We start from the raw sequence: 72089 nt of genomic DNA, 5'->3' as shown, positions 1-72089 counted from the left end.
AACTGAGTTGAGTTCGGGTTATGATAGTATGGCCGAGGTGCTCGGCATTCCAAGCTCGGGGTACTTGGAGCTGTTCAATCTTTGAGATGGTAGGTCCCCGGTCTGTCACTTTGCGACCGTATGGACCTTCCCTAGGCTAGTACCCCTGCACTGGGCTCTGGTCATGAGGAGAACTTCCTTTAGCACGATCTCCGACTGGAAGTTCTTCGCTTGACCTTTGAGTCGAAGAACCTTTTGCCCGTACTGGTAGGCTGCTACCCTTAGCGAAGCCTTGTTGCGGTGCTCTTCGACCAGGTCCAAACTTGCTCTCATAAGCACTTCGTTTTCGACCTCATTGTACAAGTCCCTCGAAGAGAACCAGTTCCGACCTCTACAGGGTCATCGCTTCGCAGCCATAGGCTAGCGGAAAAAGGGGTTCTGAGGTGGAGGTTCTTGGAGTTGTCCTGTACCCTAAGACTTCGGGGAGATCATCAGCCCAATTTCCTTTGGCTGCCCCGAGCTTGGCCTTCAGAGTGTGCTGATGGTCTTGTTGACTGCTTCAACTTGGTCATTCGCTTGCGGTCTGGCGATGAGGCAAACTTTTTATGGATGCCCAGCTCGTCGCAAAATGCTTGAACTCTTCATTATCGAATGCTTCCCGTTATCCGAGATTAGGGTGTGAGGAATTCGTAGCGGCACACTATATTCTTGAAAACAAAATCTTTTAGCTTCCTGGTCGTAATCGCGGCTAGCGGCTCGGCTTCAACCTATTTTGTGAAATAGTCTACCGCGACCACGGATACTTGACCCCTCCCTTTCCAACTGCATGGGGCGATAAGGTCGATCCCACATGGAAAATGGCCAGGGGCTAGACATAGTAATCAGCTCGTGAGATGGGGCTCGCGGAATGTTCGCGAACGCTGGCACTTGTCACATTTCTTGACAAAGTTGTGTGCATCTGTTGGATCTGGGGCAATAGTATCCTGACGAACAACCTTGTTTGCAAGAGATCGAGCTGCTGTGTGGTTACGCAGATCCCTTCATGAATTTCCCTTATGATGTAGTCTGCTTCTTCATGGTTACACATCGGAGGAGAGGGGCACTGAATCCTCTCCTGTACAGCTGATCCTCGATGAGTGTGAAACGAGCAGACCTTACTCGCAGAAACCCTGCCTCGATTTTGTCACTCGGCAAAGTCCCATCCTTGAGGTACTGGGTAATGGGAGTCATCCAGGAATCCGTGAGCCACATTTAAGACCGTTCGTCGAGTGATAGTGGGAGCATCGATTGAAGCGAACAGGAATGTTATCAGGAGCCTCAGAATTAACGATGAGGCTATTTTTGCCAAGGCGTCGCTATAGAATTGCTCTCTTTGGGGGATCTGAGCAATTTCAAAGTGCTTAAACGACCCTAGAGAGGCCTTAGCCTCTTTCAGGTAGGCGGACCATGTTCTCTTCCTTGGCTTGTATTCCCCTAGGATTTGGTTGACGATCAGCATAGAGTCGCTGTAAATGATGATCGCGGTTGCACCCATTTCTTTGGCAAGTCGCAACCGGCGAGCAGAGCTTCGTAATCGGCCTCATTGTTGGTCGCTTTAAACCCGAATCGGAGGATACCGTGAACCCGAGCCCCTCGGGGCTCACAAGGAGAAGACCGCGCCGGCTTCTTTTCCTGTTTGAGACCCGTCGGACATAGAGGTCCAGGTCGACAGGTTCTAATACTTCTTGCCCGACTTTGTTAGGCTGTTGCTCGCTTGGGAGATAAAGAAAATTCCGAGAGATGAAGTTTGCAACAGCCTGCCCTTGATGGTCGGACCTGGGCTTATACGTTAGGTCAAACTGGCTCACTCCATGGCCCATTTGAGCAATTAACCCGAGGCCTCTGGTTTCTGGAGGACCTGCCTGAGGGGGTAATTTCTATTACATTGATCGTATGGGCATGGAAGTAAGGTCGCAGCTTTTGGACGCGACCAGCAGAGCAAAAAGCTAGTCGCTCCATCTCCGGGTACCGTATCTCGGCATCACGATGACGCTTACTTGCATAATATACATGGCATTGAGCCTTTTCCTTCTTTGTATTAAAGCTGCACTGACGCGAACTGAGGACACGGACAGGTAGACGAGCAGGGTCCTGTGGGAGAGGCTTAGAGAGGAGAGGGGCTTCCAAGATGTTCTTTTATGCTCTGGAATGCCCGCTCGCATTCGGGAGTCCACTCGAATTTCTTGTTGGCTTTAGGACGTTGAAGAATGGTAAACAGCGGTCTGTAGCCTTGATATGAAGGACAAGTGCCGCTATTCGCCGTTCAGACTCATGACCGCTTTTGCTGGCGGGCTCTCCATTCGAGCAGAGCTTGAATCTTTCGGGTTTATTCTATGCCCTGTTGATTGACCATATATCCAGGAACTTTCCTGACGATACCCGAGTGAACATTTGAGAGGGTTCAGCTTCATTCTGTAGAGCCAGAGTATGTCAAACATCTCAGCGAGATGCGTAATATGCTCTGAGGCGACCTGGGATTGACCAGCATGTCGTCAAATAGACCTCCATTGTCCTCCCGACTGGTCGGAGAAACATCGGTTGACCAACCTCTGATAGGTCGCAATCGCATTCTTGAGGCCGAAGGGCATGACTTTGTAACAGTATAGCCCTCGGTCCGTAATGAAGGTCGTAGCTCCTCATCTGGTTTATACATCGGGATTTGATGTATCCGAGTATGCATCCATGAAGCTTAACAGCTGTGCCCGAGGTTAGCATCAACGAGCTGATCGATTTTGGCAGGGGGAAGCTGTCTTTGGGCAAGCTTTGTTCAGGTCCGAAGTCCACACAGGTCCGCCACTTGCATTTGGCTTCTTACTAGGACGGGTTGGCAACCCAGGTTGGGTAGAGAGCCTCGCGAACAATCCATTTCGGAGAAGGTTCTCCACTTCTGATTTTAATGCGGCGTACGCTCGGATCCATCGCCCTTCTCTTTGGCGAACTGGCTTGGCTTCACTGCTGACATTCAGTGAATGGCAAATAATGTCCGGGCTGATCCCGACCATGTCTGCGTGCGACCAGGCGAACACGTCAATGTTCTCCTTCAAGAAGCTTACCAGTCGGAAGCGAGCTGAGGGTTGAGACAAACTTCGATCTTTAGCACCGGCTCGGCTCGGCTCTTTGGATCAACAGAAACTTCGGACAGATCCTCAAACGGGCCGCTCGGGGAGATTCTGAATTCGCAGATCTATGTTATCCTCCCGAGACCAGGCTGTGGCTCGATCCGGCTGATCGCCATAAGCTGGCGGGCGGCACATCGCGAAATGCCTTCCCCTTGTCAGCCATTTGGACCGCTTTTACATAGCATTCGCGAGATGCGCTTTGCGACCCGCTTACCCCCCTATCCCGATGGAGTGGGGAACTTCATCTTGAGATGATAATGGAAGCAGTCTGCCTTGAAGGTTCTCAGCAGAGGTCGCCCCCAGGATTCCATTGAAGGCCGATGGGCAGTCCACAACCAAAAATTTGGTAACCCTAGTCACCTCGTCGTAGTAGCCGAGCATGACTGGTAGCTGGATCGTTCCTTGGGGATCAGGTGATCCCCTGTGAAACCATACAGAGGCATCGAGGCTGGCTTCAGGTCGGCCTCGACCAGGTTCATTCTATCGAAAGTGGACTTGAACAGAATGTTCACAGCGCTTCCGTTGTCTACAAGCATTCTGCAGACATATGACACCTATCAGGGGCATGATCACCAGAGCATCCTCATGAGGATGGTGCAAGCGAGCTGCCTCTTTCTCGCAGAAGGTGATGGTTCCTCTTTTCTGGCTTTTTGAGGTCGCTGCGAAGTGTTCATTACCCTGATCGGGTATGGTGCGCTCGCGAGCATACCTTTCCTGCGCTCCTCGGGTATTTCCCGGAGGTACGGTCCTCCCGAAAATTATGTTAACACTATCGTACCCGCTGTGATCACGACGCTTTTTCTTTCTCTCCCCTTGGCCTTCTTCGGGGAGTCATAAATATACTCCTTGAAGTGCCATCTTGATGAGCTCTTCGATAGCCTGCTTTAGAGCTCGGCAATCATAGGTGAGATGCCCATTATCCCGATGATAACAGCTGTATTTTTGTGTTTCTAGCCGTAGCAGGGGTTTTCATTGGTTCAGGCTCACCGAGCAGGCTAGCTTCCTCGGATTTGTCGAGGATCGCAGATATGGACACATTCAACGGGTGTATTGGGTCCTGTCGCGGGTCGCGACGGCGGACAGGAGCATAGGACTTTTTTGCTCGTAGCGGGGTTTCTTCCTTTTCGTGATCGTAATGTCTCCCTTGCGATCAGCTCGCCTATGTCTCTCGACCTGACATATGCTAGAAGTGCCGTGATCGCGACGGCGGAGTGCCGCCAATGAATTCTCTATTCGGAGATACTTTTCGCAGGTTAGAATCTGGTGAGGGAAATATCGTCTCAGCGCTGCAGTTCTTTCCCAGGTCGGTTTGCGGGCGAACTCCAGCTATTATAAGAGTTCGGATGGACTCTTCTGGAGCGTGAGCCACTTTGGTTGAGTTCCCTGTGGAAGCGGTCAATGTAGGACTGCAGGGATTGTCTCTTCTTGCCTTATGTTGCTGAGGTAGCTCAAAGGCATTGAAAATTTCCGATTGGCTTGGAAATGCCACAGGAACGTCGTGCTCATCTGAGGCCACGAATGATCGATCCCGCTGGGAGCGACCTTAACCCACCCTTGGCATGAGAGGTCAGCGTCACAGCCAAACAGCGGCATTTTGCAAGGTTCGAAACCTGGTGGAGCTCATCAGGTCGTTGAACTCATATAAATGATCCTGCGGATCATAGTTTCCATCAAAACGGCCGAATATGGCATTCTGAACCCTGGTGGAAGTGGAGCAACTAGCACTCGGGAGAAAAAGGGGATGTTGAGGCGAACTGCGCCTGTTCATTTGCTGCTCCTTAGCCTGTCCAGAGCTCGCTGCAGCTCCTCAATTGTGGTAACGGAGCCAATTGGGGGTTGCTTTCCCCATGCGAGCCCAGCCTTCTCGGTTGCGGTTCAGGAGAGTCGGGAGGTCGGATTCCTCCTCGCCTCGGCCGGTATTTCAGTCGCGCTCGACACACGCTGACTAGAGGCGCGTGAAGGCGAGGATTACGCGTGGCATTTTCACGACCCTCGCGGTGGTACGAACCGCCGCGAGGTGTGGGGGCCACCTCATGAGAACGATCGGGGTCGTTCTGCTGGTGGTGATAGGAATCATCGCGCCCAGCATTTTCGCTTGGGTTTGCCTGTGACGTGGCAGGGGACAGGCGGGATTCATTTTCAAGAGTCTCAGCTTTGCCGACACCTGTTCGGGGCGCCTTTTGTATTCGCTGGCCCTGGGAGCCCGTAGGCTACTTTTGCCACTGCTTACCCTTGCGCTTACGCGTGCAGTGCTCGTGGCACGGGCTATCGCCCTTTGCCGCGCTTTCTCGTGACCTGCAGGCGTCTTTGCGGTTGTACCGCTCGGTGTCGTAGATGACAATGCCTTGGTCCAAACGGTCCAACCTCTGGTTGACCGTCTGGAGAGTATTGTCGAACCTCTCAGGTAGCTTCTGTGGCAGGGTCCAATTGTGGAGCTGCTGGGGTTTCCAGCAGCATTTTGCGAAACTGGAGGTATGTTGGAAGGGGTGTCCCTCTGGGCCGGGGGGACTCCTTCAGCATGCTGGTGTCACCTGCTCAGGTCCAGATTGACGGGCCTTGTAGTTGTAAGACCAGTAGGTCAAAGATTCTCTGATGAAGGGTAGATACTAAATCAGCCCTCCTTCTAGCGCCAAACTGTGATGCTCGTTTTTTGGCACCAACTAATAGTCACGTGTGTATTGCCGATTGGTGGATTAAACCACGTGATAATGGATATACGAAGTGAAATAAATGCGAGAAAGCTTTTAAAGTGGTTCGAATGCTAAGGTAGCAAGTCCTACGTCCACTGATGTGTATTGTTATTAGTGTGGGTCAGGTCGCAAAGCGGACTGACTTACAGAGGAATTATGAAAAGTAAATGTGTTACAGGAGAGAGAGAGTCTTTGTAAAAATGGCCGAATCCCCTAATGAAGGGGTCTTCTCATTTATATCAAACTGAAGCGTGTAATCATCATTAAATCCATGGGTTGTGTGATTGTCAGGATATAATCTGGCTTTATGTCCCATTGCTCTCTTTCCCAAGCTGACTTTGCACGATTTATTGCAGGGAATGGACGCATGTGAGCTCCATATCATGTAGCAGGTCTGAGTGTGCGTGTTGCTCTGACGGGAGCAGGTCACTCTTCACGGACTTTCCCACGTCAGCCCTTTATTTTCCCAAGCATAACAATATTTGAAACGGGAAGGCTCAGTTCTAGTTCCAAGTTCCAACACCCTCCATTTAGTGCCAGTTTTTTCTACAGTAAACTCACTTTTTCCCCCCAAGGTTTGCCTTAAAGATACAGTTTCAAAATATCACTTTTTCACCCGAAGTTTATTATTCGTAATACTTAAAGCGATTACCATAGTAAAAAATTCTCTTAGTCAGCATCATTTGAACTCTGGTTCTTCTCTGTAAAAACCCTCTCACTCTGGCACTTGATTTCTCGTTGATTGTGAGCCATCACAAATCTAGGGTTTCTTGTTCTAGATAAATTTTAGCTGATTCTAGCAGCGAATATTCAATCGGTCAGTACCATTCGATCTACTAGCCTTTACTTTACAAAAAAATCTCTTATCTTGGGTCCTGGTAACTCGCTGAAAGCTATATGAGTAAGTAAAGTGTATTTTGAATATCAATAAAATATAAAAATTGGGTAGAAAATAGTATTTTAAAACTTTTTAGGTGGGAAAGTGTTATTAAGAAAAACCTTGGGTAGGAAAAAGTCATTTGCTTTATTTGAAATGGGCAGACTCAGTACTAGTTCCAAGTTCCAACACCCTCCATTAATGCTAGTTTTTGAAAACACGCATGGCTGTTTGTTTTTGGTCATTGGGTTCACTTAGTTTTTCACCATAAATTGAAATCAACAAACTCTCAATGAAGTGGAACTCTCATACATTTTGGAAGCTTACAATTATTTTTTGACACATTAGTTTAATAAACTAATCAAATTGCTTATTGGATACATTAGATTGATATTTATTAATTATATCATAATTATTAATAATTTAAAAAATAAATATTATTAATAATTATAATAATAAAATAATAATATAATAATAAACATGCATTGCATTAAATTCTAAAGGTCTAACCATAATGATATATTGAATTTGTGATTGTCGTGTGGTTAAATTTATTGGTAATAATGTTAAAAAATTTAATTGTTGCATTGGTATTCAAAGTCTAAATAATTAGACATAAAAATGGATTACGTAAGTGCATTGCATTGTTGTATTAATAATTGATAATACTACTAATATTTAGGTGCATTGCATTGACATTTTTTTTTGGATAAGGTAAGTATGTATAAAAGACCAAAAAATATACAAATACGAGGGGCATACACCCAAGAGGATGACTGATAAACTCTCAGTCAAAAGCCTGTGGGGAAAACCCACAAAGTCACAAACAGCATAAAGAGAGCACGCAGGCCCCACAAAGCAAGAAGATGCCATAAAAAACAAAGCCACAAACTGGCATTAAAGAGCACGCAGGCTCACCACAAACACAAAGCCACAAATCGGCACAAAAGAGCACGCAGGCTCCTTACAAAGCTAATCAGGAAGATGCACATATCACACGGAGCGAGTCGAGATCTCGTACTTAGGTGCTAGACCCAAATCTTGGCCCGAATTAGATCACAAATAGCTAAGACAATATCTCGGCGAGAGCTGCAATGCTGACGAAAACACGCGATTATTCTGTTCAAAACATAGGAAATAAACTGTGGCTGAAAGGACCAACCGGGAAAGAAGGTGGCTGAAGTCACCTTTTCGTCGAAGATGCAAGCCCGCCCACTGAAAGTAGAGGGAGCCAGGGGAGAGTAGGCCATGTAGAGAGCGTCCTGGTAATGACCTCCCGCCAAACAAAATGGAAAAGTCACAGCTGAAAAACAAATGGTCATGGGTCTCTGTAGCTGATCTGCACAAAACACACTGGGAGGATGTAATGACACCATGAGAACTGAGCCGGTCCATGGTGTGAAGCCGACCAAGAGAAGCGAGCCAGAGAATGAAAGAGTGACGTGGAATATACCGGGAAACCACAAGAGATGATGAATCGAGTTCACATCCCGCTTGTCTCGCAACCCATTCCAGGCTGAATCAATAGAGAAAACGTCCAGACGGATGACCCTTCCACACAAGATGATCAGGACGACTCGCTGAAGGCTGCACTGTAATAGAGTCCCAAATATGCTGAAGGTCTGTACGGCCCAAAGGAAAGTCCCACCGACCATCCCGAATGATGTCCGAAACTGAGCATCCCATGACAAACCAGTGGAAGTCAAGGTTCTAAAAGGGAGCAAGTCACACAGAGGGCCCTGCGGAAGCCAGTGATCTGCCATAACATGGTGTCCCACATCTCCAATACAAGTCACAATAAGACCCCTGCACCAAGCCCTGCTAAGTAAAATCTTCCTCCAAGCCCATGAAGCCCAGAAGTAACTCGGATATGCCAAGGACCGACCACGGAGGAGAACCAAACGAGCCCAAGAAGACCATATAGAAGATACAGTAAGTAGTCTCCAAAAGTGTTTAAGAATAGCCGCCCTGTTCCATTGCATGACATTCTAAAGGTCTAACCATAATGACAATTGGATTTGTAATTGCATGCGTTTGAATTTTATTGGTGATGATTAGATAATATTAATTGTTACATTGGATTCCAAAGTCTAAATAAATAGACATAAAGATTAGATTAGATAGGTGTAGATACAAAAATCTACCGTACGGAAATGGGACTGATTCGTGATGTTGAGGCACTAGTGATCCTGCACCTGCACACATGAGAAAACAAGCGTGAAGCAGACTGAAAACACCGGGTGGTTTTGCCATAGGCACTCTGACACTCAAGTCAGCAAGGCTGAGTGAGGTAGTTTAGTGAGGGTTAGGGAGAGAAAGGTTACTGGAAGTCTAGTCAGGATGTGACTACGATTGTAATACAGTTCTCAAGTGGGAACCTAGGGTCTGAAGGTGTAATGTCTTCTCTTTGTGAGAGGGTGACCTCTGTTAAATAGTGACTGTATGGTCTTTGAATCCTAGTAGGACTGGGAGTCCTTGTAGTGATAGTCCTCTCAAAGGGGTAGCTTTTAGCTCCTTTATCCATAGGAAAGGGAGTTCGAATGTGCTAGGATACAGACTGGAGGAATTGGGATAGTAATTGACTTCCTAGCAGAGTTCAAGTAGTAATGTAGTTCGTAGGCGACTGTGGGCTCTGAGTTGACTGTAAGCCCAGAGGTGTTCCAATTTCAGGAGGCTTGGGTCCAGATGGTGAGGAGCTGGGAAAGCATACCGAATGGGCTCATCTGCAGGACTCTGATTTGGGCCCCATCGGAATTGGGCCTGAGCCTTCATTTTTGTTGGAGGTGTTTCGTCTTTGGGCCTATTTGGGTGATGACATTTTTGGCCCTAACAATAGGTGCATTGCTATAGTAGTAAAGCATACTTGTTATTAAATATATATGTGCATTGTATTAAATTGCAAACATTTCTGTATTCAATTCGTATTTAATTGTGTTGGTATTCGAAATGTCTAATAAGGGGTTATAAAAGGGCGTATGTGCAATTGTGTATTATCGCAATATATTAGTTGGTGTCACAATACATTTGGTCTTTTGTTAATGTTTATAAGTCATATTGTAGTTTGTGTCAATAATACATTTGTTCTTTATGATTTTGTTAATGATAATTTTATTTATTTATGTTTTTGTTGTTGTTTACAAGTCAGAGATTCATGAATTGACATGGAATAAAGGAAGGATGTCCGATTGACATTGTCAAATGAGTTGTTATTTGATTTTTTTTCTAACTGTAAGTATATCTTCAATTATTTTGATACGAAATTATAAGTATATCTCCTTACTATTTGAACAGTTATATTTGGTTGAATGATTGTTTATTTGGTCAGTGATTTGAATGATAACTGTGTTAGTCTTGTCAAATGGTAAGTGTATTCCTTAATAATTGTAATTTGAAGATTAATTAACTTTGTTGATTTCGTTTTAGGTAACAGTTGTTATACGAATGAATAACTGTTCCTAACAATCTTAACATAAAGATCGATTAAATTTTGTTTTGTTTGTTTTCAAGGAAAGTTCATGTACTTTACTAAGATCAAATCGAGGATGATCCTATTGTCAGCCAAACTATGAAATGTGTCATATCTATATAGTAGAAACAATTATTTGTGTTGAATATGTTTTCACATATTCAACACAAATGAACGTTTGAGAGAAAGTTTGTGAGAGAGTGTTGTTGGTATAATTATATATAATCCAATAGCATAAAGTTATCTATAGGAAAGAGAGTTGTTGTTTACAGTTTGAACATATTTTTATATCATTAATTGGAGTAGTCTTCTCGATTTGTTCTTTATAGGTTTGCCTTTCTTTCTTTTTAGGGTAAAGTTATAGCTTACCTTAATCGTAATCATAATTATAGAAATGTGTTAGGTACATTACTTTTATAAGCCACATAATTTATATAATTCATACATTGATACTAGTGTACTAAGGTATGATTGAAAACGGAACCAAAAATAATTATTACATATATACTCGCCATCAATGCCAATAGGGTTAATGTACTTCCTTTTTTATTGATGTGTTCGATTATATGATAGTTTGGTAAATTTCTCTTTTAGGATTGCTATCTATAATTATAAGGTGCATGTATTGACATTGAAAAAATTTCTTCGTTGAATTGTATTTAATTGCGTTGGTATTCAGAAAGTCTAAATAAAGGGTTATAAAAGGGACGTATATTCAGTTCTGTATCATCTAATTGTTAGTTGTGTCAACAATAAGTCTGGTCTTGTGATAGAAAATATATTGTTCTCCATGAGTGAGGAATAACATTCCAAATTTCATCATTTAAGATATGTAGTCGTATTGAAAGCAAATGGATTAGTGATGGCAATGGGCGGGCCGGACGGGTACCCCTTGGCCCAAGCCCAAGCCCACCTCATGACTAGGCCCAAGCCGGCCGAGCCCGTTACGGGTATGATAGGCAAAGTCCAAGCCCAGCGACGGGTTTTTTATAACCGTAGGCCCGACCCAAGCCCGCCTTTTTTATAATGTTTATTTTAATATTAATAATTTCAAATTTTTTTTATATTTTTTAATTTTAAAATAGTTTTTAAATATTAATGAAGTATTTCCGCAAAATTAGCAATAAGTGAGTAATTAAAACTCCATAATATTTGATTATACTAACATTTCAGTTGTGCATAATATGTTATGGTGAAATCCACTTTTATAAGTTGAACCAAACCCATCTAACTCATTTAAAGACAATTTTAACATGTTAAACCTTCAATATGGGATGAAAATTGAGATTAGGGTTTGGAAAAAATGGATATATATATGTAGGATAATATTGTAATTAAATATATAGTATAAGGGTAAATTAGTAAAATTAATACTAAATTTTTTGGGGACGGGCCGGGCCTAAAGATATACCCATGCCCGGCCCGTACCCGAGGTTGGGCCTTAAAATCAAGCCCAGGCCCAAGCCCAAGCCAGCCAACCTCGGGTAAAACCCGCCCTTTTCAGGCCGGGCCGGGCCGGGCTGGATACCCGAAAATATCGGGCCCATTGTCATCTCTAAATGGAGTGTGGCCACATAGACATTATACTTAATACTATTAGTCAGGTCAAAATCACATAAAATTGTGCATGCTCATTATTCATTAAAAATATGCGTCTGACATTTGTATGTATCCACAGCGTACAGATATAGCTAAGAATATTTGTACACCATATGCATTGTCAGTCTTCTCCTCTTTTGTTGCTAATAAAAGTAGGGAGTATCTATTATCTCACTTGTTCTAACACAATCTAACCTTGGTAATTTCCACTTTAAAAATTAAGTCCTAAACTATATACAATCAGTAAAGCATGGAATCACAAATACAAATGAGAAATACCAAAAAAAAAGACAAAAAAAAAAAAAGGACAGAATACAATCAAAATAAAAATTGTAACATTTTCAGAATGGAAATCCTCTGCGCACAATCCTCTTAAAGTCTACTGCCAATCTCTTGGCACATTTTGCATTTCTAAAAACCTCCATCAACTCATCAGCAACTTCTTGTGGGTGACAATTAACATAAACTTTCAAGAACCTTTCTTCTTTCATTCTTAAAGCTTTCAATGTTGCAGCCTGCCCCTTCATCTCCGGAGACAAACCCATGTCTTGAATCTTCCTAGCAAGAACAATTCTAGGTTTCAATACAGCTTCAAGATTGAGATACAACAAAAATGGATACTGAAGCACTACACTTGCAGGGAACTTCAATGTTCCCACAACAAAAATCATGTTCCTCTGGACCTTATCGATTGACAACGTTAATAATAGTGGATACCTTCCGAAAAGACTCAAAATTTCATCCTCTAAGAAACCAAACTTCTGAAAGTTTGATATCTTTTCTTGGATGGTTTCAGTTCTTGAAATGGCAATGAGAGTAACCACATATTTATACATCTTGGAAGCTTTCGAAACACCGCTTCTGTTTATATAATCAATCTTTTGATCATTCAACGAACTGCAAGGGATCAATTTGGGTCGCGAAATGAGCATAGGGATCAGGTCTTTTGTACTCAACCCCATTTGTTCATACAAAGCAATGGCGGGCTTAATACTATGGTGAAAATCATAAGTCAACAGTGAAGGGTTCCTAACAATGGCTTTACAAAACACAGTTTTTGAACCAAAAAACTTGGTGAAGTAATCAAGCCGCTCCTCAAAGCAATGGTCAAGACGATAACTAAGGAACCGCGGGCGACTATTAATGATCTTGAAAAGGTCAGAAGATTTTATCCCTAACCCACTTAGTAAGTTGAGCTTGGAATGAAGCTGAACAACATTAATCTTGCGAAGTGAAGGCCTCCTCGAGAAAATCTTGGATATATCATCATCATTACAACCCCATTTCTTTAAAACTTGTACAGAGTTCTTTGGGGAGAAATTTGGTTGGAGCTGTGGTGTTTCAGGTTCAGCTAGGCATTTCGTCGAACATGCAGCAATCTTTATGGTGAGGTGGAATAAAGAACTTCTAATTGTGGCTTTTTTTGACGAGAGCAAGTAGTGTTGTGAGGTGGTTAAGCAGTAGCGCAGTTTGAGAAATGTATGGGGTTTTTGTTCCATGTGGATGCTGCAAATTGAGTTGAAATTTGGAATGAGTGGGGTGAGGCTGAGGTTTATGCAACAAGCCGCTGCCCTTGTCATTCAACTGGGTCCGGGCTTCTTTGTGTTAAAGAAATGAATTACTATATTGCAGAAAATATTAAGTGAGAATAACTTATCCCACCCAATGTTTTCCGTAATTGCATTTCCCACCCATAAACTTTGAGAAAAAGAGTTTCTCACCCATTGTCAATCTCCATCAATGGAATCTATTACCCGACACGATTGGGGGTAAGGCTACGTAAAGATTATAATCCCCTTCGCTATTTGACTTTATAATTTTTAACTGAAAAATACTACACCAATAATCTCCTCTCACAAACTTTCTCTCACAATCTTGACGTGGTAACTCGCAATTGATCAGTTCATAATGGGTCCCACATGAGTCATGTATGGGTCTCACTAATTAATTACAAGCTGACCAATTGCGAGCTGCTATATCAGGGTTGTGAGAGAAAGTTTGTGAGAAAAGGTTATTGGTGTAGTATTACTCTTTTTAACTAGGCTAAATAAATTTTACCACCCAAACTTTATAAAATATACTTTGACCATTAGTTTGGCTTATATTAATTTTTTTTTTTCAGATTTTCATAAGCTTTTATTTTTGGATTTTTTTTTTTTTTTAACAATTTTTTAGTTTTTCTCTTTGTTTTTAAATTATATTTTCATATAATTTCATAAAATGTATTTAATTTTAATGAAATATTGTTTTGTAGTTTTATAAATATTTAATGGACATATATTATTATAATTTTTTAAATATAAAATATGGAATTTTTTTTTTTTAAAAAAAAAAAACACATAATTTAAAAGTAGAACTTCTATTGTAGTTATAGAAATTGAAGATAGAGGTTTAAATGACTAATTTCCAAGTTTCTGAAAGATAATTTTGTATGTGACTGTGTAATATATATTGGGCGGACATGAATGCTCTCTTTTGCCATTAAAACTTTAGTATGAATAAAACGATGTTTTTTTAATCCAATTTATGGGTGCAAAAAGTAAATACAACAAACTTTGGGTGGGAAAATGTTACTCACTCAAATTTTAAAAATAAATGGAATAAGGGTTTGCTTTCTTATTGGTCCAAAAATATTATCATATCACAATCTATAGATTAACTCAATTTCGTGACCTTGATTAACCATTCAAGGACTGGTGTGATAACAACATAATAGTAAACCAACAATGGGTTGGCCCAATGGTAAATGCTTGGGGTCAAGGGGTTTGCTCCCTAAGTGGTTTTAGGTTCAAATCACAAGAAATGTTATTAATATTGTTGGCCATGACGTACGGGCTTGCCTTGTTTCGGTGGCCTGTTTCGGGTTGGGGGACTAGTCGAGATGTAACAAAAAAAAAAAATAAATAGTAAGAAATTGAAACGTTTCCAAGGTTAAATATTTGTCCAGAAGTTGCAGAAAAAGAGGTTACATCTTAACTGGAAAAGTACAACAAAAAATTGAATCAGAGTCTCATGAGATACACATAGGGGTGTTCAGTTCCGGGCACCTGCATTTTTTGAAGGAATCGGAATCAACGGTTCCTTGAAAGTTGAACTGGAATCGGAACGACGGTTCTGGTTCCTATGTACCCAGAACCGGAACCTGTAACAACGGTTCTGGTTTCGGTTAGGGTACCCTATAAATTTCAAGGACCCCCCAAAAGTTTTTAAATGGCAAAAAAACCCTTAAAAACTTACAAATCACCCCCACCTGGAACTTTTTAACAAAAATAAAATTACAAATTATAAATTCAAAATTACAAACTCTATACTTTGTAAAGATAGATCAAAATTCAAACCAGCTTCTTAAATGTATAAATATAAATTAAAATGTATTCACGTTACTTTTTCTATAAAAGTTTTTATTAACCCCTATTCTTAATTTTATATTATATTAGTCGGTTCCCGTTCAGGTTCCTAACTATAAGAACCGAAATCGGAACCACACAGTAACGGTTCCAAAAATTTGGAACCGAAACCTACCCGTTGACGGCCGGTTTGGTAGGAACCAGAACCAAACCCCAGGTATCCGCCGGTTCCAGTTCCAATCGGTTATTTGAATACCCCAAGATACACATTCAAAGAAACACCAATCTTATCTCTCTTATCTTTGACAGCATTCTTGATTCCTAGAGTTCTTTCAACGTTTGTCATCATCTCCTTCACCTCTGTTTCTCTTCTTGCCTCCAGATTCCTTGATTTTCTACAGAAGATTGATTAAAATGAATAACCACATCAACCATGATACCGATACAGATATAAGAAAACAAAAATGACAAATAATGACAACCCATTATCAATGCAATGCCCATTTTGAAAAAGGCAAACGAGAACAGTTTAATACCATGATGGATAATCTTTTGGCTTCCATGACACGCTCCAACAATAGCAGGACTTCCTCTTCTTCAGCAGGAAACTCAGGCAAGTTTTTGCCTGAAACAAGGTAAATATAGTCTGTTGGAAACTCTGATTAATATGCCTCTGAGCAAAGGAAAGAATGTAGAACCTACCAATAAGCTTCTCTATCTGCATATACATTCCTGTTCGTACTGATTCACTAATGAGATGCAACACCAGATCGTCCTGCACGAGCAGTTCTTCCCACTCTATTGGATGTAATCCTGAAATAAAATTGATTCAGCAAACAAGGCTATGAAAAACGCAAGTAACTATAAATAATTAAAGGCGCAAAAGCTGATTCAAACATAAGTCACTTAGATTATCATACCTGGCTCATCTGACCACCAATTGGGATGGCTCTTTGATCAAGATTCTAAGCAGCAAAGCTAAAAGGTGAGTTGCATCACATGTTCGAGTAAAAACCATCGTTGAAGATCCTGGCATCTCAGTCAGGTATACACAGATACCTTCCTGCAGTACAGGTAAATGGAAGTATATGCAAGGTAGACATCAAACATCAGCAACATAGAAAAGCATAGATGAATGAATATATTTGCAAACTTTCCATAAGAATTCTTAACTAACATATTTGAATATGTTAAAAATATCATGAACTCTATTTTCTTACACAACTGCAATGGTAAGTGACAAGAAGTTCAAAGCTTTATGGTTTCCATAGCTCACATGCAAACCATTATAGACAAAAAGGTCACCCCTTCATAAATTTGAACCTCAAAAACAGTGTCCGTAAGACTTTTCTCCAAGGTAGCGCATGGCTTAAAATATCAGTTGAGATAACGTTGCAACTTCTGTTAAAAAAATCGCAAATCTTTTCAATAGTGAAATGTATTCAAAGAGGATTTCCAAAATGAAGATTAGCATATATATTCCATTCATTGGGGTTAGAGAGATTTAAATACTATTTCATTAAAGTGCAGTTTGAGTCAGATTTCACATTAAAAACCTTGAGAGGTGAAAACAAACTTCAATGAGTTAAACATTTGCAGTTATTAGCATCTGTAATGGTCTGTACTAAGCAGGAATAAAGCGGTACTGCTGCTTCAGTGTGTCAACAGTGGAATATTTGATGCTGCTTCAATCTGAATAAATAAGAGAGACAGCTGTTAAATATCAATAAAAAGAATTATCAAGCTGAATAAACTATTTCAGGCAAAAAAATTTATATGATATGAGTGCCAGCGTATTATAATATTACCTTTACAGGATTCTTAAGCAAGCTCTGTGGAGCTTTCTCACCTGCAACATCAAGTCATCAACAGAACAAATTAATAAAACATGAGAGTTATAGCATCAACTGCAACTTTGAACACGAGTAAAAAGATCTTGGTTTTCAGTTGATTAAGTTTTGTAATTAGAATTGCCAATTTGATCATCTTGTTGATACGAAAATTCGCACCAACCAGAGAGATCCGATTGACTTTGGTGGAAACGGAACTGATGTGAGCGTGATTACGGATAATCAGCGATGAGTGAATGATAAGTGCAATAAAGTAAAATTAATAAGATTTTTAAAATGGTTCGGCGAGATAGCCTCTTATGCCTATGTCCACTGTTTTTGTATTTGCTATGAGAGATTATAATAAGAGTTATGGAAAATTTCTAACCCCTTTTCATCATTTGAGGGGGTTTATATTACAGGTTATATAAAAGAAAGAGCGAAAATAAAGAGATTACAATTGATTTGAACTGCAACTCTGATATTCTCGTGATTTGGTGCTATGATTGCGCAGAGATTGCTATTAATCTGGTCATTCCTGTAATATCTGGTACTGAAGTTATCTCGGAATTGATTGAACGATCATTCGGATTGTTTGCGACTAGCTTGTACTTTCCTCAAGTCAATCACTCCTTGAGTGATAAGTCCCTTACAAAATGAAAGTGAACATCTACGTGCATTGTCCTTTCGTGATAAACTGATTCTTGCTTAAGTGGATTACGCTTTGGCTATCAAAGTATGTATTACCTTTCCCTCTGTAGATTTGATTCAGCTAATAAACTGTAGCCAAGGGCTTCCTTGAACACATAACAATGGCAATATACTCAGCTTCAGTTGATGAGAGTGCCACTATAGACTGAAGTTGAGACTTCCAGTTTATACAATCACCCGAGAGTGAAGTAATACGAAGTAGTTGACTTTCTAGTATCTTTGTCTCCTAAAATCTGAATATACAAAGCTAACCAAGTCAAGTGAGCATGTCTTTTACAAAACTCAACCCAACATTCAAAGAAGCTTAATATACCTTAACACCCAAGGTTTGCCTTAATTAACTTTCACCCAAAAGTTTCAAAATACCATTTTCCCACCCGAAGTTATATTTCGTTAATACTCAAAGCCGATTCCAGTGGCAAAAATTCTCCTGCACCATCATTTGAACCTTTGATCTCTTCTCTGTAAAACCCTCTCACTCCAGCACTTGATTTCTCGTTGATTGCGAGCTATCACAAATCTAGGGTTTTGTTCTAGATGATTTTTAGCTGATTGACGGCGAATATTCAATCGGTCAACACATTCGATTCACCGGCCTTCACTTTAAAAAACTCTCTTACCTTGGCTCTTGGTAACCGGCTAAAGCTATTGGCAAGCAAAGTGTATTTTGGATCAATGAAATATAAAAGTTGGGGGAAGTGTCATTAAGAAAAATCTTGGGTAGGAAAAAGTCATTTGCTCTGTATTTGAAATTGAAGCTCACTAGTTCCAAGTTCCAACGCCCTCCATTTAATGCCTAGTTTTTTGAAAACACGCATGCCTGTTTTTTTTTGTTCATTGGGTTCACTAGTTTTTCACCATAAATTGAAATCAACAAACGTCTCAATGCTATATAAAGTTGAATACTCATGGGGTTTTCCGGAAGCTCTAGAATACTTTGGCTCCGTTAGTTCACAATTTTGTGTTTTTGGGAAAAGTTTTTTGAAAAAAGTTAAAAAAAAAAGTTGATTTGGGGGGTATTACGATGTAGGATTTACAAATAATAAAATACCCCCTAGTTTATTTTTTTACAAAATACCCTCTATAATAAACATTAAAAGTTAACAAAAACACCCCAACCACCTCAAATAGGACAACCGGCCACCACGCCGGAGGGGGGTCGGAGTCGCCGTATTGGTGCATGACCGGCTGGATCTTGCTGGTTGTGCGCCGATATGGCCTTTTCCAGCCAGATCCACAGTGGATTGGCCGGCAAAGGCCAGATCTACGGCTAGATCTGGCCGTGTTTGCTAGTCAACGATGGCCAACAAACGATTGTCGTTGATGGTCAACGACAATCGTTTGTTGGCCGTCGTTGCCGACTGGTTACGGCCAAAGATCTGGCCGTCAAGGCCTTAGATCTGGTCTTTTTAGCCAGATCCATGTGGATCTGGCCGGAAAAGGCTAATCTGGCGGTAGTGCGCCATCCTAACAGATTCCAACCATTTTCTGGCCGTGGTGGCTGAAATTGATAAATGTGGATTTTTGGGGGTTTTTATAATTTTTAAAAAGTATTTAGGGGTATTAATTAAATAACAAATTTAGAGGGTTTAAAAAAGTTGAATAATATTGTGAGTTTTTTGGTTTTACTATTTAACTTTTTTGGGAATACTAAAGTAGTATTCCCAAAATGCAACCAAACGAAGCCTTATTTTGACACATTGGATTGACAAACCAAAATTACTCTATCTTAACACGTTCGATTGATATTTATTGATTCATCTATAATTATTAATTAATTTAAAAAATATAATATGTATTAATAATTAATAATATAATAATAATACATGCATTGCATGACATTCTAAAGGTCTAACCATAATGACACCCTGGATTTGTGATGTCATGTGATTGAATTGTACTGGTGATAGAATAAGGAAGGAGTGTCCAATTGACATTGACAAATAGGTTGTTATTTTGATTCGTTCTTCAAAACTATAAATATATCTTCTAACTATTTTAATACGAAATTATAAGCGAATTTGATGATTAGCTGTCAATGAAATGAGGTTATCAGTTTGATTATTTGATGTATTTTCTTATCAATAATGCTATAGACACCGACGCTTTGTACCAAAATATTAAACCGAACGACGTGTCACCTGAGGTCAAACAAGCCACGTAGCACATTAAGAAATATTTCACGATATGAACAGTCGTCCATCAAATATGGACGACCGTCTTTTGAAGGACGTGCATCCTACTTATTGGACGAGAGCCCACTATAAGGACGCTTGTTCATAGTTTAAATTAAAAAAATTTGATAACAAAAATCATAGACGCCTGTCCATATATTATAGAGGGCATCCCTATTTAATGGACATGCGTTCTTATTAGATGGACGCCCTGTCAATTGTTTAAATTAAAAAAAAAAATTAAAAACAAAAGCAATGGACGAGCGTCCCTCTTAGATGGACACCCGTCCATTAAATAGGGACTCCGCTCTACAACAAAATCCCTCTTTCCCACAATGTTCCTTCTATTCATTTGAAATGGACAGGCATCCTTACTATGGGCGGAGTCACCTATAAGGATGCCAGTTCATAGTTTAAATTAAAAAAAATGATAATAAAAATCATAAACGTCCGTCCATATATTATAGAAGGGCATCCCTATAATGGACATGCGTTCTTATTAGATGGACGCCCGTCAAGTTTAAATTTAAAAAAAAAATTAAAAACAAAAGCAATGGACGGGCGTCCTCTTAGATGGACACCCGTCCATTAAATAGGGCTCTGCTCTACAACAAAATCTCCTTTTTCCCCAATGTTCCTTCTATTTCTTCTTCTAAACTATTTTCTATTTACTTTCAAACCAAAACACTAAGCAAATGGAAGTTCATCACTTGAACTATATACATCAATACAGTCAAGGGTCCACCATTTGCAATAAAAAAATAAAGTAAAGAAACAGGTGTCATGCATCCATCAATGCAGTCAGGGTCCACCATCTAAAATAAAAAATAAACTAAACACCAGGTGCCATGAATATTCACGACTTTGGCTAAAAGAATGGGATACTTTTGTTTTCAAATTTTTTTTAATTGAAACAATGGAAGGGTGTCCACCAATAGGGCTAAAAGAATGGAATATTTTTGTTTTCAAATTTTTTTAATTGAAAAAATGGACGGGCGTCCATCCAATAGGGACGCCTATCCATTAAGTAGGACACCTGTTAATAAATATGGACAGGCGTCCATGATTTTTTTATTAATTTTTTTTAATTTAAACTATGAACGAGCGGCCTTAGGTGAACTCTTGTCCCTATAATGGAAAAGAGTTCATTTCAAATGAATGACCGTTGAATAAAAATGAACGACCATCACTATTTGATAGACGTCCGTTCATTTGCGAAATATTACAACGTGTTACGTGGCTTGTCTGACGCAAGTGACATGTCGTTCTATTTAACATTTCGGTGCAAAACGTCAATGTCTGTAGCATTATTCCAAAGTAAGTAGTCGTAGAAACTCCATAATACTTCAATTCGATAAGATCCTATTTCAAACTAACTTGTACCCAACCCAACCCTTGACAACAGTGACCTACAGAAAAATTCTAAATATTGTTCATCATTTCATAACACATCTGTTCTTGAAAGCATAATATTTATAAAACATTAGCAGAGTTTGATGTGGAAACTTAAACAAAAATGTAGCCTCCTACTTCACTGGTCAGCCCGATTTGGTTCTTGGTTGGTGGGCTGGCTTGTGAACCATCAACTGTTTAATATGCACCAAAATTTTATTCTTTGTCCTACCGCTTTCGGAATTCACATATGCAAAGATCACTTTTTCCACATGGTTCTACGGTACACTGAGCCCCATCCTGTAATCCAGGTTCGACCATCCTTCCAGCGCATAACCTTTCCAGACCATTCCCTCTCCAGCTCATCATGAAAGGTTACATCTTCAGCTAATTTAATTCTAAAATCTCTCAAGACATAAGATGGAACAACTGCAATATGAATAGAAAACTCTACCATTAGCAACTATATATATGTTTAATAAGCAAAATAACAATCATGGCTTGACCCCATAAATTCAAGCCAAATGAAGTCATTTACATGGGGTTTATAAATGGTGCAAGAAATCATTATATGCTAGCAACTTTTCTATTAGAATCAAAACAAAAGAGAATTCGGCCTCCATGTCAAGTAGAGAGTACATAAATCCTAACAAATTGAAAGAATTATTTCACAGATTAGTTTTAACTGATAAAAAATGAAATTAACGGCTAATGCAAATCTCACCTCACTTATTGACTAAGCGAGATCAAGTATTTTACTAATGATGATTTTGCTTGTTACCGTAGGCTTCCTAGTTTGTTTAGCTTTGACACAAAGTAGGGATTTTGACGATGACATATTTTCTCACAAACTTTTGCCAACCATGCAAAATATACCCTATTGTCAGCAAATTCCATTTCCAAATGCCAAACTTTTCCGATTCGATTCTGAAGTACAACATTCTTGGTAATGCATTCAAGTGTTGTACCCAAGTAGGACTGCAGTCGAACCGAGTAGCTCGTGAGCTACTCAGATTCGACTAGGGACGAGTCGGGCTCGTCTCGTCGGAGAAGGAGTAGTTCTCGAGTTCGAGCTCAACGTCAAGCTCGTGAAAACTATCGAGCTCTTCAGGCTCGACTCGCACTGTTCGCGAGCTGTTCAACGAACTGGAGACGTCATTCGAGCAGGAGATCGAGCTGTGTTAATATTTGCCCTAAAATCTAAAATCAAGTCATTCATTCGACCGAAAACAGACATTCAGCTATTCACCTCCAAAACACAGCGCAAGATCTGAGACCACCATTGTCCAGCCTTCATTCAAACTACTACCGACCAGCGACCAGCTTCAGCTACTAACGTCCACCATCGTTCCTTCTTCACTTCCCTGCTGCCACAAGGTATATTTTCCTGCTTCTTGACACCCAAAGTTGTCTCTTGCCGTGAGTCTCATCTTTAAACTGTTTAAGTTGATACAAATTTCTTTGTTTTCCTCTCCTTTGTTACGAATCTTCTGGGTTTATGTTGACTTTGCTGCGTATTTGGAAATTGGAAGATGGGTGATATGAGTTGCTTTATTTTTGGAAGTTTGCAGAGAAGTTGTTATTTGTTTGATGAAATGCCTCTAAGAGAAGAGTTTTGATGAAATTGTGTTCATTGTTTTCCGGTATAATGGCTTCTCTGTAATTTCAATGGCAAAGCATTTTCTATTCCCCTTTACACTGTTGTTGGGGTGATAAATTTGTATGACACCATAATTTGCAGCAATATTGATTTTTCTGTAATATGCAGGCATCATTGAGAGAATGGGGGAACTGGAGAAGCTAGAGTGAAGAATTAATTATTAGTAAATGTTGTTGGATTGCACTTTGGTTTATAATTTTTTTTTTTTCCTAAGTTGATGGTGCTATCATATGATTGTTTACCCATTTTTGCACACCCAGTCCTTCTCTTGTTTATCAGAAATTGAAAACTCTACCCTTCTCCTGTTTTATCCAATGGAGCACTGAATACGTTCTTCCCCATCCCTTCTCACACTGCTGATTAAGAAATCTACCAATCCAAAAGTGTTTTGAGAAAAACCCAGATGAGTTGTTGAGTTGATGGAGACAGATGTGTTCATTTTACACAAAAAATGAAAATAATCTAAAGTTGAAGCTGGGTTTTAAGAGAGAGAGAATGAAAAAGAGTTGTGGAAGAAGAAGTTGTAAATTGAGTGGTAATTCACGTTGATGAGAAGAGGTAGCTTTGGGAAAATGAAAGAAGAAGAAGAAGAAGACGCTGTGCTTGTTGCAGGGAAAAAGCTGCAAACGAGCTTGGCTCGAGCTCGAGCTCGGCTCGGCTCAGCTCGGAACTTGACGAGTCGAGCCGAGTAGGGCTCGAGCTCCCAACTTATCTCATCGAGCTGGCCACTACTCGGCTCGGCTCGGCTTGTAGCACAACCTACCAAGCATCCGGGATTTCTACACAGAAATCAATTGCATCATTAAATTTCAATCATAACATGTAAAAGACGATTGAAAACTGTTAAAAATCAGTTTCTTCAGAATTTTACTCTTTCACATACTAATTTGTGCTTATAGTATATGAAACAATTAATTACATCAATAATGTGTTGAACGAAAATTTAATGAATCCCAAATCATAAAAGTGTAAAACATTACGTATGTAATATAAAGCGGAATTTAACCACTTACCTCCAGCCATATTGTTCAAGTGTTGTAGAAAGCAAACGTGAATGATTTGTGAGTTGAGAGTTGTCTTCTAGCCTATGCCTCAAACCTTTTTTTCTTTTGTATTTTCGTGATATATCTTTGATGGAGAAGATATATCTTTATATATGGCTAGTAGGGACCAAGTAACTCCCATCAACTGCCTTTAACCTCCCATCAAGGATCAAATGAGGCAGTTAATAACTCTTTAAACCACCTTGAACTGATAATTGTGGCATGTGGCCACATCAAGTCTTACATTCTCCCACTTGGCCTCATGCCGCATTTGGAAAAATACTATATAGGTGATTAATCCGAATATGGCATAATATGAGTTATAGCAAGCATTACTACATAAAGCTCAATACATGAATGATGGCGGTCAATCCTTTAAACGAACACTCCTTCCATATTACAATGCATGATATTTATATAGTACTTTATGAGTTTTTTAAATTTATGAATGAACTCCTATAAGTCATCGTGGTCCACTTTATTTTGACATTTAACTTTATGTGCACAAAAAAATGTAATAGAAAACAGTATAGTCAAAATATCTGATAAGGTCATAGATACAAAGTAAAAGTTAACTTATACATCAAATGAACAACTAGCCCCATACGATCCACATGATCCTAAATACTTTAACCGGCAATCCTTTGGTCATGGGATCGGCGACCATTAATTCTGTACCGATGTGTTGGATATCCACTTTTGCTCTTAACATGACCTCAACTGAAAGTATTTTATATCTATATGTTGCTGCGACTACTACTTTTGTATTCTTTGAGAAGAAAACAGCAGCTGAGTTATCACAATAAATCTTTAATGGCCTTGCAATAGAGTCGATAACTCTTAAACTAGATATAAGTTTCTCAACCATAAAGCTTGTGATGTAGCCTCATAACACGCAATGAATTTTGCTTCATTGTGGATGTTGCTATTATATTTGCTTAGTGCTTTTCCAAGATATAGCAACCGTTAGCAAGCATAAATATATATCCAGAAGTAGACTTCTTAGAATCTTTACATCCACCAATCGAGTCTGTATACCCAATCACTCTAAATGATCAGAGTGTTTGTATGTAAGCATGTAATCTTGGTTCCTTGCAGATAACGCATAACTTCTGGCAGCTTTCCAATGTTCAAGGCCTGGGTTACTTTGATATCTACCCAACATTCCTACTGCTAACCAATGTAGGCCTGGTACAAATTGAGCATACATGAGTTTCCCCACCGCTGAAGCATAAGGTATTTTATTCATCTCCTTGAACTCCAATGAGTTATTTGGACATGTTCCAAACTGAATTTATCTCCTTTAACAATAGGAGCTGGTGATGGTGAACAATTTTGCATTCGAAAACTTTCAAAATCTTTTCGATGTAAGTCTTTTGAGATAAACCTAAAAACCTTCTAGATCTATCTCTGTGAATCTTTATGCCAATGACATAAGAGGCTTCACCCATATCCTTCATCTCAAAATTTTTGAGAAGAAATCTTTTGGTGTCATGAAGTAAACCCAAATCATGCTTGCAAGTAAATATCATCCACATATAGAATTAAGAAGATAAACTTGCTCCCACTGGTTTTAAGATAACACATTGGTCCACAATATTCTCAATGAACCAAATGAAATAATAACATTATGAAACTTTGTGTACCACTGACGGGATGCTTGCTTAAGTCCATAAATGGATTTATTCAACTTGCATACTAGTTTATCCTCATTACAGAAACCTTCTGGCTGTTTCATGTATACCTCCTCATCAAGATCTCCATTTAAGAAGGCTGTTTTCACATCCATTTGATGTAACTCCATGTCAAAATGAGCTACTAATGCCATGATGATTCTTAACGAATCTTTCTTTGAAACTGGAGAAAAGGTTTCATTGTAATCAATGCCTTCCTTTTGTGAAACCCTTGGCCACCAATCTTGCTTATATCGTTCAATATTACCATAAGCATCTCTTTTGGTCTTATAGACCCATTTAAACCAATGGTTGTTGCTCTGGTGGTAATTCGACGAGTGCCCAAACTTGGTTTTTGGCCATTGATTCCATTTCTTCTTTCATGGCATTATACCAAAGGAGGGATTTTTCTCCATCTATGGCTTGTGAAAATGAAATGGGATCTTCATTAACTGACCTCAAAATCAGTATCTTGAAGGTATACCATATAATCATTAGAAATCGCTGGTTTTACTCTTGAAGATCTCTTTAATTCAACTGTTTCATCCATAATATCTTGATTTTGGACAACAGTATCATTATTAGTTGAATCTATGATGCGACTGATTAGGAATTTGTTCATCTTGAGTCAATGATCTTCTAAATTAATTAATGATCATTTTGAACAATAATCAATTGATTATCTTGAAAAGATGAACTCGGTTCTAATTTCCTCAAACTGTACTTTACGAGGAATGTCACTCCCATGAATTCAAGATCTTCAAGAAATTTTGCGTTTCTAGCTTCGACAATCATAGGTGCGTGAGAAGGACAAAAGAATTTGAACCCTTTAGAATTCATTGGATAACCAATGAAATATCCACTAACAGTTTTCGGGTCCAATTTCTTAACATTTGGATTATAAACCTTTACTTCTGCGGGACAACCCCAAATGTGTAAATGCCTAAACTAGGTTCCAACCAACCCATAATTCAAAAGGAGTTTTTGAATTGCCTTTGAGGAACCGATTTAAGACATATATGCTGTCTTTAACGCCTCACTCCAAAACTTTAATGGAAGATTGGAGGTACTAAGCATAATTCTTACCATGTCCATAAGAGTACGATTCTTCTTTCTGCCACACCATTTTGTTGCGGTGTTCCTGGCTGGTGTATTGTGCAACAATACCCTCTCTCGAAGAAATTTTTCAAATGGACCTGGCATTTGACCCTTTCTGTTAAGTCCATAATATTCCACCCCTATCTGACCTTACAACCTTATTTTCTTTTCACTTTGTTTCTCTACCTCTGCTTTGAATACCTTAAAGGCATCTATAGCCTCTGATTTACAAACAAAAAGTAAAGATACATGTATCTAGTATGGTCATCTATGAAAGAGATAAAATATCTTGTCCATTTAGACTAGGTATAGGAGAGGTCCCCATATATTGTATGTATGATCTCTAATTATTAGTACTTCTTCTAGCTCCTTTCGTAGCTCTATTAGTTGTCTTTCCCTTTATACAACCATATAAGTATCGAAATCAGTGAAGTCAAGAGTTTGTAAAACTCCATCATCCACCACCTCTTAACTCTCTGTATAGAGATATGTCCCAATCTCTTATGCCACAACTTAGAGGAATCCTTTTAATGATACAACGTTGCTGTCATTCTCCTCATGCACAGTCATAAGACTATGCTCAAATGCAGGATCTAGATCAAACTTATAAACCATCAAGTAATTTTCCATATCCAACGTAACATGGTCTTTTAGAATTTCAAAGATTGAATTACTAAAGTAAATACATAACCAAGTTTCACAAGTCTGGATACTGAAACTAAATTTCTAGAAAATGATGGAATATAAAAAGTATTATCAAGATCCAATACATAATTAGAATTTAGAACAAGTCTAAAAGTCCCCACAGCTTCCACTTCAGAACGATCCTATTGCCTGAAAGATGCTTTGTTCATTCCCATGGTTTCCTCAGGTTTAGGAAGCCCTGCATGGTAGTGGAAATGTGAATTGTACAACCCAATCAATCCACCATGTTCATTAGGAGCATCAACAAAATAGATTCATGACATACATATGAAAGAAATATACCTTTCTTCTCAAGCCAATTCTTGTATTTCAAGCATTCTTTCTTCATGTGTCCCTTTTTCTTGCAGAAGAAACACGAAATTTTGTAACACATAGGATTACCATGTGCTTTACCCTTCTTCTTGAATTTTAAGACACCTTTGCCTTTCTTTCCTTTCCTTTGAAATGTCTGCTAAATGAGCACTTTCAAATTCTCATTCTTCAAACTTTCTTCCTCTTGTACACACATTACTAAGAGTTCATTAATAGACCAATTTCTTTATGTGTGTTATAGAGATTTTGAAAGGTCCATACTCATTAGGAAGAGAGTGAGAATGAAAGTGACAAGAAATGCCTCAGAAAATTCAATCTTAAGGGACTTAAGTTGAGAAGCATATCCCGCATTTCCATAATATGTTCACGCAAACCCTTAGAGTTATCAAACTTCATGCTAGAAAGTTTCTCATTAGGTGCTAGCAATGCTTATCAGATGTCACAAATTGTGCTTCAAGTGCTTCATGAAATCTGTCACCTTAGTGCACTCAGGAATGGAACCCCTAATGAGTTTACTTATGGGTCTTTATCTGCATTAAGCTTAAGCAATTTGATCGCTCCCACTTTTCATAGAGGACCTTCAGAGGGCGTACTTTCATCGTAGGGACTGGTGGTTCGTCATACGAAACGCAAATCAATATCCATACACCCAAGTACAACATTATCTTTTCTTTCCAATCAGAAAGTTCTCACCATTTAACATTGGAACAGATGAATTATTAGCAAAGATAGTAGAAACAGCTGCAATAACCGAGAATTAAAATCATGCATGCTATTGTAAACATACTTTATATTTGAATCAACCAATGTCAAATTCAAAATTATAAATTCAAACCTTCTTTGGGCAAAGGTTGCTAACTTGCATTGAATTTACACTTATTAATAAGACTAACGAACATTATCACTCATAAAATAATTCATACCTTGGGTCTAGGATTAGTCTAATCATGATGCTAATTCAGTGTCTTGCCAATTATTGTACTAAGGTAATTACCTCCCTTTGGGCGGGCAATTATCTCTAAAATTTACATGCCATAAAACCTTATGAATTTTAAACAAAAAAATAACTTTATATGATTATTATTATGCCTTAGGATGCTTTGGCTACTCCTAAAACATTACAATATTCACTTCTTAACATGGCAATAATAATAATATCAACTTAAACTCACGTTGATCATATCAAATATACACTAAAAATAATTCAGCATATATATAGTAATATCGGAAACAATTTTTAATACAAACTAACTGAAAAATTCAAAACAGACTACAAAATTTTAAAATTCCAGAACACACACAAGAAGTAATGTAGCCCAGTGGTCAAGACATTAACTCTCTTAAGAGATCTGGGTTCAATTCACGGACGGAGTATTAGCTTTTAACAATTAACATGACTGAATTAAAAGCACTTGCCAAATACAATAAATTAAATTTAATCAAACAAAATGGCAAGCGCGTAAATCGGCTTGGTGGTTCATTGAGTCAATAAAAAAAAACTCTAACCACTAGATTCCAGGTTCGAGTCCAGCGCGCAAATATAATTTTTTTTTTTTTTAAATAATTTAAATAACGACATGTCATTTCCAAAATTAAAGAAAAACGACTTGTCATATCTTGAGGCCCAGTCGTCTTCAACTTCAGCCGGGTCGCAACCGGATACCCGACCCAAAAACAACCCACTTCGAACCCGAAAATTTAAAATACCATAACTCAGTCAATTTAACTCCGTTTTAGACGATTCAAAAGCCCTTTTTCTCATGGAATCTAATTTTCTAACCAATTTAACCAAACAAAATTCCCAAACATGAATATGAGAGAATCAAATTGAAGAAAAAACATAAATAAAATTACAGCATACTTCATCACATCTTAACACTGAACAATAAGCAAGAAGCATGGCTCTGATACCAAAATGTAAAACATTCTAGTAATATAAAGCGGAATTTAACCACTTACCTCCAGCCATATTGTTCAGTGTTGTAGAAAGCTAAAACGTGAATGATTTGTGAGTTGAGAGTTGTCTTCTAGCCTATGCCTCCAAACCTTTTCTTTTCTTTTGTATTTTCGTGATATATCTTTGTGGATAGAGATATCTTTATATATGGCTAGGCTAGGGACCAAGTAACTCCCATTAACTACCTTTTAACCTCCCATCAAGGATCAAATGAGGCAATAAATACTCCTTTTAAACCACCTTGAACTGCATAATGGCATGTGGCCACATCAAGTTTACCAAAAGAATATTAAATGAGTATATATACTATTTTATGAACCGAACAAATTCTGCCCAAAGTGAACAAACATCAAACTAGCTTCAAACCCAAATAATTTTCCAGAAAATCACAACAAAGGAAAAAGAAACTAAACTTATGTACAGGACTCACATGGATGGAAAACCAAATATATTCTGTTTGTTTGCTAAAAACAACAGTACATGAAGCTCTCTCAAAGCCAAGCTCTGAGAAAGGTTTAAGCTTTCTCCCCCTCTTCAAAGTTTCTCCATATATCGACCAAGAAATGCAGAGAGAGGATTTCATCGTGCCAACCAAAAGAACTTCAAGAAGAAAAAAAAAGAAAAAAAACACAGATCATATGAGCAGAAAGGAAGATGAAAGTACCATTGGCAGAGTGAGCCTGGGGTGAAGACCTTGAAGAATTTAGGCAACCTCTTGTTGGTTCTGTCGGGCGCGTTTTCTGTGTGTTTCATAATGAGAAAAACCAAAATGAGTAGGGTGTGGAACTTTGTGTTTGTCGTTGGGGGTGTATAGGCGTGAAGCGGTGCGTATTTTACTGCAGCTTTAGAATGATTAACAACGCATGAGTAGCATTTTGGGAAGGGTTCTTGACTGGGCAAATGGGGAAGTAAGAACGGGCAGTGGTACGGCAAAAAACTCTTTTTATTGGCAATAGGAATCAGGCGGTCCAAGTTTTTCTCCAGAGGGTGGACTAGTACAATGAGATCAACAAAAGGGAGAGCAATTTTCTTAAGAATTATTCTTCTGATGGTTTCCAGTATATGGGAGAAATTTTTAATATGGGGACGTCTGTGGGATGGCTGTTGGGCTCCAATGGGTGTTGGTTAGAGTGGGGCAGTGGGCTATGTCGTGTAGTGTTTTACCAGACAATCAAAACTCCAAACTAACAACGACACGACCCATGGCCCGGTGAGCTGTGTCATGTTGCACTTTTGGGGTCGATCCATGGGTTGCGTAAGTTGTTTTTAAAAAATTTAAAATTTTTATTTTTTTAAATTCATGGGCTGTGTCGTGCCAACCTATATGTCAAGTCCTCAGCCCGCATGGCCTCGGGGCCTGGCAAAAAAATTGTGGGTCGTGCCAGTGCGGATGGTTATGGTGTTTGTGCTCGGTTTGGGTTCATGAAGGAACAGTTGGGTTTTTTTGCGTGGGCTCTTTTAGTTACTGGAGTTTCTCGTTAAGGTTTACAAGATGGTGGACTTGGTTTATAGGGGCTGGATTGGGTTCTGTTTGGTGAAGGCAGGAGGCGAGCTTGTGGGCTGCTGCGAAGGATGAGCCGGATTAAATATTCGGGCTTTCACACGATAAAGCGCCCGCTGCGAGTTGGGAAGGGAGAATTTCAGGCTGCTGCTGTCTTCGGATTTCTGTGGACTGGGCTGGTGAGAGGATTTTTGGGCCCTGGTTTTTCTTTCTAAGTTGTACAGCTTAGTGTAGGAGGGTACTTCACTTGCAATTTCCAAAGGGCTAGAAGCTCTCGACCTCCAAGGAAAGTTTTGGGGATAGTGGTTTGCTGTTTTTTGTAGATATGGTAAATTGCCATTCCCAAATCAAAGTCTAGAGATTTGCTACCTTTCTTTTTTACCAGGAAGAGACCCCTGAAGTTTCAAGTCAAAACTTTTAGGAAATGGGCTGCCATGATACCGACTTTATAACTGGTCGTTGTTCCAACAGCTTGATTTTCACAACTTCTGGACCTCGGACCACACCAAGCATTATTTGCCGGCGTAACTTATACAGGACATATACAAATATTTGATTCCAGTGCCACTTTAAATGTGGAGTTACGTTGCTCAAATCACGCTTAGGCGAGATACTACTATAAAAATCTTTGTCGGTTTACATCAAATGACAAATATCACGTGGATGAATAATGAATCCTAACATGTTACCTAAAGGATTGGATTGGCATACTACTTCACAAGGCACACTACTTCTTTTTGTTTTGGTCCATTGAAAAGACTAATTTGTCTGCTGCCTGTAAACCCAAAAAGGAATTTCTTGCTTGACCTTTTTGTGTTAGCGTACACCTAAATTATGGGCCTTGCAGTGGGCTCAACAAAAACTGTCAACTTGGAAATTACAAAACACATGCCTTCATCAACTTGGAAATTAGGTACATTCTCCAATTTTTTAAACCATGCACACCAAGATTGTTTTTGGATATTAGGTTTGCCAGTTCTTCACAAATGGCATAATTGTCAACAACAAACCGTTTTTCATATCTAAGAATCAATACAATGTTGCTATCTAATTCATTATTTTGAAAGGTTATGACTCTTTTTAGCATTAACCTTAACCGGACAATACTACACTACAACCAAATCTCACAAACTTCTCTCACAATCCCGCAATTAGTTAGCTCATAAATGGGTTCCGTCTGCTCACTATAGGTCTCGCATGTCTAATTACGAGTTGACCAATTATGAGCTACCATGTCGGGGTTATAAGAAAGTTTGTAAGATTTTCTGGTTTCAGCCCATGCACGAACTTATCTCTCCTCAATTATGGTGTACTCACTACACTGGCGCAACTTGCAGGGAATTGAATTTCACTGAATATTCTTTCACTGAGCTTGTCCCCTGTTGTAAACTGATAAACTCCTGAATTTTCATGGACTCGATCAATTTTTGTATTCTGCCTAACAAAATCTTCTGAAATCTCCCCAGGTCATCGAAGCTATATCATGAGTATCCTCCACAATTCCCACCATATACGGGCATCACCCCTAATAGGAAACTAGCATAGTGATCTTTTCCCGGTCTGTCATAGGGAAAAGTGTTGTCATACGCTCCACCGATCTAAACCACTCATCTGCCATATTGGGTCAGAGAGACCCCTAAATTAATGGTTGATGGGCTAGGCAACCCATATACGGCTTAATACGGTTCTGCACTACTGGGGGTACCGACCTCTCTCTCTCCTCTTTGGGGGTCAGTACAATAACCAGGGTCTCAACTCCCTCCGGTACAGAGCCTCCCCAATTTTCTGCCCAAACTTGCCGTATATATTACGAATCCTCGCTTCATCGAAGAGGGGGAGTAGATTCGGAGGGTTGGAAGTTCACCCGTACTCATTCCTTCCTACTGCTTGCCCGCATTCTACGTTCATCTACATAACACCAACACTTTTAGTCAACTCAATTAACTCATCTACTACAAGTAAGGAAAGAAATAACTTACAGCAGTCGGCTACGGAACATCAACGCGGCGGGAGAGGCACACTGTCAAATCCCAAAACCTTTGCTCTGATACCAAAAATGTAATACTTCTTTCTAGCTAGTATACTCGTAAAATAACAATAAAACTCACTATATATAAGAAATTATACATATAAACGAGGATACAATTATGGGCCCATATTTAATTTGCTTTATTACAAACTTTACAATATATAATAAGTCTCAAAATAGTAACTTGACAGTGTAGCCCAACCCTTCCACTGCGTGACGTTTTGAGCGACCGCATCTCACCTATTACCTGCAAAAACATTGAAAACAACGGGGTGAGCACTAATGCTCAGTAAGTAAACCGTTATTCTACCCTTCTCTCTCCGTTGCTTAAATTCTGAATTTTTTCTTACTTTACACTTCTCCATTTTTCTCTATTCTTTTCTCTATCTTGCTCCGTTTTTCTCTCGTTCTTTCTTTGTTTTTCCTCTGTTCTTTCTCTATTCTAATTTCCCACTACTCAAGATAATGGGCATGGATTATGCTATATATGATGCAAATGCACAAATGCATAAAATGTGCATTTTCTTTTCTATTTTTCTTATTCTGTTTCTTTTCTGTATTTCTTTCTTTTTTAGTGTCTTTCTTTCTTTCTAGTCTTTCTTTCTTTCTATTCTGTCTTTTCTTGCTGATCGGACTCGGTGAGGCATGGATTTGGAACCTTGGCCGTGTGAGTGAATTCTTTAATTTGGATACAGTCCTCATCCACGCACTTCTAACAGACTGTAAATTCTTCTTTTTGAATTCTAAGGCTGCTCACTAAAGGCGGCGTGCTTGTGGGGCTATGTCACTCACGGGCTCCCCATGCAACAACCTTCTCTTCTTTTATCTTTTTACACTTCTAAATAAAAATTCAGATTTGAATTTCTTTAATATCTCATTTCTTTCTATTTACTCTTTAATATTCTTTAAGCTTTTTCATGCTCTATCAGAATGTATACATGTAGATGGGTTCATACTTATAATTCTTATAAATTCTCATGTTTAGATGCAATAATGCAATATGGAATGCAAACATGTCATTCTTTACCATCTACAAACTCAATCCAAAGTAACCATAATCATGCGTTCTCTTTGACATTTCATCAAACAATCATGTGCACAAATCAACTTTGGCTACACTTCTACTCTTTTCTAAGCCACCAAAAATTTGGAATAAAATCCTCTATCTTTAACACCAAACCTGTCCAAAATGTACACGCGAAAATTTTTACTCAATTCTTCCAAATTTCATCCAAACTCACATCAAGTATCAAATACACAAACACTAATTCAGGATAAGTTCAAATCATTCAACACCAAATCCATCAACAATTCTTCATATAAAACACATATATGCATAAAAGAAATTCTCTACACAATATTACTTAAATCATACTTAGGGTAGGATTTACTTACCTTATATGTGAGCAATCCAACACTTTAAAATCTTCTTTGATCCAACTCTCTTTCTCTTAAATCCTATGAACACAAATCATCAAAATTCAACACTTTAAAATTAAAACTCACTTCTTAGTGCAAAGATCTTACCTAAGGGTTGGGATGAAAATCCACTAAAAAGTACCCAAAATCTATGAATTTCCCTTGAAAAAGATTGAAGAAATTGAGAGAATTTGAGTGGTAAGTGGCATGAAAAAGGAGAAAGAGTGGCTAGGGTTTCACTCTTCAATTTGATATAACATAATATTATTTGTAATTTCTCATTTTGCCTCACTTTCTATGAAATTCCATCTATGTCCCTTAATCAATACCATAATGCCCTTATTTTATTACATTCTCCATGAAATTCTATCTCTTTTCACTCTCCACATTTTCAACTAATATGAATGAAAAAATCCACTTACCCCCAATGAAAGTTAAGAGATTTTCTACACTTGTTCAAGATAACTTTAAGGGGGCGTTTGGTTAAGGAATGTTAGATTACTGGGAATGTTGATTACTGGAATGATAGATTACGTTGGAAGATTACTGGGAATCTTTAAAAAAATGGTTGTGTTAGTTGGTGAGTATGTTATGAATATGTTTGGCTATGGGAATAAATTAGTGGGTATGTAGTTAAATTACTAAATTGTCCCCCTTTTAAATATATATAAGATTATTTTATTATTAATTTTTGAATAATTTCTTTCAACCCCAATATTTCAGATTTAGCTAAAACACCCCCGCTTATACAAAACTTTAATTTATGACGAAATCACCCTCGCCTCCTGCCGCCACCGCAAACCACCGCCAAAATCTCCGAAAGCACCCATGAGTACCTCACCGTGACGAAGAGGCTCCTATGGCCGTTTCTGGCCATATTGATAGCCGAAAACGGCCATATCCGTTTTCGGCTATCAATATGGCCGAAAACAGTCATACGAAGCTCCGAAGCCTCTCAAGGAATTTCGTTCCTTTTTAGGGACTCCAATGATTTTCGACGGCGGTCCGTGGGGTTGGCCGTTGCGGCGGTGGTGGCTGGGTGGCAGTGGTGGGGGTGGCTAGACTTGGCAAAACGGGCGGGTAGGGGGGTACGGTCGGGTCTCGGGGTACGGGCCCAAAAGGGTCGATTTAAACGGGCCAATATTTTGGACCCACACCCTCACTATACAGGTATGGGTGGACCGCGGGTGCCCATACTGTTCACACTAGTTTTAGATTTTTGCAGTTACACCCCCAAATCTTCCTAAAATCTTTATTTTGAGCAAATTTGTCACCAACGAACAAAAAGAAACCCACGTTTTCCCAAGTTTTCTCACCAGCCAAACAGAAACCCAGAACCTAACAAAGAAAAAGATTACAAAACTTTATTGATTGTCCTTTCATTCCTCATCAACCAAATAAACCCACATAAAAAAATATGAAAAAAGAAAAAAATTACAGAAGAAAAGCAACAGTTTGAGAATGAATTGACTCTGCAAACAAGCAAATTGAATAGATCTAAGTATCCTCTTTACTGTTTAGTTTTTGAAACTTCTACCGCAAATTCTCCATTCTTCAGTCTTTATCCCAACCAAAACCTAACTTTGACTTAATCACTCCACTTCCACCCACTTCCACTCCCTATGTCCCACATGCCACCTGCTGCCCCTGCCTCATCACTGATCATTGCCCCTGCCTCATCACTGATCACTACCACGAATATCAACTTCTGAGTTTCGCCCTCTCTTCACAGATATAATACAAGAGACTTACAAAATACACCTCAGATTATACACAACTATCGAAGATGTCTGAAGGTAAAAGAACGGAGCCATAGAAGAGGAAACTGGGGCAAAACGATGACGGCGAATCTGGGTCACAAAAATGGCGCGAGAAGTTAACAGAGAAGGGACGACTGTGATAGAGGAGAAGCGAAACGAAGACAGGAGAAATGGCGATGATGAGTTTGAGAGGAGAAGCGGTGACGATGAGTTTGAGAGAGTTAGGGAGTTTGTGATTTGGGGCAAAAACATGGCCAAACCCCAATTTAAAATTTAGGTATCCCTGCAAAATGAAAAGGGTAAAACAACGGGTGCCCGCGGGCACCCGCGAGTGTACCCGTTTAACCCGTTGAAAAACGTGTTGGGCCGGTACGGGTAGTAGAAGAAAAACGGGTCTAATATTAAAGACCCACACCTTATATTTTACCCGGGTTTAGGGTCGACCCGCGGGTCCAGACCCATTTTGCCAGGTCTAGTGGTGGCTGGTGAGTGGTGGTCTGTAAATTATTTAAATAAGGGTATTATTGTCCAAAATTTTAATTAACAGGGTAAAATTGAAATATAATATTAATGTAAATTTGTTTAAGTAGGGGTATTATTGTCCACATTTTTTATAATAAGGGATAAAATTGTAACAAAAAGATAACCCTGGTAATATCAGAATACCTAAGAAAATGGAGGTAATTAGATTACCTTTGAATTACCAATAGTAACCACTATTGGTATTTAAAGATTACCGGTATCTATATATTACTTGACAACCAAACATGGTAATCAAGTAATATAAGATGATATAACCCCAGTAATCCCACTTAACCCCAACCAAACGCCCCTAATAAAATTTAACTAAGGGTATTTGGGCAAAAGTAAAACTACATACCTCGATGTGGGCGTTACAGTTCATTTTTCATTTCTTTTAGAAATTTCTCTCATTGAAAGCCTAGTGTCAAACATTGTTGTCAGAAATTTTATAACTATTTTTAGAATTTAGTTTTGATGGATACCATTGTTTCCAAATTTTACAAGCAATTGGGGTCATAATAGAGATTACAATGTTATAAGAAGTACATTCATAACAGAAGCTCTTATTGAGATAAGTGTATATGCGACTGTCTAATCACTTGAATGTGTGATCATATATGTTAAGTATAGTACACGTTGCGATAATTAATAAACATTAAATAGTATCATAAAATGTTAAGGAATCAAGTCAACTCTTTGAGCTTCACTATAATTATAGAAATTCACTAAGATTTTTGAAATAATAAAATTTCCTTTGTTATTAATAAACTATTAGTCCGCTAGAACATATATCTATAAAATTAATAAATATTATTAAATTGCCCCGATTCTATTATTTTAACCCTTATAATTTAACAGTAGAGATTTTTATTATTTATAAATTTGGTTATTTTTATTTATTAAACCTCAAGGTTGTCAATATAACTCTATTGTTAATACAAAACTAGTAATTATATTAAACTATATATACTATTATTTTAGTAGATATTTCAGCAATATAATTAGCGTAATAATCTATTAACATGATAACGAAACATTATTATGTAACTTCTAAAAGGTAAAAAACAATATCCTTTGAATTTTTAATATATCACATTCGATATGTGAAATATCGATCTTGGTATATTTAAAAGTTTGAAGAACAATAGAAAAAAAAAAACAAATTATATATCATTGTAAATTAAATACAAAGTTCAATAGCATGATTTATTTACATCTTATAATTTTATTAAAAAAAAGAAGATAAAATTGAATACTGTATAAATTGGTTTGTTTGATCAACTGGATAATTTTGGATTTAGTAAAAAACCACCTCAAACCGAAAAACACCTGAACATGAATTTACATTTTTAACCTTCAAGTGAACAATTTTCGAAATCAAAAGTGGTTTGAATAAGAAAGATCGATACTTGACGTAAGTTTGCAATTTTGAAAACCTTAAAGGTTGTTTGTGAAATTTGTCAAAACATCTCTTTAATACGTTTGCCTTTTGCAATGACCTTACTTCGGAAAAACGACCCACATAAACACTCTTCATACATGGCTTTGAGATTCAGATCCCCATTTCGTTCGTCTTCAATCTGTCAAAGCCCATCTTCGAAAGTTAATGTTTTATTTTTGTTAGCTCACTTACACAACCTCACATCTTCAAGCTCCAAAAATGAAGTTTCGTATTCTTTCAAAAAACCCCTTGAACGATCCTCACTTGCTAAATTCCTCGAAGAAAGTTGTCCAGCAGGTAGCTTTACTCTGAATGAAGCATTGTACTTTTTTTATTACATGATTAATTCGAAACCCCTTTCTCCAATTTCATCATTCACTACTTTGTTTGGTGCACTAGCTAAGAAGAAGCATTATTATGAAGTGATTTCGCTATATAAGCTGTTGAATTCAACTGGGTTGTCTCAGATTTAATATCTTTGCATATTTTGATGAATTGTTGTGTAATATTGAAAGGGTTTTGGATAGTTTTGCGGTTTTTGGGGGGATTTTGAAGAAGGGTTTTAGCCCAAATGCCGTGACTTTTAATGTTTGATTAAAGGTCTGTGTGTAGAGAGAAAGATTATGGATCAATGGAATGTTTAAGAAAATGATTGATGTGGTATAGGGCTAATGTGATCACTTACAACAATTTGATTGGTGGATTGTGTAAAACAGAGAAAAAAGTTGTGCCATTAAGCTGCTTGAAGAGATGGTTAATGGGAATAAAGAATCTGGTGTTATTTGTAGGCCAAATGTTGTTACTTATAGTATTATAATTGATGGTCTTTGCAAGGCTGGATTGGTTGAGAAGGCTAGACAATTATTTTTGGAACATATGATTCAGAGAGGTTGGGTTCCTGACATTTATGCCTACAACATTTTAATGAACGGTTATTGCTTGGCAGATAGAATTGGTGATGCAAAGGAGTTGTTTGATTCTATAACTAGAAAGGGGTATAGGCCTGATGTTGTTTGCTACAATACTTTAATCAATTGGTATTGCAAGAATAAAGAAGTCAATGAAGCTCTCAGTCTTTATCGAGAGATGATTTCAGAAGGAATTAAACCTAGTGATTACATATAGCACCTTGTTAACTGGCTTTTTTCTTATAGCTAAGGTGAAAGATGCACGGAATTTAGTGGTGAGATGCGACTTAACGATGTTTTCCCTGATTCTTGGACATATGACATTTTCATTAATGGACTTTGCAAGAACGGATGTGTTTTGGAAGCAGGAAATGTTTAATGCTCTAGTAAATAATAAGTTTGCAGTTAGCATTGTAGGTTTGAATTCCCTCATTGAGGATTATGTAAAACAGGGAGATTCGAAACTGTTGGAACCTATTTCAGAAGTTTTGTCTTCATGGAAACCTGGTGCCAGAGGGTTGTAACATATAGCATTTTGATCAATGGGCTGTGAAAAATGGACAACTAGAAATGGCAAATGAGTTGTTGTCATATATGGAGGAAAAAGGTTGTGCCCAGATGTAGTCACATTTACTACGCTTATGTTTGGTTTCCTCAAGAATAATGAGATACCAAAGTGTTGAACTCCTTCATAAGATGGTGGAGAGAAATGTGAAGCCGACTGAATGTACAATGTCCTAGTCATGCAGTTACTAATGAAGGCCGAAAATTATAGTGAATGTTTGAACGAGCTTCCTCAATTTCCGGTCCAAAAGCGAAACTGAAGTTTACGTGATAAAACTTTAGCGAGTATTAAACTTTTTTTGGAGCAGAATCCTGCAAAGTTCATCGGCTGCCAAATGCTCTATATTGGTTACGGTATGCAGAAAGTTCAGTAAACACTTTTATCTGTTCGAATTTGAAGGATAGTGATGGGATGATTGAGAAGGATAGCTTTCCCGATCAGACATACGATACGTGATCTGTCTTGTTGTAAGTACAATATTGGAGGTGGCAGCGTTGCAGGTTGGGTTTGGATTTGCACATGTAGTAGATCTTAAGGGTTTGAGGATTATTTTTGGTGTAATTTCAGTAAGCAAAAGTTGTATATGAGGAATTGTGGAATGGTTCTTACTTCAACTAGACATAATGGTAGCCGCTCAAGTTCATCTATTCAAGTAATCAGTTTACTGGACAATGGTATGTTGCAACTGATTAACTTCATTCATGATATTTCCAATTATCCAGGCCTGATAATCTTGATTTATTTATAGTGTTTCACATGTTTCTGTTTCTCAATATATATTCTTTTTTAGTAGATCTGATAAGACAGAAATTACCAGTGTGTCTCTAATGTAGTCATGCACGAGCATGTGCTCTTTCAGATATAGTTGATGAAGACAAGCAAAAAGAGCATTAGAGAAGGTTTTTCCCTAGAATATCTTAAAGAATATGGATGCACAGCAGGGGCCTGTCAATGGGATCTACCTGTTGGAACAGTTAAAATTGCAACATTGCAGTCAAGAAAAATATGGTCTGGCGTTACATATGCAGTTGCTGTAATGATGATCGTGGGGATTTGGTCGATATGGGATTTCAAATTGCCATTGAAATCTATGAAGCAGCATGGTCTGAAAATGCACTTGTGTAAGAACCCCTAAGTATTTAAAGCTGTTATCTTATAGCTTAGTTAATAGGCTGTTAACTAAGGTATGAGTTTGTGTTTTTTAGATCTAAATCTATCTCAAATCTGTATAGATTTCATTTCATCATCGTTTTGTCAGTTCATTTATTTTTTAGGGGATGTACCGTTTAACCATTTTCTAGTAGATTCTGATGTTGTGAAATGTTGGACAAAACTCCGCTAGTTATATGTCTATTGATAATATTTTTGCTCCTTAGGGATGGAGGGGCAGAAGAATATTTAGATAGATAATATAGGATTTCATATAGGGTGATAGAGAGAAATTAATAGGTTAAGAGGAGAAATCAAGAAAGGGATACAAGGACTCAAATACTCGATCCTAAAATGTAGAAGAAGGATAAATACCCATTTGCATCCTTCCGTTACGTCCTGCATCGTCAGTTACTGCCTTTAGGATAAAATCGTTTTATCCAAAGGCAGTAACACTGGATAGGCAAGTACAGAGAGATAATTCTGATGGTTTAAATTTTTTCAGGCAACTTCTGAAGATCTGAAAAAATCTTAGCAATGTTGGTGGGGTTTAATCTGTTCGAATTCTGCAGGACAAGTTCACCGGAAAGTCAAGGGTATGACTCTCTTTCTCTCATTTATATTGTCAATGTTCTTTGTGCGTTATGCTTCAAATGAAAAAGGGAAAGCATCTACTGGACCTTCCATGTGCACATCAGCCTTACAGTCAAATCCTTATTTAACATTGCCTGACCTTTAAACTTCAACATAGTACGCATATGTGGACTGTACCACTGAAATTAGCCCTAAGAAACTATTTCAATGAGACTAGGAGATCAGCATGGCTGATCCTTCGGGGAGATAGAAACTGCTAAATGCAGTCCATCTCTTTGATCAAATTTCTCAGGGTGCTCACTGAAATTTCTATTTGTTACTTCCTTTCATGCTGTCAATAATCATTTAGTTCTTACGCTTTTGGTTTTAGATGAATGTGCTTGCCAGAGACGATTACGCAGTCTCAAATAAACTTGCTGAAGGATTGAATTCCATAATTATGGTAAAATTGCTTAATTTTCTAAGTATAAGAGTCTAACTGTCGAAGAGCATTTTCTTGTTTGATAGAAGTGATATGCTTAGGAGACTAACCATAGTCCCATACAGATTTACCCATATTCCAGCTTGCCCTATGTCTGGAACCGTTGCATACTAATTATTAATTCCTTTGGTTGATTTTTGAAGGGCCTGGCATATGTGGATTTTGCCGATGATGTAGACCTCACTGCAGCTGTAGGAAAGAACAAACAAACGTTTGTTGGGAAGAAAATAAGCATTGCAAGATCAAATCTGAAGCAAAAGAGAAAGGATTCTGTGGTCATGGGGCCTCTGGAGACATGGTAGGCTAAGTGGAATTAGGTTTTATCTTTGTTATTATGCGTGTGTGTGTGGTGTTGTGTTGCAATGCAGTCTATAGACGTTTGATGTTTGTGTTTCTCACTTCTACATTTTAATTTCTTACTCCTTGGGTTAATGGCAGCACAGAGTAGTAATCAGACTTTCAGGGAGTCTAGACCGCCACATGTGCTGCTAATACACGTAGTGATAACATTCAGCTGAAGGGGAGGAACACATTTGCAATGCCAAGGAATGTTGGACCACTTGGTGTGCCCTCGACAAATCCAAAATCCGGGGAAGTGGAAGATGAGAAGCTGAAGTCCAATAATGGGTTCAGAGAAATGTTCCTTAAGAAGTGAGGTTTGTTCTTGGAGTTAACGTTACATGTTAACTAGAATAGCACAGTAATGACAAACTTCTCTTTCTATAAAAAAACATAAGGTTTTGCTAATAGTTTTTGTAAACACAATTATGACCAACGATATGTGTTGAGGACGAAAAAGCAATGGCCTTGCATCTCAGCTTGTGGAAAATGTGAAAAAATGTCTTGGTCTGAAAAATATCTGAGGAAGAATATGAGAATATCATCTGTATGCTTGGCCGATTAAAATTTCCGCACATGTATATTCATTTTATTGTTTGTTTTATGAATATCCATATCTCATAGATTATGTTTGTTTCACTTAAAAATCTTCATGATTTTGTTGGATGCTTTCCTAAAAATTCTCACAGATCGAGAATGAGGTTTCACTTTGTAAATGTTAGATCTTGAATTAGTACCATTCTTCAAAAAAGGCCTAATTGTTTCACTTTATATTTTCGGAATGGAATATTTACATAATCCCCATGATTAGATTAAACGTTATTCCAGGATTTGTTGAGATTCCTCCTTTTTTAAGCAAGTGCTTGAGAGGGTTTAATTGAATTGATCTATGAATTAGTTTCATTTTCCGTTCCTTATGTACTAAGGCACTTGTTTTTTTTTGTGATATTGAATAAGTGCACATAGATGTGATCTTTATGATACTGTTAAACGAGCGTACGAATAATATGATACAATCATTTTACGGAAGAGCATATCACTTCATTTGTATTTCTATCTAAGAGAATAAACGAACAAATTTGGGCAAGAGCTGCACTTGATTTGGGCAATCCACCAAGATTGGCTTTGATGGGGCAAAAGGACACTCAGATTTATGTTGCACGGTGAAACTTCCATGACTCCTGTATGTGGCAAGAGTGGGCTCAAGATGAAGCTTCTATTTCAACTGGGTATGTTTTAGTTTTTCATTTTGAGTTCTTGTATAGGTTTCATGATTAAATTTGATCGCTTAGGGTTATGTTTAACGAGAGAAAGTAAAAGAGAAAAATTAAATGGATTCGTTTGAAAGGAGGAAGTGATTATCTTTTGGGGTTTAAATAGTGAAAACGATGTTGAATTCAGTTTATGGGACTTCTATCTACGAGCCTTAGCTCAAATGTCGGCTTAATTGAGTAAAAGAAAGAAGTTTTGAGGTTTCTTCTTTTTTATTATTTTTTCCTATGTTGCAAGTAGGAAGCCGTGATGGTTGACTTGGGAGGTTGGTTTTTGATAATTTGCGGCTGTTTGATATTTTGTTTGTTTATAGATTTTGAGTTCCCTCTTGTCATTGCTTTTATGGACAGCCTGCTTGCCCTCTTGCAAAACTCATTTCTCTTAGTATAAGTATATTAGTTTCTCCAAAACATGAAGCTCAATGTTGAAAATCAGTAAGTGTACCTCATGATGACCGTTACCCCCAAAGCAAAAAAATAAAAGGGGGGTCAGCTAAATTTTTAAGATTTTGATCTTTTCTTGTTCTGCATGACTGATACTAAAGCTTTGGGTATACTTTAAGGTTTTACCTCTATCTAGCGAAGGTAGTTTCTTGCTGATTCTCTGCTTAACTTTGCGAGACTGCTGCATTTCTGGGGATTGAGAAGATTTATGAAAGAGGAGTTTCTGATTATTGTGTAGCTTTTTGTATCATTGGGATTTTGAATTACTTTATGCGTTGATTTATGGATTAAAACATAGTGATCTTAAGAATTCTCATTTGTGGTATTTTTAGTTAGTTTCCTAAAAATAACTTTCTAATAAAAAAAATCAGCTTGCCAGATCTTGACTTTTGACTGGCTGAATTATTCCATAAGTAATTACTAATGACAAAATGGCTCATTAGTTTCATTTGATGGTAGAGATGATTGTAGGCCTTGCAATTCAGAATGGATACCAATATTCTTACATTTGTGATGGTGTTAAAGACACAGGTTCCTTTTTGATGCATCATCAAATTTTTCTACCAATTAGGCGATAGGATAAACTTTTTCAAACTTCTTGGGAATGGAAATCTATTTTTTTAAGTGGCAGTCATTTGGAAGTTTTAATTGCATGTTGTCATTTTTTTCCCTACTTTTGTGGGAAATCAAGTTCTTGCTACTTTCATCAGTATATGCATATATGTGGAATCAGGGGATAAAAATATAATTCCGTTCTTTGGAGTTCCTTTAAACTAAGTAGTTCTTTAAAATTGAACGACTAGAACTTGTTCTGGTGCAGTCTGTCTCACTTTGGTGTGACTGCTTGAGATTTGTGCAGAATATGATCCATCTGTACGTGAATTTTACCTGATGGTATGCGAAGGAAGAAATCTCTTCAAGCGTGCTATAACTGCTGCTGGTGTGCATGTTGCTGAAGGCGTAAAATTGGGAACATACAGGGAATTTGAGCAGGCCATTCTCCATACGATAGATGAGACCAACATTAGGTGATAATTTATAATATATATATTAGAAACTTATTAGAAATGTGCCTGAAGGGGATGCATTCTATTAATCATTTACTTGATTATTTAAAGTTTATTCCATCCTACTGGTTTGGTATTATGGTTAATAACGCTTTGTGGGGCTTCCTTTATATTTCCTAGAACCATGGCTCAAGTTGCATGCCCTGTTTATTTAGAAACCTTTTTCTTCTTTTGTCATTAGTATAGTTCAAATAAATTTGTTCTTCATTCCCTATGAAGTACATGTGCCCAGAAAAAGTATCTGTTTTCAAAATACATTTGGAAAATTACTGCTCTTGTAGGAAAAAGAAAAACAGGTTCAGTCATCGAAGTATATTTCACCGTCAATTGTCTGTTCCCCTTGCTAACGTAAGGTCACTTCTCACCTACAATCTTGGGGGGTGGAACTGGGGACTGCTCTAGGGTTGAATCAGGTGATTTAGATGGGATTCCTTCTACTGTTGCCACAGCGTATGAAAAGGCATTTGAGATGTATAATGCTCGAGCTATTTTGAAGAACGGATTGCAAGGCAGGATATATCTGACTCCGAAAAATTCAACAATTCACGGTATATGGTATTTACTATCAGATATTGTTTTAGACAGCTAAATGATAATGTGGGCTCTTAATGATACCTTAAGTGTTTAGGTTAAATGGTAACTTAATATGATATTAAAGTAGAGGTCATGATTTGAGTCTCCCATCTATTACATCCTGCTATACTGGGTTGGTCTTTCTCTGAATTTGGGATTGGTTTATGTAACCGTGAACATGCCTGTTACAAAGCTTAATATCATTGTTCGTCCTACCTTTCAAGTTTAAGCTTTAGGTCAAGTTGTTTATCAACAAAGATGTGTTGAAATTTCATTTTAATTTCAATTTTTTATGGTCTTCTTGCTTCTAATATAGTAATCAGTTTAGTAAACTTTAGATCTTTTCTTCTTTTTCTTGAGGTGGGGGGTTGCATAAGAACTTGCAATGTGGCAGTAGGTTACTTTTTTTTTTTTTTTCCTTCTTTAAAGTGTTAATACTATTATTTTAATTTGAAATTTTTGCAGATCTACTTGAAGTTTGAACAGTCTTCTGGAGATCCCAGCCGTGTTCAACTTCTCTAGAACGTGCTATTACCGAGTTTCCTATATCAAGTGATCTCTGGCTTGATTGTACTCGCTATTTGGATAAAACCTTGAAGGTTTCTCTCAATTTTCTCTTTTCAATTCTTTATGTTTCAGGTATTTGTAATTTTAGCAATTAGTCATCTCTTGTTCCCTTTAGGTAGGAAATATTGTGCGGGATGTTCATTCCCGGGCTAGGAAAATTGTCCTTGGGTTGGTGATCTTTGGGTTCGATCTTTGCTCGCTTTGGAAGTTGCCGTGCGCTGAGAAGAGATATCTATTGTGTTTCAGTTGTTACCCTTCATCAGTTGCGAATTATGAGATTGTTATAAGTAGCTTAAGAGCAATGAAGTTTCACAAACTTTAGGGTTGGAATTCATTCTGTAAAGGCTTGACTTACTGCTCTTTGGAACTTGTTATTGTTCATCTCATTTTATGCATTAAAGATCTTTGTAATCGGGCCCTCTTTGTTTCAGTACTAAACTTATTCCTCACTCGAGTGGTGGTTTGAGACGAAGAATCCTTTTGCTGGAGCAGAAGAGGATGAACTGAATTTTCCATTGATAAGGAAACCTTTCAGGTTCGCATAGGTATACTGTCATTTTCCTTGTTAAAATTGTTTTTACTTAATATCAAGAACTTGAAGTTCTCAAGACATTTGTAGATGCTTATTCATGGTGAATTTGGATGAAGAAAATGTGACACCTTGTAGTTAGTCTACTCTTTAGGGTCCAGTCGTAGATCTCTTATGAATGTGTATCAGGGCTTCTACCCTTAGACTCTGAAGAAAAGTCTATTAATTTACTTCATTTAGTGTGCTGTTATAGTACCATTGTGACCACTTTATGTAGAAATTACAGAGCATAACTCTCGGTACTCCAAGATGGCTTTTGCTAATTACTAGATTGTTGCCTTTGTTAATTGTTTTGTCATGGAATAGTGTCCTTTGCTAAAAAAATTTCTCATTATGGATCTGTGAATTTATAAAATTGGCATGTCATTTTCTACTGGTACATCGTTGTTGTGTAATGGCTGTCTTCAATATTTGTGTTTATAAACAATTAGCCTGATGTCTCTTTAGTGTACCATCGAAATTGCAGGCTCTATATGATTGGATGTATTCTATATACTTGAATACTTAACTGTGCAGTTTCTTCCTTTCAGCACGCATCAGATTACTTATCTCAGCGGACAAAGAATACAGATGGTTTGCTGCATTTGTATGCTTATTGGGCTCGTTTGGAGCTAAATTTGGCTGCAGCTCTGGGTGTTTGGGAGAGCCTGGTTAAGATCTGGTTTGGCCCATTCATCATTTTCTCTTTCATATCCTGTATAGTTCAATATGATTGATTTATGATTCATCTTTGTATTTTTTCCGTATAACTTGCTTTTTGTCTGTGCAGCAGGTGAATTTTGGAAGCCTGGCAAGGTGATATAGCTATGGAAATTGAATTGGGACATTTAAATGAAGCTAGGTCCATCTACAGGAGATGCTACAGTAAAAGATTTAGTGAGACAGCTTCAGAGGTATAATTCTTTTACATTACTTGCTTTCTATTATACTGGATTGATTTATGGACATAATTTGAATTTGAATGTTTCTAAACTGGTTTTTTCGTAATTTTTCTTTTTCTTTTTCTTGTTTTTTGAAAATTGTTGCTTTTAGTAGTATACAATGGAGCTTTATTTAATCAATTGATATTTGTCATCTTTAATGCAAACATCAATTGAAAACAAGGTAACCACAGAAGATTGATTAAAATGAATAACCACATCAACCATGATACCGAGAAATATATAAGATAACAAAAATGGACAATATAATGATAACCCGTTTTTGTTTGGCAAACCATTATCAATGCAATGCCCATTTTGAAAAAGGCAAACGAGAACAGTTTAATACCATGATGGATAATCTTTTGGCTTCCATGACACGCTACAACAATAGCAGGACTTCCTCTTCTTCAGCAGGAAACTCAGGCAAGTTTTTGCCTGAAACAAGGTAAAATCTTAGTCTGTTGGAAACTCTGATTAATAATGCCTCTGAGCAAAGGAAAGAATGTAGAACCTACCAATAAGCTTCTCTATCTGCATATACCATTCCAATTCGTACTGATTCACTAATGAGATTGAAACACCAGATCGTCCTGCACGAGCAGTTCTTCCCACTCTATATGGATGTAATCCTGAAATAAAATTGATATCAGCAAACAAGGCTATGAAAAACGCAAGTGACTATAAAATAATTAAAGGCGACAAAAGCTGATTCAAACATAAGTCACTTAGATTATCATGCCTGGCTCATCTGACCGCCAACTGCAATGGTAAGTGACAAGTAAAGTTCAAAGCTTTTATGGTTTCCATAGCTCACATGCAAACCATTATAGACAAAAAGGTCACCCCTTCATAAATTTGAACCTCAAAAACAGTAGTCCGTAAGACTTTTCTCCAAGGTAGCGCATGGCTTAAAATATCAGAATTGAGATAACGTTGCAACTTCTGTTAAAAAAATCGCAAATCTTTTCAATAGTGAAATGTATTCAAAGAGGATTTCCAAAATGAAGATTAGCATATATATTCCATTCATTGGGGTTAGAGAGATTTAAATACTATTTCATTAAAGTGCAGTTTCAGTCTGATTTCATATTAAAAACCTTGAGAGGTGAAAACAAACTTCAATGAGTTAAACATTTGCAGTTATTAGCATCTGTAATGGTCTGTACTAAGCAGGAATAAAGCGGTACTGCTGCTTCAGTGTGTCAACAGTGGAATATTTAGATGCTGCTTCAATCTGAATAAATAAGAAGAGACAGCTGTTAAATATCAATAAAAAGAATTATCAAGCATGAATAAACTATTTCAGGCAAAAAAATATTATATGATATGATGTGCCAGCATATTATAATTATTACCTTTACAGGATTCTTCAAGCAAGCTCTATGGAGCTTTCTCACCTGCAACATCAAGTCATCAACAGAACAAATTAATAAAACATGAGAGTTATAGCATCAACTGCAACTTTGAACACGAGTAAAAAAGATCTTGGTTTTCAGTTGATTAAAGTTTTGTAATTAGAATTGCCAATTTGATCATCTTTGTTGATACGAAAATTCGCACCAACCAGAGAGATCCGATTGACTTTGGTGGAAACGGAACTGATGTGAGCGTGATTACGGATAATCAGCGATGAGTGAATGATAAGTGCAATAAAGTAAAAGATAATAAGATTTTTAAAATGGTTCGACGAGGTCGCCTCTTATGCCTATGTCCACTGTTTTTGTATTTGCTATGAGAGATTATAATAAGAGTTCTATGGAAAATTTCTAACCCCTTTTTCATCATTTGAGGGGGTTTATATACAAGGTTTGTATAAAAGAAAGAGCGAAAATAAAGAGATTATAATTGATTTGAACTGCAACTCTGATATTTTCATGATTTGGTGCTATGATTGCACAGAGATTGCTATTAATCTGGTCATTCTTGTAATATCTGGTATCTGAAGTTATCTCGGAATTGATTGAACGATCATTCGGATTGTTTGCGACTAGCTTGTACTTTCCTCAAGTCAATCACTCCTTGAGTGACTAAGTCCCTTACAAAATGAAAGTGAACATCTACGTGCATTGTCCTTTCGTGATAAACTAGATTCTTGCTTAAGTGGATTACGCTTTGGCTATCAAAGTATGTGATTACCTTTCCCTCTGTCAGATTTGATTCAGCTAATAAACCTTGTAGCCAAAGGGCTTCCTTGAACACATCAACAATAGCAATATACTCAGCTTCAGTTGATGAGAGTGCCACTATAGACTGAAGTTGAGACTTCCAGTTTATACAATTTCCACCGAGAGTGAAGTAATACGAAGTAGTTGACTTTCTAGTATCTTTGTCTCCTATAAAATCTGAATATACAAAGCTAACCAAGTCAAGTGAAGCATGTCTTTTACAAAACTCTAACCCAACATTCAAAGAACTGCTAATATACCTTAACACCCAAGGTTTGCCTTAATTAACTTTCCACCCAAAAGTTTCAAAATACCATTTTCCCACCCGAAGTTTATATTTCGTTAATACTCAAAGCCGATTCCAGTGGCAAAAATTCTCTCTGTCACCATCATTTGAACCTTTGATCTCTTCTCTGTAAAACCCTCTCACTCCAGCACTTGATTTCTCGTTGATTGCGAGCTATCACAAATCTAGGGTTTCTTGTTCTTAGATGATTTTTAGCTGATTCTGACGGCGAATATTCAATCGGTCAGCACCATTCGATTCACCGGCCTTCACTTTAAAAAACTCTCTTACCTTGGCTCTTGGTAACCGGCTGAAAGCTATCTGAGCAAGCAAAGTGTATTTTGGATATCAATGAAATATAAAAGTTGGGTGGGAAAGTGTCATTAAGAAAAATCTTGGGTAGGAAAAAGTCATTTGCTCTGTATTTGAAATTCAAAGACTCACTAGTTCCAAGTTCCAACGCCCTCCATTTAATGCCTAGTTTTTTGAAACCACGCATGCTTGTTTTTTTTTTTGTTCATTGGGTTCACTTAGTTTTTCACCATAAATTGAAATCAACAAACGTCTCAATGCTATATAAAGTTGAATACTCATGCGGGTTGTTCCTGGAAGCTCTAGAATTACTTTGGCTCCGTTTGGTTCACAATTTTGTGTTTTTGAGAAAAGTTTTTTGAAAAAAGTTAAAAAAAAAGTTGATTTGGGTGGGTATTATGATGTAGGATTTACAAATTAATAAAATACCCCTTATGTTTATTTTTTTACAAAATACCCTCTATAATAAAACATTAAAAGTTAACAAAAATACCCCCAACCCACCCTCAAATACGGACAGCCAGCCACCACCGACGGAGGGTGGCCGGAGTCGCCGTATTGGTGCATGACCGGCTGGATCTTGCTGGTTGTGCGCCGATATGGCCTTTTCCGACCAGATCCACAGTAGATCTGGCTGGCAAAGGCCAGATCTACGGCTAGATCTGGCCGTATTTGCTCATCAACGATGGCCAACAAACGGTCGTCGTTGATGGTCAACGACAATCGTTTGTTGGCCGTCATTACCGACTGGTTACGGCCAAAGATTTGGCCTTTTCCGACCAGATCCACCGTGGATCTGGCCGGAAAAGGCTAATCTGGCCGATAGTGCGCCATCCTACCAGATTCCCATCATTTTCTGGCCGTGGTGGCTGGAATCTGGTAAATGTGGATTGTTGGGGTGTTTTTATAATTTTTTAAAAAGTATTTAGGGGTATTTAATTAAATTAACAAATTTAGAGGGTTTAAAAAAAGTTGAATAATATTGTGAGTTTTTTGGTATGTTACTGTTTAACTTTTTTGGGAGTACTAAAAGTAGTATTCCCAAAATGCAATCAAACGAAGCCAAATTTGACACATTGGATTGACAAACCAATCAAATTGCTCTATCTTAACACGTTCGATTGATATTTATTGATTCATCTATAATTATTAATTAATTTAAAAAATATAATATGTATTAATAATTAATAATAATAATAATAATACATGCATTGCATTGACATTCTAAAGGTCTAACCATAATGACACCTTGGATTTGTGATTGTCATGTGATTGAATTTTATTGGTGATAGAATAAAGGAAGGATGTCCAATTGACATTGACAAATGAGTTGTTATTTTGATTCGTTCTTCAAAACTATAAATATATCTTCTAACTATTTTAATACGAAATTATAAGCAGAATTTGATGATTAGCTGTCAATGAAATGAGGTTATCAGTTTGATTATTTGATGTATTTTCTTATCAATAATGCTATAGACACCGACGCTTTGTACCAAAATATTAAACCGAACGACGTGTCACCTGAGTCAAACAAGCCACGTAGCACATTAAGAAATATTTCACGAATGAACAGTCGTCCATCAAATATGGACGACTGTTCCTTTGAAATGGACGGGCATCCTTACTTATTAGACGAGAGCCCACTTATAAGGATGCTTGTTCATAGTTTAAATTAAAAAAATTTGATAACAAAAATCATAGACGCCCGTCCATATATTATAGAAGGGCATCCCTATTTAATGGACATGCGTTCTTATTAGATGGACGCCTGTCAATTGTTTAAATTAAAAAAAAAAATTAAAAACAAAAGCAATGGACGAGCGTCCCTCTTAGATGGACACCCGTCCATTAAATAGGGACTCCGCTCTACAACAAAATCTCCTCTTTCCCACAATGTTCCTTCTATTCATTTGAAATGGACAGGCATCCTTACTTATTGGACAGGAGTCCACCTATAAGGATGCCAGTTCATAGTTTAAATTAAAAAAATTTGATAACAAAAATCATAAACGTCCGTCCATATATTATAGAAGGGCATCCCTATTTAATGGACATGCGTTCTTATTAGATGGACGCCAGTCAATTGTTTAAATTTAAAAAAAAAAAATTAAAAACAAAAGCAATGGACGGGCGTCCCTCTTAGATGGACACCCGTCCATTAAATAGGAGCTCTGCTCTACAACAAAATCTCCTTTTTCCCACAATGTTCCTTCTATTTTCTTCTTCTAAACTATTATTTCTATTTACTTTCAAACACAAACACTAAGTAAATGGAAGTTCATCACTTGAACTATATACATCAATACAGTCAAAGGGTCCACCATTTACAATAAAAAAATTAAAGTAAAGAAACAGGTGTCATGCATCCATCAATGCAGTCAGGGTCCACCATCTAAAATAAAAAATAAACTAAACAAACCAGGTGCCATGAATATTCACAGACTTTGGCTAAAAGAATGGGATTACTTTTGTTTTCAAATTTTTTTAATTGAAACAATGGAAGGGTGTTCATCCAATAGGGCTAAAAGAATGGAACTACTTTTGTTTTCAAATTTTTTTAATTGAAAAAATGGACGGGCGTCCATCAAATAGGGACGCCTGTCCATTAAGTAGGACACCTGTCAATAATATATGGACAGGCGTCTAAGATTTTTTTATTAATTTTTTTTAATTTAAACTATGAACGAGCGGCCTTATAGGTGAACTCTTATCCATATAATATGGAAAAGAGTTCATTTCAAATGAATGACCGTCGAATGAAAATGGACGACCATCCATATTTGATAGACGTCCGTTCATTTGTGAAATATTACTTAACGTGTTACGTGGTTTGTCTGACGCAAGTGACATGTCGTTCTATTTAACATTTCGGTGCAAAACGTCAATGTCCGTAGCATTATTCCAAAGTAAGTAGTCGTAGAAACTCCATAATACTTCAATTCGATAAGATCCTATTTCAAACTAACTTGTACCCAACCCAACCCTTGACAACAGTGACCTACAGAAAAATTCTAAATATTGTTCATCATTTCATAACACATCTTGTTCTTGAAAGCATAATATTTATATAAAACATTAGCAGAGTTTGATGTGGAAACTTAAACAAAAATGTAGCCTCCTACTTCACTGGTCAGCCCGATTTGGTTCTTGGTTGGTGGGCTGGCTCTGTGAACCATCACCTCGTTTAATATGCACCAAAATTTTATTCTTTGTCCCACCTGCTTTCGGAAATTCACATATGCAAAGATCATCTTTTTCCACATGGTTCTACCGGTACACTGAGCCCCATCCTGTAATCCAGGTTCGACCATCCTTCCAGCGCATAACCTTTCCAGACCATTCCCTCTCCAGCTCATCATGAAAGGTTACATCTTCAGCTAATTTAATTCTAAAATCTCTCAAGACATAAGATGGAACCAACTGCAATATTGAATAGAAAACTCTACCATTAGCAACTATATATATTGTTTAATAAGCAAAATAACAATCATGGCTTGACCCCATAAATTCAAGCCAAATGAAGTCATTTACATGGGGTTTCTAAATGGTGCAAGAAATCATTATAATGCCAGCAACTTTTCTTCTTATGAATTAAAACAAAAGAGAATTCGGCCTCCATATCAAGTAGAGAGTACCATAAATCCTAACAAATTGAAAGAATTAGCATTTCACAGATTAGTTTAACTGATAAAATATGAAATTAACGGCTAATGCAATTCTCACCAACACTTATTGACTATACTAAGCAAGATCAGGTTTTTTAGTAATAGATGATTTTAGCTCGTTACCGGTAGGCTTTTCCTAGTTTTTTTAGCTTTGACACAAAGTACGGATTTTGACGATGAACATATTTTCTCACTTCCTCTCTGATGCTTCTTCTTCCGTTTCCTCCTCCTCTTCTTCAACATTATATTCACTGTCATTACTGTCACTACCGTGATCATCATCAAAATCAGTACCTACATCAGTAATTTCGTGCTCCTCCTCTTCTTTCTCCTCCTCTATATCAATGCCCACATGAGGACCAGTTTCATTCTTCTCACAGCCAGATTTCGCCAATATTTTAACATTAAATCCGTTGTCATCGTTGTATTGAAAAACTAAAAAATCTCCAGACACTAAAGAATTGTCTTTCACAAACTGTTGCCAACCACTTGCAAAATATACCCTATTGTCAGCATTTTCCATTTTCATATGCCAAACTTTTCCGCTTCGATTCTGAAGTACAACATTCTTTGGTAATGCATTCAAGTGTTGAATAGGTTGTTCTTAACAAATTTTAAAATTTTTATTTTTTTAAATTCATGGGCTGTGTCTTATCAACCCACTGTCAAGTCCTAAGCCCATGACACAGCCCATATGGCCCAGGGGCTATGGTAAAAAATTTGTGGGCCGTGCCAGTGCTGAATGATTATGGTGTTTGTGCTCGGTTTGGGTTCATGAGGGAACAGTTGGGTTTTTTTTGCTGGGTGGGCTTTTTTAGTTAATGGGGTTTGGGCCTGGAGTTTCTACGTTAAGGTTTACAAGATGGTGGACTGGGTTTTTACGGGGGTGGATTGGGTTCCTTTTGGGCTGAAGGCAGGAGGCGGGGCTTCCACATCATAAACGGCCCGGCTGCGTGTTGGGCAGGGGGAATTTCAGGCTGCTGCTGTCTTCGGATTTGTGTGGACTGGGCTGGTGAGAGGATTTTTGGCCCTGGTTTTTCTTTCTAAATATTTATAGGAAAATAGGCAGTTGATCAGTACCAAACAAGAGTTTAGCCTCTAACTTTCATGGGTTTAGTCCGATTAGGTTTTGGTTTGGCTTCGTGAATCATACTCTAATTTTTTGAATGGCGTGCAAACTGACACAAACACTTTGGCTATTAAAAAAAAAAAACTTGGAAATTAGTTACAATACTCGAGTTTTTTAAACCATGCACAATGAGATTGTTTTTGGATATTGGGTTTGCTTAGTTCTTTACAAATGGAATAAATTGTCACAACAAACTTTTGTTCATATATAATAGGGAATACAATGTTGCTATCTAATGCATTATTTTTAAAGGTTATGGGCATTTTTTTAGCATTAACCTTCAGAAAAATACTACATTTACAACCTAATCTCACAAACTTTCTCTCACAATCCTGACGTGACAGCTTGCATTTGGTCAGTTCGTAAATAGGTCCCTCCTACTTGCTATAGATCCTGTCTGTTCAATTACGAGCTGCCATGTCGGGATTATGAGAGAAAGTTTATAAGATTTAGTTATGAGTCAATCTTTATAGTAACCCGAAATATTGGCTGACAAAAACATTTTTCATTTTCATGTTAACTTTGCAGCTACAGGATATACTGAAAGTTTCAGAATGGAGTCTTTCATCTTGATCAACTCAAAGATACCGATATCTTCTTGCTTCAAATTCTCCTCTCTTGAAAATTTAACCCATCCCTATGTTAAACGAAAGCCTCCACGAGTCGACTTCTTGATTTTAACACACAACACTCTTCCATTAGGAACTTCTTGGTTCTTGGTTGGTGGGTTGGCTCTATGAACCATCACCTGGTTTAATATGCACCAAAATCTTATTCTTTGTTCCACCTACTTTCGGAAATTCACATATGCAAAGATCATCTTTTTCCACATGGTTCCACCGACAGACTGAGCCCCATCCTGTAATCCAGGTTCGACCATCCTTCCAGCGCATAGCCGTTCCAGGCCATTCCCTCTCCAGCTCATCATGAAAGGTTACATCTTCAGCTAATTTAATTCTAAAATCTCTCAAGACATAAGATGGAACCAACTGCAATATTGAATAGAAAACTCTACCATTAGCAACCATATATATTGTTTAATAAGCAAAATAACAATCATGGCTTGACCCCATAAATTCAAGCCAAATGAAGTCATTTACATGGGGTTTNGTGTTTTTGGTACTGAACTTGTCAACCATTCTAGCTATTTTGGAGCCCCTAGTATTGGTGCTTTGTAGTCCCTTTTAGCCCCTTTCCATGAACTGGTGATATATTGAAACAGTTTGGGTAGCCTCTCCCCTTTTCTAAAATTTCACCACCCTAGGTGATGACAGGATACAATCATTGATCTCTGTTTGATGCCTAGAGGCTTGACTGGTTACATTAACGGGCACCACTTTTCATGCTTTGTGTTGTTCATTGTTTTCCGGGTATAATGGCTTCTCTGTAATTTCAATGGCAAAGCATTTTTCTATTCCCTCTTTTACACTGGTTGTTGGGGTGATAAATTTGTATGACACCATAATTTGCAGCAATATTGATCTTTTTCTGTAATATGCAGGCAATCATTGAGAGAATGGGGGAACTGGAGAAGCTAGAGTGAAGAATTAATTATTAGTAAATGTTGTCTGGATTGCACTTTGGTTTATATTTTTTATTTTTTTCCTAAGTTGATGGTGCTATCATATGATTTGTGTACCCATTTTTGCACACCCAATCCTTCTCTTGTTTATCAGAAATTGAAAACTCTACCCTTCTCCTGTTTTATCACAATGGAGCACTGAATATGTTCTTCCCCATCCCTTCTCTACACTCTGCTGATTAAAGAAATCTACCAATCCAAAATGTGTTTTGAGAAAAACCCAGATGAGTTGCTGAGTTGATGAGAGACAGATGTGTTCATTTTACACGAAAAATGAAAATAATTGCAATAGTTGAAGCTGGGTTTGAAGAGAAAGAGAATGAAAAAGAGTTGTGGAAGAAGAAGGTGTAAATTGGAGTGGTAATTCACGTTGATGAGAAGAGGTAACTTTGGGAAAATGAAAGAAGAAGAAGAAGAAGACGCTGTGCTTTGTTTTGCAGGGAAAAAGCTGCAAACGAGCTTGGCTCGAGCTCGAGCTCGGCTCGGCTCGGAACTTGACGAGTCGAGCCGAGTAGGGCTCGAGCTCCCAACTTATCTCATCGAGCCGAGCTCGAGCCGGCCACTACTTGGCTCGGCTCGGCTTGTATGCACACCTATACCCAAGCATCCGGGATTTCTACGCAAGAAATCAATTGCATCATTAAATTTCAATCATAACATGTAAAAGACGATTGAAAACTGTTAAAATCAGTTTCTTCAGTAATTTTACTCTTTCACATACTAATTTGTGCTTATATGTATATGAAATAATTAATTAATGTTCTTGAACGAAAATTTAATGAATCCCAAATCATAAAAGAATATTAAATGAGTTATATATACTATTTTATGAACCGAACAAATTCTGCCCAAAGTGAACAAACATCAAACTAGCTTCAAACCCAAATAATTTTCCAGAAAATCACAACAAAGAGAAAAAGAAACTAAACTTATGTACAGGACTCACATGGACATGGAAAACCAAATATATTCTGTTTGTTTGCTAAAAACAACAGTACATGAAGCTCTCTCAAAGCCAAGCTCTGAGAAAGGTTTAAGCTTTCTCCCCCTCTCTCAAAGTTTCTCCCATTAATCGACCAAGAAATGCAGAGAGAGGATTTCATCGTGCCAACCAAAAGAACTTCAAGAAGAAAAAAAAAAAGAAAAAAAACACAGATCATATGAGCAGAAAGGAAGATGAAAGTACCAAATTGGCAGAGCTGAGCCTTGGGGTGAAGACCTTGAAGAATTTAGGCAACCTCTTGTTGGTTCTGTCGGGCGCCGTTTTCTGTGTGTTTCATAATGAGAAAAACCAAAATGAGTAGGGTGTGGAACTTTGTGTTTGTCGTTGGGGGTGTATAGGCGTGAAGTGCGGTATTTTACTGCAGCTTTAGAATGATGTAACAACAGCATGAGTAGCATTTTGGGAAGGGTTCTTGACTGGGCAAATGGGGAAGTAAGAACGGGCAGTGGTACGGCAAAAAACTCTTTTTATTTGGCAGTAGGAATCAGGCGGTCCAAGTTTTTCTCCAGAGGGTGGAGTAGTACAATGAGATCAACAAAAGGGAGAGCAATTTTCTTAAGAATTATTCTTCTGATGGTTTCCAGTATAGTATGGGAGAAATTTTTTAATATGGGGACGTCTGTTGGGATGGCTGTTTGGGCTCCAATGGGTGTTGGTTAGAGGTGGCAGTGGGCTATGTCGTGTAGTGTTTTACCAGACAATCAAAACTCAAAACTAACAAACGACACGACCCATGGCCCGGTGAGCTGTGTCATGTTGCACTTTTGTGGGTCGATCCATGTGTTGCGTAAGTTGTTTTTAAAAAAATTTAAAATTTTTATTTTTTTAAATTCATGGGCTGTGTCGTGCCAACCTATGTGTCAAATCTTCAGCCCGCATGGCCTCGGGGCACGGCAAAAAAATTGTGGGTCGTGCCAGTGCTGGATGGTTATGGTGTTTGTGCTCGGTTTGGGTTCATGAAGGAACAGTTGGGTTTTTTTTGCTTGGTGGGCTCTTTTAGTTACTGGAGTTTCTTCGTTAAGGTTTACAAGATGGTGGACTTGGTTTATAAGGGGCTGGATTGGGTTCTGTTTGGGCTGAAGGCAGGAGGCGAGCTTGTGGGTTGCTGCAAAGGATGAGCCTGGATTAAATATTCGGGCTTTCACACGATAAAGCGCCCGGCTGCGAGTTGGGAAGGGAGAATTTCAGGCTGCTGCTGTCTTCGGATTTCTGTGGACTGGGCTGGTGAGAGGATTTTTGGGCCCTGGTTTTTCTTTCTAAGTTGTACAGCTTAGTGTAGGAGGGTACTTCACTTGCAATTTCCAAAGGGCTAGAAGTCTCTCGACCTCCAAGGAAAGTTTTGGGGATAGTGGTTTTGCTGTTTCTTTTTGTAGATATGGTAAATTGCCATTCCCAAATCAAAGTCTAGAGATTTGCTACCTTTCTTTTTTACCAGGAAGAGACCCCTGCAAGTTTCAAGTCAAAACTTTTAGGAAATGGGCTGCCATGATACCGACTTTATAACTAGGTCGTTGTTCCCAACAGCTTGATTTTTCACAATCTTCTGGACCTCGGACCACACCAAGCATTATTTGCCGGCGTAACTTATACAGGACATATACAATATATTTGATTCCAGTGCCACTTTAAATGTGGAGTTACGTTGCTCAAATCCACGCTTAGGCGAAGCTACTACTATAAAAATCTTTGTCGGTTTACATCAAATGAAAAATATCACGTGGATGAATAATGAATCCTAACATGTTACCTAAAGGATTGGATTGGCATACTACTTCACAAGGTACACTACTTTCTATTTGTTTTGGTCCATTGAAAAGACTAATTTGTCTGCTGCCTGTAATAACCCAAAAAGGAATTTCTTGCTTGACCTTTTAGTGTATAGCGTACACCTAAATTTATGGGCCTTGCAGTGGGCTCAACAAAAACTGTCAACTTGGAAATTACAAACACAATGCCTTCATCAACTTGGAAATTAGGTATAATTCTCCAATTTTTTAAACCATGCACACCAAGATTGTTTTTGGATATTAGGTTTGCTCAGTTCTTCACAAATGGCATAAATTGTCAACAACAAACCGTTTTTCATATCTAAGAATCAATACAATGTTGCTATCTAATTCATTATTTTGAAAGGTTATGAGTCTTTTTTAGCATTAACCTTAATCGGACAATACTACACTTACAACCAAATCTCACAAACTTTCTCTCACAATCCCGCAATTAGTTAGCTCACAAATGGGTTCCGTTTGCTCACTATAGGTCTCGCATGTCTAATTACGAGTTGACCAATTATGAGCTACTATGTCGGGGTTATAAGAGAAAGTTTGTAAGATTTTCTGGTTTCAGCCCATGCACGAACTTATCTCTCCTCAATTATGGTGTACTCACTACACCTGGCGCAAACCTTGTTAGGGAATTGAATTTCACTGAATATTCTTTCACTGAGCTTTGTAACGCCCCGCTTGAGGTACGTATTTAAGATTTGCTGTATTACTTAAAAGTTCATTGATTCAGTTTCAATTGAGTTTGTATGTTGTAGTGGTTAAGTATTTGCTTTGAAATTGGTTGAGATTTGGTGAATTTTGGAAATCCAATCTTCGCCGGGGCGAAGGAGAATCTTCGCCGCGACGATGAGGTGCTGCACCCACGGGTAGGTTCTGCCCTGTTTCGCCGGGACGACGGAAAGTTCTTCGCCGCGGCGACGAGCCATTTGAAAAGTTTCTTGAGTTTTCTAGAGAATTCTTCTTTTGGGGCATAATGACCATTCTACCCCTAATTAGTAGAAAAAGTGGGGAGTAAAATGTAAGGAAATTAAGTAGAGAATGTGTTGGTAATAAGGGTGTTTTTGCAAAGAATCAAAGGATATGGATGGAATTTCCAAGGAAGAGCAAGGGCAAAATGGGAAATGATGTTTATAATATGAGTTAAAAAGAGTTAAAGTGTAGAGAAACCTTTTGTTCATCCATTTTCCACCGCCATAACCATTCTCTAACTTCTCTCAATTTTCCATCCAATCTTTCAAGATTTCCAAAGACTTTTTGAGTAGATTTTTAATCTAAAGCATCCTAAGGTAAGGATTTTTGCTTTAGATGAGAGTTTTAGTATGTTTTGGTTAAAGCTTATATTATTTTTGTTTAAACTTGTAGAGAGAAATCAAGCTACTAAAGGAAAGGAAAAGTGTTAGAGAAGCTTTTTCCCTCACAAGGTAAATAAATCCAACCAAGTTGAGTTTTGAATAAGTTTTGAGTAGAAATTCATTTTAACTATGTATGTATATGTTATACCTACTGAAAATTGAGATGAGATGTGTGCTTAGTCATAGTAGTTGGGTATGATTAAATTTGAGAAGTGTTTTTGATGTGTGATGGGAAATGGAGTTTGAGATGAAGTTTGAGGGATGTTGTGTAAACCTTTTTGGAAGTGCTTTTCTTGACAGGGATTATGAGTATTTGAGGGAGTTTTCCCCCATTTTGGATGGCTGGAGAATGAAGTACAGTAGTAATTTTAGTAGAGTGTTTTTATGCACATGAGTTGCTTGATGAAATGTCTAGGTGAAATCTGCCCTGTCACTGCCATGACTTTCTAAGTAGTTTTTGGGCATCTTACGGATTGAACTGGGCTGAGACCAAAACATAAAAGTTGTAGCCCTGTCTCTAAGCTTTAAAACGAGACCAAAACTGTAGTAATCCGAGGTGTATAACGCAAGTTATGGCCTTTTTAGTGCAACCTGTGCAGAATGACTGTTTTGAGGCAATCTTGCATTTGGCATTTCATAAGTGCATTGGTGAGCATGAGTTGACCTTACACATTTTCTTATGCACTTAAGAAGTAGCTTGAGACATAGTAGAGAATGTAAGTATAAGCTACTTTAAGAGTAAAGAGAGAGAAAGAAAGTATGAGCACTAGAGAACGAAGAGAAAAGAGAATAGAGTAGGTTATGCGATAGGGAACCCGTGAGTAATGGGTAGAGTTTCCTGCATGTATGCCGCATTGAGAGAGCGGCATGAGTAAGAGAGAGAAAAAAGTGGTACCCGAGAGAGAGATTATACACTCACATGGCCAAGGGTTCCGAATCCATGCATAACCGAGTCCAATCGGCTAAAATGAGTAGAAGTCACGTAGAGTGGGAGAGAGTCCCGGTCGTGCCTCCGGTAAGATAAGGCCGTGACTACTAAAGAGAGTTAGTAAAAAGAGTTATGAGAAAGAGAAAGTAGTGAGAAGTATAAAGAGAGAATAAATGAGAACTGTAAGGAAAGAATCAGAGAGAAATAGTTACGGGGATAGATGTGTAGAGGGTTTACTTACTGAGCATTAGTTGTGCTCACCCCGTTGTTTTTCATGTTTTGCAGGATCCAGGTGAGGACACGGTCGGATAGGCGTCGGCAAGCGGAGGGAAATGGCTATACTGTCCACCCTATTTTGATGTTTTGTACATGACACAACTTTTTGTATTTACAGGATGTATATATTTAATAAAAGAAAAATTTGGGCCCAACCTTTTTATGTTATTTTATATGTATTTTATTATATACATGCTTTATGAGTATTTGAGTAGAAAGAGGCTATTACAAGCTTGTCCCCTATTGTAAACTGATAAACTCCTGAATCTTTTCATGGACTCGATCAACTTTTTTGTATTCTGCCTCAAACAATCTTCTGAAATCTCCCCAGGTCAATCGAGGCTATATCATGAGTATCCTCCATCAATTCCCACCATATACGGGCATCACCCCAAATAGGAAACAGCATAGTGAATCTTTTCCCGGTCTGTCATAGGGAAAAGTGTTGTCATACGCTCCACCGATCTAAACCACTCATCTGCCACTATGGGTCCGCAGTACCCCTAAATTCTAATGGTTGATGTTGGCTAGGCAACCCATATATCGGCTTAATACGGTTCGCACTACTGGGGTACCGACCCTCTCTCTCTTCTTTGGGGTAGTACAATAACCAGGGTCTCAACTCCCTCCGGTACAGAGCCTCCCTAATTTTCTGCCCAAACTGCCGTATAATATTACGAATCCTCGCTTCATCGAAGGCAGGGGGAGTAGATTCGGGGGTTGAGGTTCACCCGTACTCATTTCCTCTACTGCTTGCCCCGTTCTACGTCATCTACATAACACCAACACTTTTAGTCAACTCAATTAACTCATCTACTACAAGTAAGGAAAGAAATAACTTACAGCGGTCGGCTACGAACATCAACGCGCGGGAGAGGCACACTGTCAAATCCCAAAACCTTTGCTCTGATACCAAAAATGTAATAATTCTTTCTAGCTAGTATACTCGTAAAATAACAATAAAACTCACTATATATAAGAAATTTACATATAAACGGGATAAAATTATGGGCCCATATTTAATTTTGCTTTATTACAAATCTTTACAATTAATAAAGTCTCAAATAGTAACTTGACAGTGTAGCCCAACCCTTCCACTGCGTGACGTTTTGAGCGACGCCATCTCACCTATTACCTGTAAAAACATTGAAAACAACGGGGTGAGCACTAATTGCTCAGTAAGTAAACCCGTTATGCTACCCTTCTCTCTCCGTTGCTTAAATTCTGAATTTCTTTCCTTACTTTACACTTCTCCATTTTTCTCTACTTTCTCTACTTTGCTCCGTTTCTCTCTGTTCTTTCTTTGTTTTTCCCTCTATTCTTTCTCTATTCTAATTTCTCACTACTGAAGATAATGGGCATGGTATATGCATATATATGATGCAAATGCACAAATGCATAAAATGTGCTTTTCTTTCTATTTTTCTTATTCTGTTTCTTTTCTGATTTCTTTCTTTTTAGTCTTTCTTTCTTTCTTTTAGTCTTTCTTTCTTTTATTCTGTCTTTTGCTGATCGGACTCGGTTGAGGCATGGATTTGGAACCTTGGCCGTGTGAGTGAATTCTCTAATTTTGGGTACAGTCCTATCCCACGCACTTTCTAACAGACTGTACAATTCTTCTTTTTGAATTCTAGGCGCTCACTAAAGGCGGCGGCAGTGGGGCTATGTCACTCACGGGCTCCCATCCAACAATCTCTCTTCTTTTTATCTTTTACACTTCTTAAATAAAAATTCAGATTTGAATTTCTTTAATATTCTCATTTCTTCTATTTCTCTTAAATTCTTTAATGCTTTTTCATGCTCTCATTAGAAGTATCAAGTAGATGGGTTCATGCTATAATTCTTTATAAATTCTCATGTTTAGATGCAATAATGCAATATGGAATGCAAACATGTCATTCTTTACCATCTACAAACTCAATCCAAAGTAACCCATAATCACATGCGCTTCTCTTTGACATTTCATCAAACAATTCATGTGCACAAATCAACTCTAATTTGGCTACACTTCTACCTCTTTTCTAAGCCACCAAAAATTTGGAATAAATCCTCTATCTTTAACACCAAACCTGTCCAAAATGTACACTTCAAAATTTTTACTCCAATTCTTCCAAATTTCATCAAACTCACACAGTATCAAATACACAAACACTAATTCTCATGGATAAGTTCTAATCATCATTCAACACCAAACCACAACAATTACATATAAAACACATATGCATAAAGAAATTCTCTACAAATACTACTTAAATCATACTTAGGGTAGGATTTACTTACCTTATATGTGAGCAATCCAACACTTTAAAAATCTTCTTTGATCCAACTCTCTTTCTCTTAAATCCTATGAACACAAATCTCAAAATCAACACTTTAAAAATTAAAACTCACTTCTTAGTGCAAAGATCTTACCTAAGAGTGCTTGGGATTGAAAATCCACTAAAAAGTACCAAAATCTATGAATTTCCTTGAAAAAGAATTGAAGAAATTGAGAGAATTTGAGTGGTAAGTGGCATGAAAAAGGAGAAGAAGTGGCTAGGGTTTCACTCTTCAATTCTTGATATAACTAATATTATTTGTAGTTTCTCATTTTGCCCTTGCACTTTCTATGAAATTTCCATCTATGTCCATTAGTCAATTACCATAATGCCCTTATTTTATTACATTCTCCATGAAATTCTATCTCTTTTCACTCTCCACATTTTCAACTAATTATGAGTGAAAATACCACTTTACCCCTAATGAAAGTTTAAGAGATTTTCTTCACACTTGTTCAAGATAACTTTAAGGGGGCGTTTGGTTAAGGAATGTTAGATTACTGGGAATGTTAGATTACTGGAATGATAGATTACGTTGGAAGATTACTGGGAATCTTTAAAAAAATGTGTTTGGTTAGTTGGTGAGTATGTTATATGAATATGTTTGGCTATGGGGAATAAATTAGTGGGTATGTTAGTTAAATTACTAAATTGTCCCCCTTTTAAATATTAATATAAGATTATTTTTATTATTAATTTTTGAATAATTTTTTTAACCCCCAATATTTCAGATTTAGCTAAAACACCCCCGCTTATACAAAACTTTAATTTATGACGAAATCACCCTCGCCTCCTGCCGCCACCGCAAACCACCGCCGAAAATCTCCGAAAGCACCCATGAGTACCTCACCGTGACGAAGAGGCTCCGATATGGCCGTTTCTGGCCATATTGATAGCCGAAAACGGCCATATCCGTTTTCGGCTATCAATATGGCCGAAAACAGTCATATCGAAGCCTCCGAAGCCTCTCAAGGAATTTCGTTCCTTTTTAGGGACTCCAATGATTTTTCGACGGCGGTCCGTGGTGGTTGGCCGTTGCCGGCGGTGGTGGCTGGGTGGCAGTGGTGGTGGTGGCTAGACTTGGCAAAACGGGCGGGTAGGTCGGGTACGGGTCGGGTCTCGCGGGTACGGGCCCAAAACGGGTCGATTTAAACGGGCCCAATATTTTGGACCCACACCCTACCCTATACAGGTATGGGTGGACCCGCGGGTGCCCATACTGTTCACACTAGTTTTAGATTTTTGCAGTTACACCCCCAAATCTTCCTAAAATCTTTATTTTTGAGCAAAATTTGTCACCAACTGAACAGAAAAAAGAAACCCACGTTTTCTCCCAAGTTTTCTCACCAGCCAAACAGAAACCCAGAACCTAACAAAGAAAAAGATTACAAAACTTTATTGATTGTCCTTTCATTCCTCATCAACCAAATAAACCCACATAAAAAAATATGAAAAAAGAAAAAAATTACAGAAGAAAAGCAACAGTTTGAGAATGAATTGACTCTGCAAACAAGCAAAATTGAATAGATCTAAGTATCCTCTTTTACTGTTTAGTTTTTGAAACTTCTACCGCAAATTCTCCATTCTTCAGTCTTTATCCCAACCAAAACCTAACTTTGACTTTAATCACCTCCACTTCCACCCACTTCCACTCCCTATGTCCCACATGCCACCTGCTGCCCCTGCCTCATCACTGATCATTGCCCCTGCCTCATCACTGATCACTACCACGAATATCAACTTCTGAGTTTCGCCTCTCTCTTCACAGATATAATACAAGAGACTTACAAAAATACACCTCAGATTATACACAACTATCGAAGATGTCTGAAGGTAACCGAACGAAGCCAGAGAGAGGAAATGGGGCAAAACGACGACGGCATCTGGGTCACAAAAAAGCGGAGAAGTTAACAGAAAGGGAGGACTGTGACAGAGGAGAAGGAAACGAAGACAGGAGAAATGGCGACGATGAGTTTGAGAGGAGAAGCGGCGACGATGAGTTTGAGAGAGTTAGAGATTTGTGATTTGGGGCAAAAACATGGCCAAACCCCAATTTAATTTAGGGTATCCCTGCAAAATGAAAAGGGTAAAAACAAACGGGTGCCCGCGGGCACCCGCGAGTGTACCCGTTTAACCCGTTAAAAAACGGGTTGGCCGGGTACGGGTAGAAGAAAACGGTCTAATATTAAGACCCACACCTATATTTTTTACCGGTTTAGGGTCGACCCGCGGTCAGACCCATTTTGCCAGGTCTAAGAGAGTCAGAGGATAGTGTTACTAAGTATTAAATTCTCCTTAATACTATTTGAAGAATCAACAATCAAAGTGATGTAGATTGACAATCTCAGTAAAATTCACAATTTAAAAAATAAAAGAAAGTAAGCAAACCCAATATTAGAGTTGGGCTTTTTGTTCGGCTCCAAGGACTGGTCCATATATATATATATATATTATATATATATATATATATATATATATTATATTATATAGGGTAGTGTTAGTAAGAATTAAAGTCTCTAGCTTTAATACTAATTGAAGAATCAAACAATCAAGTGATGTAAGATTGACAATCAAAAGTAAAATTCACAATTAATATAAATAAAAGAAAGTAAAGCAAAACCCAATATTAGAGGTGGGCTTTGGGTTGGGCCTAAGGAGGATTGATCCCTGTAGGACCTGTCCAGGGGTCGAACTGAGACATGGAGGAGGGATCGACATATATATCAGTTTTGGGAAGAGTAGACTTGATATATATATATGAATACTAATTGAAGAATCAAACAATCAAGTGATGGAAGATTGACAATCTAGAGGAAAATTCACAATTCGTAAAAATAAAAGAAAGTAAAGCAAAACCCAATATTAGAGGTGGGCTTTGGGTTCACCTCTATTATTGGGTTTTGCTTCAATATTGTTGATAAGTCTCTTATTGGGACATTAATGGCCACTTTAACCACCATGAAGTTTGATGGTTCTTGTGATATGCATGAGCATGTTATTAAAGTGTCAAACATTGTAGCAAGACTTAAGTCCTTCGGGATGAGTGTCGATGAAAATTTTCTTGTGCAGTTTATATAAATAAGTTTACATGAAACATTAAATTATAGGATCTTTGAATTTCAAGAATTTTACATGTTATAAAACAATAATAAACTGTTAATTAGAAAAGACATACCTTAAGCCATGATATTAGTTGATGATGATGATTTTTGTGATTAAGAATATTGGTTTCTCTCTCTTTTCCTCTCTTTAATTTTCTAGAATTTTGTTTTGCTAAATGATGGAGAAAATACATTCTAGCTTTCTTTAATAGGCAGAGAGTGGACCAAGTTTTTAGGAAATAAACTTCCCTCAAATACACTTCCATCAACGTGTGTAACTGTTAAATTAATAATTGGATAATGTTCATTATTAAACCATAATAATATGATTTATATATTAATGGGTAACGTATAATTTTATCTTATATAATATTGGTAAGATCATAATGTCATTATAGACTAATATGAGTCATTGCGGATCTCTGTCTTTAAATCAACAAAGTCCCTTCCAGGTACCACAATATTAGCTTTCTACTTAATACGACCTATAAGTAAAAATTACATAATGGTCCACTATAATGTCTCTAGTATAGACCAATCCTTGTCAAATGATTGGTTCCATGTCTTTAAATCAACATAGTCCTTTCCAAGTACAACAATATTAGCTTTCTACTTAACATGACATATAAGTAAAAATTACATAATGGTCCACTATAATGTCTCTAGTAAAGACCAAACCTTGTCAAATCATTTAAAGTGTGTATATATACATATATCCACGAGGATAGTGTTACTAAGTATTAAATTCTCTAGCTTTAATACTAATTGAAGAATCAAACAATCAAGTGATGGGAGATTGACAATCTAAAGAAAAATTCACAATTAATAAAAATAAAAGAAAGTAAAGCAAAACCCAATATTAGAGGTGGGCTTGGGGTCAACCCAAAAATAGGTCCCAAGACCGATCCAGCGATCGGATCGGGCCCTAGGGAGGGGTGACCGGGTCCAGGCCTATCCCTCCTCCAAGGTTTAGGCCTGGGATTGGTCCTAGGCTTGATCTCGGTTAATTTCAAAAAACCCCTCACCCAATTACGAAAACCCTCTGACAAATATTCAAAACCCCTTATAATATATGAAGTACATAATAAATTTAGAGGTTAAAATATAATTTTGCAAAAATTATTAAAATAAAAAGAAATTAGACTGTTGCTTAATGGTCAACAACAGTCAAATTGATCGTTGTTGGGAGGAAGTGCAAAAAAACTTTCCCCCATGCCTAATTTATAAATAACCCTAAATCCACCCATGCCTAATCTATAAATAACACTAATTCCACCCATTTTCTTCACAACTCTCAATATGTATGCCAGTTTCAACAATTGCATCTTAGTTAACATTATTAAATAGTGGTCGCATTATTTAAGATAGAAGACATTCTTTAACCAATGAGATGGTTGAAGTTATTACATGTTTACGGGATTAGATTAATGAAGACAAAAGACTACAGTACCACCTTGAAGACTATGCACACATCTGAGTCGAATCTTTCCTCTCCTAAAGGGTCCTCTTCTTTGGCATCCCACAATACCTCTGACAGAGTTCTAATCGCGACTTTGAGATCCTGAAAAGAGGCTCTGGCAGAAACTACTCCTTTAAAGTCTTCAACTTTGGTAGAGAAAGCCAAGAGAAAAGGGAAATCTGTCATAATTGCCTCCTTATTTAGTAAAACTTCTTCCTTTATTTCTCCTGAGGTTGAAAGTAGGTTTAGAGACCACATTGTCAAGAGGCCAATCGTGTGTGAAGCAAGTGTGAATCTTGATGATTTTCTCGAGTTTTCCAAGATGATGAAGAAATGAAAACGGGTTAAGCTTGTGACAAAGTTGGAAGTTCCCATTCAAACTCTTATTTAAGAGTGTTATGCCAATTTTGACATTGACAATGTTGAACCCGAGTCTAATGTGCATAATGACAAGGTTTATGTTAGGGGTAAATGGGTTCATTTAAGTGAGAATGTGATTAGAGATGTCCAAGGTTTTCCCATTGTTGAGAATACCTTTAAATTGTCTGATTTGAAGTTGGATACAATAGTTAAAATGTTGACTGGTGGGTCAATTGCCAAGTGGCCTAGGAGTGGATTTCTTCAGCCTAGTTTGCTTACAACCCTTTACTGTTTACTGTTTAAAATCTTTCTAACCAACTGGTCCCTATCAATGCATAATTCCACGGTTACGGTAGATAAAGCACAACTCCTTTACGGGATTGGGGCAGGCAAGAATATTGATTTGAGATCCCTTATTTACACAAACATAAGAGTTGCTATAGAAACCTCCCATGCCATTCAAGTTTTACCCTTTCCCACTCTTATCCACAGAATCATAGCTCCTTACAAACCAAAATGCCATGAAGTAGAGCCATTTTTTAAAATTGAAACTGTGAATAAGAACTCTTTTAGGCAGCCTTCCAAGAATGTTCCATCCTCATCCACTATTGATCACTTGAGAGTTAACACTTGGCAATTCAAGTTATTTGATGCTATGCAAGATTTGGAGATGCCCATGGAGAATGTTCTTCAATATGTGAAAGAGATGCATTTCTCTTTCAATGCTCGTTTGGACAAGCTGGAGAAAGCAGTATAGAAGTCGAAGAATGCAATTGCCTCTCTAGTTTCAGCAGATCCTGCTCTAGAAGATGATGATGCTGCTTCACTTGTCCACTTTGATGACAATGCTACCTCCCCTGTTGCTGATGAGACCATTCTTGCTCTGGCCGTGGAGAACTCTTTTGCTAATGTTGATGATATTCTGGCCTTTGAAGTCCATGTTGAAGATTCTCATGTCATCCTCACTACTTTTTCAAAGAAGAGAATCAAGAGAAAAGTTGAGAGATCATCTCTGCCCTCTTGAAAATCGGCAAGACTTTGTTCAAACATATGAACAAAGAGAGGGAGTTGAGTTAGGGGGAGTTTGAGAGTTCGAGCAGTAGAGTTGGTGATGATTTTTGATGAATTTTTTTTTTATGATTCATTATGAACTTTTTATGTTTATGTCATTGTTAGGCTTATATGAACTGTTAAAACCTTGATGTGCAATTAACTTTCTTTGGGAGAGTTATTTTTGCTGGTTGACTTATTTCGGTTTTAAAGTTTTGTTGCTTTGATTTTTTGGTGGCTAACATTGTTGTTAATGTTGCCTTTGGTTGATTATTTTGTGCTTGTCTCTTATTTTTGTTCACAAGATTGTTTGGTTGATTGAGACATGTTTGTACTGATCACTTGATTGATTTGGTTATTTGTTAATAAGTTTGACAAAAGGAGAGAATGTAGAATATTTTTGTCAAAACTTATGCTTTTTGTGTGCACAATAGTTTTGTGTTTGCTCACTCGCATAAGATATTCTCAAGTTAGCACAAGTTGCGTTTTTGTACAAAGCAGTCAAGATATTTATCTTTTGAGCTGTCTTTTAGGACCACCTACAAGTGTCAAAATATCCTTTTATGGTCTAAGGAAATAACAATGATTTTTCCTGATTTGATTGTGATCCAAAATTGAAGTAGAAATCTTTTCCTTATTTGAACAAACATAAGTTAGCCTTTATTTGTTGAGTTGATACAAATTGTTGAGCAAAAAAACTCTTTATAATATTCATTCTTACGTAGCTTTGGCGTGTGAAGCTTGGGTGGATCTCAAGTGTTCTTTGAGTGTGTTTCCAGTGTAATAAAGTCCTTGGAGCAACAAGATGTTAGAGATTTAGAGGGTGGTGTATGGTGTAACTAGAACAAAGAGTTCTCTTTGTTGTAGCTAAAATCAATTTTGAACTATATCTTGTAATGTTTGTTGTTTAGTGGATTTATTTCGATCTGGACAAGATCTCATTAATGTAGGCTAAAAGTGGTTTTAGTCGGACCATGTATATGATTGCGTTCTTTATTTATCGCTTATGAATATTGATTTGTTCTAACTTGACATTGTTTAATCAATTTGGTAAATCAACCCATTTTAAAAAATGGGTGCCTATAGGTTGAATAGAGTTCACTAACTTTGACAAGTGATATTAGAGCTTGTTTTGATAAGTTTTTTTTAGTTGATCCTCACCCATTTTGCTTGCTTTCGTGTGCATTTGATTTGTTTTAGGTTTGTTCGAAATTTGGTCTGTTAACGTGTTCAGTTTTTGGTTTGCTGCTTGTTTGTGTTTGCATTTCAGTTTGCTGTGCTCACGTCTGTCTGAGTTTTTACCGTCATGAGTTTCTTTATTGAAGGACGGTCAACTTACAGACCACCTATGTTAGAAGATCCTAATTATTATGCATGAAGACCTAAAATGTGTGATTTCTTAAAGTTTGTTGATAAACGAGTTTGGTCCACGGTTGTGTTTAAGATGTGTTAGCACCTAGATTGAAACCCAAACCATACATATCTCTGAAAAACTTTCCTTGCC

The 72089-nt window shown here is 37.8% G+C and overlaps 2 protein-coding genes and 1 pseudogene across 2 annotated transcripts; all 3 read right to left on the bottom strand.

Annotated features, from left to right (window-relative positions):
• Positions 1–12110: 12110 nt before the first annotated feature.
• Positions 12111–13268, bottom strand: LOC116136578 (transcription termination factor MTERF9, chloroplastic-like). The gene has a single exon (XM_031422253.1). The coding sequence runs from the start codon at positions 13266–13268 to the stop codon at positions 12111–12113; it is 1158 nt and encodes a 385-aa protein (XP_031278113.1).
• Positions 13269–15448: 2180 nt separating this feature from the next.
• Positions 15449–50762, bottom strand: LOC116136577 (annotated as a pseudogene).
• A 3083-nt stretch (positions 50763–53845) lies between these two features.
• Positions 53846–54772, bottom strand: LOC116136576 (putative B3 domain-containing protein Os03g0621600). The gene is made up of 2 exons (XM_031422252.1): positions 54438–54772; positions 53846–54038 (listed from the first exon to the last, which is right to left on the bottom strand). Exons 1-2 carry the CDS (start codon positions 54770–54772, stop codon positions 53846–53848), a joined length of 528 nt encoding a protein of 175 aa, XP_031278112.1.
• Positions 54773–72089: the final 17317 nt, after the last annotated feature.

Source organism: Pistacia vera, unplaced genomic scaffold (genome assembly GCF_008641045.1).
Source record: "Pistacia vera cultivar Batoury unplaced genomic scaffold, PisVer_v2 Contig317, whole genome shotgun sequence".
Lineage (NCBI taxonomy): Eukaryota > Viridiplantae > Streptophyta > Magnoliopsida > Sapindales > Anacardiaceae > Pistacia > Pistacia vera.
Note: the sequence above shows the minus strand (reverse complement) of the source record. Positions and strands in the feature narration are given on the sequence as shown.

What these genes read in the sequence shown, in the direction of transcription:
- LOC116136578 (XM_031422253.1), bottom strand. Translation starts at nt 13,268, where the DNA reads ATGGAACAAAAACCCCATACATTTCTCAAACTGCGCTACTGCTTAACC.
- LOC116136576 (XM_031422252.1), bottom strand. Translation starts at nt 54,772, where the DNA reads ATGAAAATGGAAAATGCTGACAATAGGGTATATTTTGCAAGTGGTTGG. An exon ending in GAAGAAGCATCAGAGAGGAA is followed by an intron (nt 54,039 to 54,437) that starts GTGAGAAAATAT and finishes TTAAACAATATA; the next exon opens with TATAGTTGCTAATGGTAGAG.